Raw genomic sequence first — 71739 nt, forward strand, 5'->3', positions numbered from 1 at the left:
TAGCAGTTAGCTTAGCGTGCCCTGCTTCCACGTCCTGTCAGACCGCCCTCGGTGTTTCCTCTTCGGGCGCAGCTCTGGTCAGGGCCGTGGTTCCTGGACCCACAGGATGCAGCAGACCAAGCTCTCCCAGCCGATCCAGCGCCAGCTCCCCCCAGCCATCAAACGAAGACAATACAAACTTAGAAACAGATGTGGACAAAGACACTGCATGGATGGTACTGGGTGAGGCCGCCGCAAACGTGAATTTGCGTCGCCATCTTCCCACACCAGAAAAACATTAAACATTATTCTAATGTTTTAATGTTGTAACTTAAGAGGCATCAAACCACTTATATGTTTCCAAACACCAAAATTTCGCCTTGATTAATGTGTTCTGATTTGCTTTGGATGCCATTTTATAATTCATTTAGTAGATTGTTATATCCCTAAACCTCTACCCAAACTCCCTCAAAAAAAAAAAAAATCCCAGCAGGGCTATATATACTCCTGGTTTTAAACACAACTATAATATCTTTACTGTTTTCTGGTCACAGCAGATGAAAACATAAAAATAAATCTCGACTCAGGATGACGGTAATAATTTAGGCTACATAATCCCAAGAATGAAATACTGACTGAACACAAATAAGTATGAGTCATAGTACCTTGCATGAACTCTATTCCATAGACTAACAACCCCTATTCCTTGCTTTGTAAGGGAGCTACGGCATGGGAATGTGAGACTATAAAACCTGGCAAGATTTGCAGATTTCTTAAGTGGTTTTACGTTAATGCCACCCTGACACTACATCCATCAGCGTTGCAAAATTGCACCCATTCTCTTGTTCCACCAGTAATTACAAGGTTAGCAACATGATGAACCTGTACTAACTTAATAATTATTCTAGGATAACTGGTGCCAGGTTTTTATTTTGATAACTACAGGTAATAATGCTACAACAAACCTATTCAGATATTTTTCTTTGAATAAAACTGTGTTTCAAGAACAGTCGCAATTGCACAGAGCAACCCACTTCCACACCTCAGAGAGAATATTGTCCTTTGCGTAGACAGAAGGAAAAAACGAGTTTCCTCTTTGCACACAAACACAACGTGACTGAGATGAGGTGGTTGACTGTCGGTGTGAAGGTTCTCCCCTCGGGTGCGAGGCGCTATCTCATCTAACACTCTGTCACCAAATGTCAACTGGTAAACATCTACACCTACCCACACGAAGAGGATCCTACACGAGGGAGCCAAAAGTGTATCACATGAGAACTCAGGAGATACGGAGATGGTGAATGTTGATCAATGAAATAGCTCAGAGTTTTAAACAGCCTCCACCTCGCAGAATATTATACATTTATTTAACACCTGCAAATGACAAAGCAACAGATGCAGACTCAGAATCACAGAAAGACACACACACACACACACATACACACAAACACCCTTTGTCTACATGGCCGTTGTCTCATGTTTGCTTTCCTTCTTACGCACAAGCTTGAATTTAAATTATATCACTGAAGGATCACTATGTGAATGGCGACAGACAAGCAGAGGAACTATATTTACATGTAATCAGCAGAACAAAAGGGATTAATCTCTGATAAGGGAGAAACGCCATGTAATCAATTACCCTTTCTACAAGCCTTTGGTAAGAAGACAGCATTCTTTCTGTTGGGTTTCGACCTTTTTCTGCTGCAGGCCATTTCCGCTAACGCAAGGCTACGACCGCTGCAGCTCTGCACTCCCACTCATTCCTGCTTTTCAATCTGAACAGGCCTGATGTCCTGCCCCTTCCCTTCTTCCCCTCCAGAGAAGGAAGAAAACTTCAACTTTAAACAGGTGTGAGAAAACTAGCAACTCCCACCGCCCCCACCACCACCACCACCACCACCACCACCACCAGAAAATGGATGGCTTTCAGTGAAAGATCCCTTCAATCCAACCAGAACTGTTAAACACTATCCCACGCAACGCCCCACTGAATGAATACAGATTTTTGTTTTCACTGCCAAGGTGGTTGTGAATGTGGTCTTCATTTGTGAAGTTTTTTTTTCTCTTTTTTCCAAACGTGTGAGCCGTGAGATTTTTCTTTTACACACTTTATAGTGAGTGCACACTGTTTATTCCCTATATATCTTTGCTCCCCTTGTTAAGATAATTTTGATATAACTACGTAATGCGGGCAACCCGACGAATCAAATCCCCTGTAAGCTCACTTGGCGTGCAAAACCAGTCTGTGATTCTGAAACGTTTGTGTAGACTCTTGTTCTTTCTCTCAAGGACCGAAGTAGGAATCAAACTTAACAACTCAGCTTAATGCTTTACAACAGTTCGTGCACATTTCTAGTGTTTTTAGTGTTGTCTTCTGCTTCACTAAATCGGCTTAACAAGAAATGACCAGATCAGCAGACCTCTACACAGTCATTTAAAAGAGATAGTCAATGGGTTCGGGCCCACAGGTGTCCAGGGTTCAACACCAGAGACATCAAAAGACTTTTTTTTTTATGATCCCTTTTACGGTTTATTTGCTCTGCTCTTTCTGTTTTCCCAAGATCTGATTTTCAATGCTAGACGCGGCAGTTTGTGGTGCAAGAAATCTTGTGCAACTAACTTGTGACCGACTGTTGTTAAAACCTTTGTATATGGACACTGCTTTTATCTTCTGTTGATACGGATAAATGATTTTTGTTGCAACATGCAACTGTACACAATTCTCTGCATAATCTTTACCAGCATTCACCATTCCAAGGGTGCAAAAAGTATAAAATCATATTAATGGGCACATTCAAGTAAAAGAAAATCCATCATAGGGAAACACCAATTTGTTCAGACAGATAGATAGAAAGAAAGAAAGAAAGAAAGAAAGAAAGAAAGAAAGAAAGAAAGAAAGAAAGAAAGAAGGAAAGAAAGAGGAGCATGTGACTGTGCAGATGATAAGAAATATGCAGTCACTAATTTTCCAAGCTGTGCTGTGGCCCAGCTGTCTTACATCTTTTTCCCCTATCTGTCTGCACTGACTGAGGACATGAACCCTCCCCCAGTTATGTCCACTCATTCTTCTGTGTTCTTGGAAGTCCGCAACGGGGTAATCAATGAGTCATGTGTCCCGATTACAAACAGCTCCCCATGGAGCACCTTCAAAGCGCTCCAAAGAGATGGGAAGAGGGAACCGCATTGTTCCCCGTGGAGTAATTACATGTTGGGGCTCCATGGTTTCTAGTCCTTGTCTGAGGAGAGTCAGAATGGGTTAAGGAGATCCCAGTTAACAACTCAGCAGGTGCCATTATCGCAGTTGGAGACCTTTCCAACCACTGGTCAACGTCTGGTGGGACACACCGAGCAAAACTAAAATAATTATGCACACACAAAAATATGTTCTCTACCAACATATATATTCATTCACACAAGACGCATTCTTGACAGATGAGGCCAAGAGTGACCGAGAATAGCAGAAATACCAAATTGCTGACTGAATGACTGAGATAGGTTTGGTGCAGTTGTGTACTTGCCCATCCATGCCAGAAAAACAAGGTGAGCATTCCAGGGTTTATGGGTTTAAGGGACCATAAAGCAGGACACACACTAAAGCTCCGTCTGGCTGCCTAAAGGCCTTTTGTCCCTCTCCACAACTTCCACCTTTAGTGTGTCCAATAATATACACATATGTTTTCATCAAGGATACCCTTTACGTTTAGGCACTTTTCATCCAAGCATTGCCCTTGAATCCATTGCACTGTAGAATAGTTCCAGGCCCTGTTCACACCTGGCATTAACATGTGTCTCGGGTGATCTGATCACAAGTGGACAGCTCTACATCTGTTCAACCTGGCATTAGAACACGTCTCCACATGCGTCTCGAGCCTCACTTCCCCGCTCTATATGCAAATCACATAAATAAACATGTACAGGAACACGAGGAGAGAGGAGTGGAAGCAACAGGCAAGCCTCATTTCAATGTGCCATCACACTGTATGGCATAGCTGGAGGGGTCAAAAGCTGCAAATCGTGTAGTTTGCTTTCTATTGTCTTACTTTACGATAAAATGTGTTGTTACAAGTCTCATCAGAACAATATGGTTCTGTTTTCATAACTCAATGTAATTGATATTATATCTCTTAATATAATGTTGATTAAATACCATTAATTCTCCTGTTTTATCCCTTTCCTTTTTATATTGTAATGTTCGTGGATGAATAGGCTCGCTTAGCCCTTGGCCAACGGGTCGGACCCTTTAGTCGACAGGTTAAAGTTGTCGCCCGCGGTGCGGGAGATACGGGTTCGCGCCCCGACTGTGACGGTCCAGCCGGACTGCCCCCCCCCCCCGAATTGCTACATTGGTGTCAGAGGTGGGAGGGTGAGACCGTGAGGTCATCGGAAGCGCGTGCGCCCAGAGGCGTGAAGGAGCTGAAGCGCGGGGACGCGCTTCCCGAAAGAGGGGGGGTAGTGTAACGTGCATGGATAAGTAGACACGTTGGCCCTTGGCTGAGCGAGCCTATTCATCCGTGATCGTTACATTGCCCCCTTCCTTCGGGATTTGCGTCCCCGCGAATCGCCACAGCCAGGACGCGAACCTGGTGCTCCCGCACCGCGGGCGACAACGTTACCCAGTCGACTAAAGGGGTCCGACCCGTTAGCCAAGGGCTACCGAGCGTATTCATCCGTAAAAGAGGTCATGTTTTTGTTTTGTTTTTTTTTGCCATCCGTTCATCAGCGTTCACCTGTTCGTTGTCATCGGTATCTATTTTTCTTCTTTCTGATCTGCACACAGCTCACCGGATAGTCATGTGACCGTAGACTGCACACGCTTCACTGCCTAAACAGAGACTGATTGGTCGTCTCTTAATTGTGGGCGTTACGGCAGCGTATTTTTTTATTCTATTCTTTTTATATAATAGTCGATTTAAATGCTGTACAAAAATAAAGCTAGCGAGGGAAGAAAACTGAAAACTCCGACTTAGCCACAAATCTTTCCGTCTTCACTGGCCACCGTCTTGCGCAGCAGACCTCCCCCCCCATTTTCTCTCCAATGTATCAGCCGACCTAACCATCTTAGTATTGTGAGTAGGAAGAACCGTTACCCCCCCCTTTTTTCCACCCCAATTGTACTTGGCCAATTACCCTACTCTTCACATCCGGCTTCCCACGCGCAGGCACGGCCAACTGTGTCTGTAGAGACGCCCGACCAAGCTGGAGGTATAACACGGGGATTCGAACCACCGACCCCCCGTGTTGGTAGGCAACGGAATAGACCGTTACGCTACCCGGGCGCCCCCTAGGAAGAACCGTTACACACCAGGAAAAAAAAAAGGGGGGGGTGATCAGTTTCATAATTTTTCCCCCCTTGCTCTGGTGTGGCAACAATACGCTGCTGTGTGGGCGTAGCTGTGCAGACCGCACACAGACGTTCACACGCGCACATTTCATTATTTAATTAAATCGCAGCCTTTTGCGGTCATATAATTGCACAAGCTGACATCGTGATTAGATTAATCGTGCAGCACTATAATTACCACATGACAATGCACATGTCTAACAGAACTAGCTGTTGTGCAGCAGTCTAGATGTGATACTTTATCATGTCTGCAGAAGAACAGTAAGGCTTTAAAATGATGACCGCGTGGAAAGTTAAAAGGGGTGGGGCCATGGAGCCTGCATGGCTGACAGTGTCTCTATGTTAAGACCCGAGTAAGCCCTGTCTGCACAGTAGCAAATAAAAGGGTGATAAGAGAGAAAACAGTCATTACCTGTCTGTAATGAGGAATAATACCTCAATAATGTGCGTGTGCGAATGTATGCTTGTGTGTGTGTCTGTGTTCGTGTGCATCGTTGTGTGTGTGTGTGTGTGTGTGTGTGTGTGTGTGGCGGGGGGGCGGGAGGGGCGGGTGAGGATTCCCACGTGAAAATAAAAGAGAACGAGAAAGGGGACTAGGAACATAATCACTCTAAGGACACAAATCAAGGACACGGGAATAGCTTTAATGTGTATTGTCTGGGCACTGAGGGTTTGACCACCTAACTTGTCGCTGCTGCAGCTTGAGCGTATCCCTGTTCAGTGTATTTTATGTTTCTGGAAACTCAAAATGTATTGCCTTTATCGTCCCTGATTCATTCAGCATCAACGTTAAATCATCTAAACGCACTTTCCCCTCTATTGTTCACCAAGGTAGTGTCTCGGGCAAAGTTGGACCACCAACGTTTGTCTTCTACTGCCCTCACGTGGACAAGAGAATATTTATTTCTTTAAAAAAAGCAAAATTTCTCTCGCTCGCTCTCTCTCTCTCTCTCTCTCTCTTTCTCTCTCTCTCTCTCTCTCTCACTCTCTCTCTCTCTCTCTCTCTCTCTCTCTCTCTCCCTCTCTCTAAAATCCAGCGAGTCAAGTAAAATCTTTTTGAGCACGTTCCCTACCGTTGAGTGTTTCTTTAAACAAAGTTATATATATAGCGTTTTTTTCCGGAAACCATCAATGGTGTTATTAAAAGTGCTCAACTAATTTATATACAATTTCTGGAAAATACTTACCTACATACTCCTATCATATTTTCACAATAATTGAATTATTTTATGGCTGTTTACATACTATTGCATTGTGGAGAAAAATTGAAGGTTATGTTTCTCAACAGACCACATATATAATTAGAATTGAAGTTAAAAAAAAACCCAAAACTTTAATGTGTCATGTTTTTGAAAATGAGAATCGTAAAATGACACGCATAGTTCATTTCATGACCATTAGAAGGTATCATATAAAAGATCAATGTTTTCTAAAACTACCCCCTTTTTAAAGTTTATAAAAATGATAAATGCATAAATGTGATTAAACTATATTCTGGATTATTTTATTTATCTATAAGATACATATTTTTGCCTTTCTTTGTTATTTAGTTTATTCCGTATTTTTTTAATAAGTTGATGTGGAAAAGGCATGCGTAAGTTTGATATTTTCTAAAGAATTGGAATGTCTGACTGTGCTGGCTACGAATTCAAAAACTTAATTGGTTCGTTTGCTCTCACGTCATCTTACATTTTAAGCATTTTTGAGCATTTAGCCTTGTTGTGTGTCTGTCTGAGAGTAGTTTACAATAAATGTAACAGTTTTCTGAAATTCCTTTTCGTACAGTGCCAGAAACACCTCAAAACCAGGAAGGCAAAGTTTAAGTATTCCCCAGTACAATATCCCTGAGATGATAGAACAATAATCTCATATCAAGGCCTGGAAAAGAAATAAAATGGAGAGCAAAGGAAAGAGAAAATGTGTCTCTAAGTCGAACATCGTGCACATCTTTCTACACTGTATTCGCGCAGAAATAAAATACAAATATGATAATCACACCCTGCAGCAGAAGGTTTCGTACCTAACTGATTGACTCACTTGTGAAAATTACCCCCATGTCCCTCAACATCCGGGAACTTGCGCTAGCCAGCCTTTGGAAACTGGGTAAGGAGGGCAGCGGCGAGAAGTGAAAAGGCGTACAGATGACAGCTGTCAACAGGGGACAAAAACACCCAATATCTCCGAGGAGAGGCCAAATGGCCCTCTAGACGACAGAGGCAAATTGGACTAAATCTTGGGAATATTGGAGGCGTTTTTAAGGTACGATGTGGGCAAATTTTCTGGGAGAAACGTGACGCGAGAGGAGCGGTGCCAGTTTGCCCCGTCTCAAGAGAAGACGAGGGAGGTTAGCCTCGCCGGCTAACAACGTTAGTGTTAGCCAGCTAATTCAATTAGCTAGTGTTAGGTTATCTGGCGATTAAAGGACTGGCTGCTCGTTTTGGGGGTGGTCATTACAACGGAAAAGGACATTTCTGGATAATTCTGCCCTTTGTTATGTTTTTATGTTCCACATAAGTAGAGTAAGAGCTATGTCGTAAAAGTATGTTAACTTTTTAGTAGGAAAGTGGAGAGGTAACGAGATGCGATGTAGTTAGCTTGCTAGCTAGCGTTAGCCGGCTAACCTTCAGTTAGCGTTAGGTTAGTGTCCCAGCTAACGGCTAACGCTAACGCTGACTCCCGGAGCGGAGCAGTTCATTGGTGTCATTTAACATGAGCTCTTTTTGACGCAAGGAGCTTATTATAGGAATTGATCATAGCTGAGTAAACCATTCATTTCTAGGGAATGGAAAACTCTACAAGGTATTTCCCAGTAAAGGTTTAGAATAGGTATGGGAAATAATTTTGTAAGTTCTATCGAAGATAATGAATTACAGTGACATTGAGCCACCAAGTAGTTTGCCAGCCGCTGACTCGTTTGTATCAGATTCACTCTGGAAACCTTAAACCATGTGAAGCCACAGAGCTTGAATTGTCTAACATCAGCCATGCTAATTTACGAACTCACAGCTACCTGCTTTGCCTTGATCCACTGGATCAACCTGGTTCCTTATCTGGGCGTTTCCTATCATGTCAGTACCAGTGAGCGTCACTCCAGTGTTATCTGTTTTCACTTACTAACCATGCAACTAGCACCCGACCAGTCAACGTGAACTTTTTAACTTCAACCTTCTCATTACTTTGTCACTTCTCATTACCATACTTTACCATTACTTGACTGAGCTCAAGATGATTGTTAAGGCTCGATCTAATGCCCATCCTTAAGGTATTCATATAACGTTAGTTTTAGATGGGCACTTACATGAAACTTAGTTTGACTTTGGATACAGTTTAACGAATAACTTCGTTTGTCCTTTCTACTAAACTAAATGACAATGTATGGTTACGGAGTACTGATTTGTAAGGTTGCAATGTCACGTTTTACTGTTGCTCTGTCAGCCATACATGTTTATTCGAGACATGGGTTATTTGCAGTGTTGTTGTACTTTGCTTTTTCAGTAAAATGAAAGTATAGAAAAACCCCGAATATTAAAAATCAGTTAAAATTGCTCAATGCATTTCAATGTGTATACTACATGGCAATATGTGTAAACTATTTGTCTGGTCTTCAGAGATTCATCAGCCGAATAGACTGTTTAGATTTAGAAACTAACCAACACTTCATGACGTTTGTTCTCAGGTTGTTTTTTTTTTTACCTTTTCTCATTTGCAATTTTGATTTTTAATTTTTGTATTTTATTCTGCAGTTGCAAAGGTAACATGGGGACACCAGGTTCTGGTAGAAAGCGGGCCCCTCTCAAAGACCGCTTCTCAGCAGAGGATGAGGCCTTGAGTAGCATCGCCAGGGAGGTATGTTCATTATTATTCCAGTCTCCGTGCACAAATTCAGTGGATTTGTTTTGCCATTATTTTGTATGATTTTTGGGGGTATATCGTGGAATATTTTAAAGGCATGCCCCTGATCTTTACACTTTAAATCTGGAATGTGTGAGTTAGCAGGTAATTCATGTATCACACTCCAGGTTTATTTCTAAATTTTCCTGCTGCACAGTCATGCAGCAACTTGATAGTGGTAGTTCCATGCAACATCAGAATCATATTTATTGGCCATGTACATGGAATTTGACTCGTTTCTTGGCTCTCTCGGTGTACTTAACATAGAATAACAACACAACAATCTTCAGATATATATAATAATAATTATATTCATTACATTTATATACCACTTGGATTGACTATGTACAGGCGAAATAAGAGGTGATAAAGTGCAATGGTGCAGAGAATATATCAGAGTGGGTATACCTGTAATAGTAATGCGGCTTTTTGCTAAAAAGCTCTTATTAAAAAGCTGTTCATTCTGCCTATTTTTGCCTTTTTTCTCTTTATTATTTGTGTCTCTTTCCCCACATGCTGACGATTGCCTTCACTGTATGTAGTAATGAACTGGTTGGATCTGAGCATCGAAATTATGTACTTATTCAGTGTGAGAAGCATTTTAAAAATGTGCATCTGTTTAGTCAACCAGAGATAGGGGGAAGCATAGCGTGCTCCACTTACTTGAAGTGTTCACATCAAAGAAGCACTGAGCATCAGTTGAAAATGAATAAGCAAATTGGTCAGTGACACACATAGAACAAGATGGTCTTGTTTGGGAGATATTTAGGTTCCACTAGTCCAATCGTGTTTCAGCCCAAGTATATGGAAACAGTTGGTAGGGACCACAATGGGACTGATTTGGCTCATAGCGTTTTAGTTTGGGGGGGGAGAACAGTGGTAGAATGAAGAGGCTGCTTGGCTTGTAATGACTTGCCCTGGGATTATTCCATTTTGTTCAACTACAGGGATGCCATTCCTTTGCTTTCCTCAGAACTCTGTGTTTGAAAATATGTAGTGTAAGGCCAGTTTTCAAATCAGCGGAATAATGGCAATATGAATTAAGTTGTTTTACTTGGCCACTTTTTTCTTTTTGGGCACAGATAAAACAGCAGAAATGACAAGTTTTCTTTTCTCATCTTCAGACCTACTTGAACGTTTTCTTGCTCTTCAAGCAGTAATGCAACTGTGAACAATCAGCTTTTGCTTGGGGTCTTGGTCTTATACCAGCTGCCTTGATCCAGTTAAAAATGTTTCATCTGTGCCCTGTAAAAGTTGTGCATTGCTTAATACTCGGGCACTAAGTACAAGGTTCCATTTGCTCTCTTTATAGTCTGTCCGATCATAGAAACATGAGTCATCTGACCCACCCAGTCAGTTCCTAAATGAACAACAGTCTTTCTGGAGAGAACTAGGCATCGAATCAGCTAGTGTGCAGGGGTTCACAAGGTCACCGTCTAACCTGTCACACATTACTACCTTCCCAAACAAATCTTCAAGACACAGCAGCCCCTGCTGTTTGTGCCGGGCTGAAAGACTAAAGCCTGCCTGCCTGTGCATGGCACGAGTCACTGCTGTGAATGACTGTGAATTTGAGCCTCCACTGTCACTAGTCCAGATTTGAGACCTCAAACATTACTGGGCAGTCAGTCATTCTAAATACTAGCAGCTTGCTTACAAACCTCTGGCTTTGGCAAAGTATTAAATTGAGACAATCTTATCATAGCTGCTACACCTAGGATCAGAATTTAAGGCAGCTAATGGTATTTGATAAAGGCAACCCACTGACTTCCCTGTATACAATTATTTAACTGGGAGCAGAAGCTTCAATTCATGATCCATGTGATTGCCCCGTCATACTAGAATCCGATAAAATGGCAAGTATGCCTCCATATTTTTCCATTAGATGGCTATTGAAACTTAACACCATCTGGAGAGGACAGGGGACATATTTCGGTTTCTGTCAATAATGATTAATGGTTAAAGAGCTGTAACAAGCATTTACACTTTTATCCAGCCATTATAAAAGCTGAATATAGCCTACTATTAAGAAAAAGCTGGACTGAAGTTCTAATGGAAATGCCATTCAGACGCTGAGCAGGCAATGTTTTCAAGGGCCAATTTAATGGCAAAGTGTTATTCTTTCAAGAGGGACCCCGATATAAGCCACCACTCAAGTCCAGAGTGTGCTTTATTAGGCTAATAACATACTTTTCACCTATATTTGATCTGCACTGTGATATAAACTGACACCCAAACTGCTCTGGGAGAATTGGCTCTCATTTAATTTCATTTACATAACATGTTGCATACATACCAAGAAAAAATCTGTCATCATTGACTGAGATCTTAGCTTCCAACCACAAGTAACAAATCAAAAGAAAGTTGAATCCGTTCGTCTGGACACAACGTTTATTGAGAGAGAAACATTTCATCACTCATCTAAGTGACATCTAAGTCAGCCTCAACTGACTGCAGGTATCCCCACCCTTATAAACAATACAGTGGCATAACGACCGAAAACGATCAGTTTCATATGCAAATTGCCTTGAGCATTAGAGTTTCATTGGCAATGTGTACTATTCACAGAGGATTTGGTAATGGTTGCAATCACAGCATTGTAAGATGGCGACAAGTAACGAATGTAACTAAACATTATTTTATTTTCTAAAAAAAAAAAATCACAAACCTTGAACCTTTTCTCTTCATCATCTTGACTATTGCAATGCATTGCTGTCAAAATTGCCCAAGAAAACCATGAGACAGTTACATCTGGTCCAGAACTGTGCAGCTAGAGTGCTTGCATGAACCAAGAAAATATGTCACATCACTCCTTTTCTGAAATCTCTCTGCCAGTTATCCCTATCTCTGCCAGTTAGTGCTAGAATAAATGTTAAAGTTATTTTACTTATTTATAAATCTTGTAATGGAACATACTCACGATTACATAAACAGTATGCTATCTAAACATGTTCCTGGTAGTGCCCTTAGATCCACAGACGATCTTCTCCCAACTATTCCAAGAATACAAACATACTGATGGAGAAGCAGCATTCTGTGTATATGATCCTAAATTCTGGGATAGTCCCCATTAGAACTGACAACAGTGACTTCACCAGTAACTTTTACATGTTTAATCAAAACGCATCTTTTAAATTGTGCTTTCACCAAGAGTAACCCCTTGTATGTTTAATTATTAGCTCTTAATCCGATGTTACTTTATTCTGGGTTCTGTCCGTTTTTAATTTAAGCCATTTTTTTAATCATGTCATTCTATTATTCTATATACCTTCTGAAGTTTTTTTTTACATTTTTCATTTCTGTTTTGCTCATTTCTGTTTTCTTCTGTTATCATTATCATCTTTTTATCATTGCACTTTCATGTCATTTAAAGTGCATTGCATCACATATGTATATGAAATTTGAATAAGGTTTGATGTATTGATTAATGTGCCAGGACAGCGCTGGTGATGTCGTTGCAGAGCACTTGGACCACTGCTGCCCAGGGTGCTGGAGGTGTGTATGATGGTGCACTTCTGCTGCTGCTCAGGTTACCCCTCCAGTCCCATGATGTGGGTGCCGAGGGCTGTGGCCGAATGGGCAAGGCTATAGATAGGACAGACACACAGAGTTCAGCTGTGCTGCTGTGCAGAGCAGGTCATACCATCAGAGCCCAACAGGTGCAGAGCACAGGGGCCAGCCGTCTCTCCCCTTCTCTTGGCCGCTCGTTTGCTCTCTCCTCATGCACTCGCTCACTGTTGCAACTGTGCCTCCTTGTCAGTGTTGTGCTAAAAACAAGCGTAATATATGTTTCTAGACTTGAGGCTGGATGCGTCAGAGCTCAACTATCAGTTAGTCTGACAGGCCAAGAGAGCAAGATTGAATATTTATTGGCTTTAAAATTGCATAAAGAGTCTTGATGCATTTTCAGTAATCCAGGTAAGGAAATCCCAGAAAGTCGAATCAGCTCATCTGGACACAAACTAAATTTTGTGCCCAGATGAACCGATTCAATTTTCTGGGATGCATAAAGAGTTGCCTGATACTTGCCCATGGTGGCAGCCCCCAGGGGATGGCTAATGATGACTTCTGACAGATGGTCCCAAATACCAGGGATATCTAATTATGAAAATGCCCCACATGGCATGCATGCAATAGTGTTTAGAAATTAATACTTTTTGTGTTGGGGTTTTATTGTTCCTTTGCACTTAATAAAAACAACATGGTTATCACAAATGATGGGCTCTAAAGGAACACGTAGAGAACCAACACATGTCAGTTAAGTGGAATTGTAGTTAAATGTTGTGAGTTTAGTTTTTTATTTTTTTCCTCTGTCCTACTCCAAGCTAGTGTAAAAAAAAAAAACCAAACAAACAAAACAAGTGGAACCCATACCCACAGGCTTTCCATTCTGGCAGTGCTGATAAGCATTTGCTGGAATGTTGACTATGTTTGTCAGAACTGAGATACTGTACACACAGTATCTTTGAACCTGCTTTCAAGTGAAAAATGAATGAGTCAGTGTGATAGTGGGGGGGGGGGTATTTAGTTTCAAGTCAAGTTTATTTACGGTGCATTGTCAACAGTGAATGTCTTAACACACCTCACAGTCAAAATAAACAGGGTAAAAGGCTAAGCGACACAAGTGGGAGGGGGAAGACAAGTATCGAAGTACTAATAAAAAATTATTATAGTAATAAATATAATGGTAATAATTGCTACATTTCAGAACACTTTTTCTAATTAGGAGCAGGGAGGTGAGGAGGAGTAATATATAGTCATTTGTGACATGGACCTATTTAGGGGTCGACCGATTATCAGCCTGGCCGATTATCAGATCCGATATTCAGCATTTTTATGATTACCAGAATCGTTATTTGTTTTTGTCCGATTGCCAATTAAATAAATTAATTTCAAAAATGCACTGCTTTGGCTCTAATGTAGCTGCCTCTCTGTCTGGAGTCACCACTTGGTGGTCTCGAGTAATGTCCCACCCACAGCACTATCTGACTGGTTAAACGTCACGAGGAATAGCCTATCAATACCCATTTGCAGACTGGAGTAGCTCCAGTGAGCGAATGGAGCTACGTTTTGAATGTAAGGCAGCAGATATTGCTGAAGTTGCAGTAAACATTACAATCCTCTGCGCTGGAGTTGCAAAAACCCACAATCTTATGATCAATTTCTATGATGACAAGCATGCCCAGTTTCTAAGTAAATCCACTGAAAATGGCTGAATAATGCACTTTATTGCAGTGATATACAGTTAAATAAAATAAGACAATTGAGCTCATTTATGTAGCGATGGCTGTATCTTTGAGTAACATTTGTGCCAGTGCAACTTGAACTAATTTTGGGGGGGAAATTACTTGGGGATTTTTTTCCCCTTTTTTCTCCCCAATTGTACTTGGCCAATTACCCCACTGTTCCGAGCTGTCCCGGTTGCTACTCCACCCCTTCTGCTGATCCGGGGGAGGGCTGCAGACTACCACGTCTCCTCCGATACATGTGTAGTCGCCTGCCGCTTCTTTTCACCTGACAGTGAGGAGTTTCACCAGGGGGACATAGTGAACAGGTGCCCCGACCGACCAGAGGAGGCGCTAGTGCAGTGACCAGGACATGGCCAATTGTGTCTGTAGGGACACCCAACCAAGCCAGAGGTAACACGAGGTAACACGTGTTTTTACATGTTACTAGTGCAATACCCGTTCATCCAAACTTCACATTTGAAGAAATACGGGTGTAATCCCTCCTCCAACCACAATCTGGGTTGCAATAGCAGAGTGGTGCTGTTAGCCTTTCCGCTCGTTGATTCCACGGGAAGTGGAAAAGCAGAATTTATTATGACTAACGTCACTGAAAACTAGGGTTGTCAACCGTTCCTTAAAATAAGGAATTGTCCCTTAAGATAAGAAATCGTTACTTATTATATATATAAAACATATGTGTATATATATATATATGTGTGTGTGTGTGTGTGTGTGTATAGCGTAAGGCACATTATATTTGTTATGCCTGCGCTGCCCTGGCCATCCAACCCTCGTCCTTGTTCCTTATTTCTATTTCAAGGAGTTGGCAACCCTACTAAAAACTTTACTGCTTGCAGCTTTCTTAAGAACTACTAATCCAAAAAAAATTCACACTTGACACACTTCTTAGGTCCTCAGCAATACACCCGCGAAGTGTGAAGTCAATCGAATGAACAGTGGTCGAGACAACCCGTCCCTTATAATACGGGGTAGTCTTGTATTGGAAAATAAAATGCTGTGTCCCGTATTTTTGTACGTGTCATATACTCTAGGTCTTCAAAGTGCTGAGAATAACATAACATCGAGTAAACGTTTCACGTTGTCCATCTTGGGAGAGAGATCCCTCCTCTGTTGCTCTCCCTGAGGTTTCTTCCAATTTTTTCTCCCTGTTAAAGGTTTTTTTTATTTATTTTTTTTTAGGGAGTTGTTCCTTATCCAATGCAAGGGTCTAAGGACAGGGTGTTGTGTTGCTGTAAAACCCATCGAGACAAATTTGTGATATTGGGCTATACAAATAAAATTGACTTAAAATCAAGCCACCAATTATACCAGTGCAGTGGAGAAGCTTAATTTCAGTGGTGAGCTACAGACCGACAAACTCTGCATGCTGTGTGAGATTACACATCAGCGTCATGCCGTTATCGTTGCCATTAGGCCTAAATAAGGGGTTGCCTTGTACATCACAGAAAGTTGAATCAGTTCATTTGGGCGCATTTTTTTGAGGGAAACATTTCATCACTTATCTAAGTGACCTCTTCAGTCTCAACTGACTGCAGGTATCCCCACCATTATAAATGGTACAGTGGCACAATGACCGAAACCAACACTCTGTTTCATATGCAGATTGCCGTGACTATTAACTAGAGTTGCAATGAAATGTGTACTGTTCGCATAGGATTAAGGAAATGGTTGCAATCACAGCATTGTAAGATGACAACAGATGTAATCTTAGCCCCCCCCCCCCCCCCCAGGTTCAGTGATAGTCATTCCCTCTTCACATAGATCAAACCAGCATTACTTTCTATCAAGGATGTGCTTATCTTCATCCTTGAAGGAGTGGCCACTGGCCTGTAGATCGGTGTAGACTGTGGAGTCCTGGCCTGACACATTAGCTCTTCTTTTTTGTGCCATCCTCTTGGCCAGCATCTGGTTTCCCCAATGTACAAGTCACGGCAATCCTCCTGGCACTTAACAGCATACACGATATTACTCTTTTTGTGCCGGGGTACCTGGTCCTTGGGGTGGACCAAGCATGTTTTGGGGTTTTAAAGCAACTGAGATGCAACGTTTGGAAAATACGCATCTCAGCTGTTCCGAAATTCCCCCCACATATGGAGTCGCCACTGGTTTATGCTTAGGCAGCTGTTGTCTTTCTCCTGTCTTCGATCAGCTGGTACACTGGCTCACGACCATCACTGGACCGGGGGGGGGGGGGGTGGCTCAGAGTACATCTGTTGCCATCTTACAATGCTGTGATTGCAAACATTACCCAACGCTCTGTGAATAGTCCACATTGCCATTGTAACTAGTTAATGGTCACAACCATTTGCAAATGAAACCGATCATTGTTTTCGGTCATTATGTCACTGTATTGTTTATAAGGTTGAGAATACCTGCAGTCAATTGAGACTGAAGAGGTCACTTATGCCCCTTTTCCACTACATGGTACCAGCTCAACTCGACACGACTTTTTTGTTTTCCGTTACTGGAAAGTACCGGCATTTGGTAACTGTTAGCACTTTTCTGGTACCACCTTTGTCAAGGTTCAAAAAAACCGGAGCGGGTACCAGAATCAATGCAGACCAGCTACACTAAGGGTACTGTTACGGTAATGGAAAATTACACTCGTCGAGTCGAGTTGAACTGGTACCATTTAGTGGAAAAGGGGCATTAGATGAGTGAAATGTTTCTGTCAATAAATGTTGTATCCAGATGAACTGATTCAACTTTCTGTGATTTCCTTACCTGGATTATTGAGCATGCATAAAGACGATGCCTTGTACAGTTAAAAATAGCACTCTGTCACTTGCAGTTACTGATGGTTTCCATTTGTTTAGGATGGACACAATGTGATCTTTGTGATGTTTCAGTCTTGTTTGTGTCAAATCAATCAGTATTACAAATCCAAAGTATAATACAAATATTTTTGTTACAGTAAAGCACTTCAAACCATATGTACTGGCATATTGGATTCTCAAAAAAAAGTATTACATCATTGTGTGAGAATGTATGACTTTCAGTGGGGGGCAGGGAGTTTGGGGGGCATCTTATATTTCTCCACATAGAAGGTGGCAACCCTAGGACAGATATACATACATACATACAGACAGACAGAGAGACTACTTCCATTTTAGTTAGATAGGTAGCCGATGATCATAATAACGTAAGCTAATGTTGAGTCTGGTAGAGCTAATTTGAATGCGATAGGAAACGTCAACAAGTTCATTTGTTGATCCATCATTTAGCCAACTGACTAGCAAAAAAATAGACTGACCACAATATTATTTCTTGCTGCTGGGAGCTCCCTTCAGTTTTCATTTTAGATAATGAGAAGTTGTCTTTAATGAAACAAAATTAAAATGCTTAAAGACATTTCAACGAAGTTTTATGTTGGAGTTTGTGTCATTCTAAATCTTGACTCCAAGATTTTCATTCTTACTGCAAATGTATAACGGTTCCGAATATCAGTTATTAGTCCCCTTGATTACTAATAATATGTATCGGCCCTGGAAAAACCATATCGATCAATCCCTAGACCTACCCAGGGTTGTATAGGAGCTTGCCTACATTAGCTGCTGCTGCTGCAGTACCCTGCAAAATTAGCTTCTGTTCATGTCCCGACTTAGTTGGGGGTAAATTGTGTAATGGCTCCTCTCACTTTTCATCAAAAAACACTAGAGGAGGCAGTATATGGTTTATTGGAGAGTTAGACAAGCTTTGGAATTGTTTGGCTGGTGATGTGTGTGAAATGGTAGATAATGGTATGTTAGCTGGAGGTTGTGAAATTGTCTTCATGTGTACTCACTCAACGGAAACACATTGTGTTCAGGCTCAGTTTATCCTCTCTGATTGTCCTTTGTGAGTTTGTTTGCTCACCATCGACATTTGCCCCATGAGGTCCTTAAATTGGCCTCCCAGAAAGTGATGGTTAGCACATGTTGGGAGTGATGAGGCATTCCAGGCACTCGCTCTGGACAGGATTATAGAGCTGTGACTCACAGGGAAACTGGTCAGCTGGGGCACAATATACAGTATAGGTTCTGAAGAGAGATTATGATGCACAGTGTCTGTCCTTCATTTCATTAATAGCTTACTTGTTTTTGGTGTTGGTTCTTTATTTTTAAGTGGGATAGTGGATTTGTTAGTAAATAAATCCTTGAAGATAAAATCCTGACGATTCCCATGAAAAAAAAAATCCCACTCTGGCAGGGGTATCGAAGACAGTTGGGTATATATGTAATCCACAAAGGCACAATTAAATTATGAATGATTCTTGTAGTTGCTCATTTACTGTTACTGTTGAGAAAGACTTTCAGGAAAAATTATCATTGTGTGTTCTTCACCATCGCAACTAAACGCGGAAGAATAAGGAAGGTAGTAATAATAATAATAATAATAATAATAATACTGGATGGTTACATTTATATAGTGCTTTATCTTGACACCCAAAGCGCTTCACAGTGAACTAGTGAGTTTGAAACTAAAGCAAAGTTGTTCTGGCTAACAAGCAGATATGGCAGACTAAGCTTGAAGACCTTTACCAACCTATGCTACATCAATCGCTAAAACCCAAGTTAAACCATTTTATTTTCTTCTACAGTCGGGTAGGTACTGACATTGACTCTGGTGACTTTATAATTTTTAATTGATCTCTAGAATTTAGAGCAGTTAAACACCAGTGCGGTTACCAGTCTCACCTTAGGTGTCAGTAAGCTCAACAAAAACAGTTTTAAATAGTAGCTTCAAATCATATCAGTGATATCCTAATTCATCCTCAGTGAGATGACACTCTGAAAGTAACTGTACTAGTGCTCTTTTAATTTCACTAACTGACAGTCTCATCCCTTGCCTTGTGTTTTTGCTTCTTGATGGGTGGGTCCCCAGAGAGGGGCAGCCCTGCCATTTTCCATTCATAGCTAACAAGTATATTCATGTTCTGTCTTACAGGCGGAGGCGAGGCTAGCGGCGAAGAGAGCAGCTCGGGCAGAGGCAAGGGATATCCGGATGAGGGAACTTGAACGGCAGCAGAAAGAGGTATAAAATGCAAACTGGACCAGAGTGATAAAATTCAAAGTCCCCATTGTTCCATCAATGACTGAGCCAAAAAAAATGCCCTGTCACTTCTCCTGCTCTAGTTCTAAGCCTAGGAGGAACCTTGAAATTGGTTGGCCTCCTGCTTTCTTCTATCCACACCCTTCTTTTTTCTTGTTTATTTAATCGGGTCAGTGGGCAGTTGCATCAACTTTTCCCCAGAATTTGCCAACTGCTAATCCTGATGTGCAGTCCTTACATTAGTGCAGACAACTTGCTTACATGTGGACACGCAGACAGTAACATTTAGAACTGCCTTATACAAACATATGCACAGTGAAAGAAAAAAATGTTTTGTCTGTCCATTGAGCCACTTGTATTGTTTTCTGAAAATAAATGTGAAAGAAACATCACCCAGTTATCTTTCACCACTTGCCTTTTCCTCTGTGTCCTGTGAGCATCATGTGACCTGCTTTAAATTTGATACTATTTGTTTTCCCTGGCACTTCTTCCTTCTCTGTCTAGCTCTCTTTCCACTCTTCCAGCAATAGCAACCGGAAATGGGGTCAGATCCACCAATGGATGGTAGGCAGGCCAGAGCATATTGAAGCCTCTCACTGCACTAATATAGCCTGCTGTGTGAGACTTAGCCCCGGTCAACCATGACCAATGCCTTCCCTTGATTCCCTGACTACACTTTACCTCACTGATGAAATATGCCTCACCAGAGTATTTGCTTTGGAGACACCAATATCAGTGACTGTGTGTGTGTGTGTGTGTGTGTGTGTGTGTGTGTGTGTGTGTGTGTGTGTGTGTGTGTGTGTGTGTGTGTGTGTGTGTGTGTGTGTGTGTGTGTGTGTGTGTGTGTGTGTGTGTGTGTGTGTGTTTTTGGAGCTAGTTTCGGCCCCTGGCCTTTTTTAGAATTGATGATCCTGCATGTAAGAAAGCAATTTGGACCTTGTTCCAACCTCCTCAACCTGCTGTTGAAGTGATGAATTATTTTAAGTCATGAGGTGCCACATCTGCATGGAATTTATCTGTAGAATGTGGGCGTGTATTGACAGTGAAGAAGACTTTAATAGTGTATGTAGTTAGAGTACTTTTTTACTAAAAGTGGAGGTTTTCCCTGTATAAGCCATTCAGATGCATGTAATTAATCTTGCTGCTGTGCTTAAAGTAGGTTACAAAACTCAAGTGTGTTTATGAGATCTGTTTGGCTATAAACACGAGGTACAGATGTTTTGCCTGGTTCTTGTTTTTCATAGCAACTATCTGGCATTGGAGTAATGTTATTTCCTGTTGTGATGGAGCCACTGCTGTTCTCTGTATATCTTACCAAGTATTTCCTGTACGTCTAGGCCGACTCTGAAAAGGCCAGAGCCTCCAGTCGTAGTAAATCCAACAGCCATCATCGCCGGGTCTGTAACTTCCCCCTCACTCCTTTTTATGCCTGTTCTTCCTTTCCTATTTCCCTCTTAATCCCTTTGCTCATGATTCACGTTCCTCTCTGTCTGCTTGTCTGCTATGGTTCCACATTTCTCCAATTTGGCATTACCAGGGCCTGGATGATGATGTCATGTCAGTCCGCAGTTACAGGGTGTGTACTCTACTGCCTGTTAACAATAGGCCTTTTCTTCAATTTGTCCTGACAGTATGATGTCACTTTGAAGTTCACACTGATGCTGTTATACTTAAGAATGCTATTAGACTTAAAGCTGCATTAAGCAATATTTTTGATATTGATTCCCTGTAATGGGAAAGGATTGCTTGTTTGCCGATCCCTCTGACAGTGTACACCGCAGTCTACAGTTTTCCATAACTTTAAGCTCATTGTTTGGTTTTGCCACTCGGACAAAGTACACGTCCCTCTCTGGTTGAGTTCCTCCTCTCAGTAGAAAATAAAAAAGCAAATGAATAGTAATAATAATAAAAAACTATAATAAAACAACAACAAAAAAATGTGGGCAAGCTGCTCTCAACTGACAAGTTCAGAATACTACTGATTCCTAGTCAATGCAAAATGCCCTGAAGTCAAACAAAGAGTGGATGGCTGGTGAAACGATTCAAACATCTACCCAACCAAAGAGACCCAAATAGTCATCTGAGAAGCTTGGTAGACCAAACCAGGGCTAAAACACAAGTGAATATCGGAATTGCATTTATTTGAGTTTGGCCGTCATTGTTAGGTGTAACATAGTAGGTGGGAGAGACGAGGACAGGGGTGGGGAGCGTGAGTGTCTGTTTTGGAATCTTTGTTGGACAACCATTTGCCCTCTACTGTTCAGAAATCGCTTATTGCAGCTTTACGAAAGCACTTGTATTCTGAAGGCTAAATTTTGTTGTAGATTTTGCATTAATTGTTCTTAATTAGATACTTTTGTTTTTGTAGACTAAGAGTTTTCAAGAAATGCTTTGGTCTAACTTTAGGCTTTGTTTTTTTTTGTTTTTGTTTTTTTTTTATTTGAAGTCAACTGCTTCATCAGTCCGGGATGTGGGCTCTCATAAGAGCCGGTCCAGCTCCCGTAAAAAAGATCTAATGGTGCGTTTTAAATGTGTGCATGTATAAGCATGTGCAGTCGTGTGGATTATGGTGACCAGGACTGTTGTATGATTGTTCCTTAACGGAAATTGTAGAGCTCAATAAGGCTCATGGAATTTAGCTAGTTTGGTTATACTCAACAGTGCCCGCTATATGCTTGTAATGACATAGCCATTGTCAAGATGGACATTATGCCGCAGAAATAATAAGACAACACCTTTTTGATGTGCTCTAACTATATTCTCATTTGTTTAGATGTCATGAAAATTTTTAAAATGATGATCGAGTAGTTTCACCCTGCTTGACTAAAAACCCAACTCTCATGTGAGTGTGATCGTTGGGGGTTTATGCTAACAGCATAACTGTCTGTGTTTGGAGTGCCTTATGTTTGATATTTTCAGCATAGCCAGTGACCCCCTATTTTCTCTTCAGTCTGATGGCCTCTCCACTAGCTCCTCCCTGAAGAGTTCACGCTCCACTGTATGTACCTGTACCAAGAGCATGTGTTTGTCTTTCACTGCTGCTCAGCTTTTATCTTAGATTTTCTGTCTCATTTGAGTGTTTTGACTTGGCATTTTTTTCCGGCATGAACAGAGCTCTGTATACAACGACCTGCATGGCCATAAGAAGGCCTCATCATCAAGCTCCTCCAGGAGGGACCTACTGGTCAGTGTACTTACTGCCTTAGTGTTGGTCTCCCTGGTGCAGCCTGTAGCATAGAGGCAATGTAGACTAGCTGTCAAGTGACTTGCAGTGATGTTTTACTATTGATTGGCGCTATTATAATGGGGTAGATTATTGATTGTCTGTGTTCTGTCACATTGATATTGAGCAAATGGAGTTGAATGATATTGAAATTATCAATGTTAAATGAGATTAGGCCATGTCGCACCTTGAGGATCAACTTTATCTCTTTCTGTTTGTTTGTGGCCACACCATGTTGCCGCTCTTTCAGGCTGGACTGTATCATGATCAGAGGAACTATACAAGCCTATCGAAGACCAAGCCACCTCCTCCTCTTTCTACTTCCTCCTATCAGCCACGGGTTGGTCCCCATGTTAGCACTGTCCTACTTCAGCTCCTGCTTTACATAAGCTGAAGTGGTTGAAAGCCAGTCAGATAAACTGAAAACTGTTGTTTAACTAAGTCTCTAAGCAATCCAGTTTATTGGCTATATAAATCCCCAGACAGTTGAGACGTCTGTTAACCTCACTGATGGATACTGTTCTATAAAGCACAAGAGTCAGTCAAGAGTCAAAAGTAAAGAGAGAATCACAATCTTGTAGCTAGAGCACAAAATATTCCCTGGATTTAGATCTTGTTATTTGGCTAGATGCTTTGTGTAGTAGCAAACCAAAGCTCAACCTCTTAAAATGAGATTGCTTTCAGATGCTCCTTCCCTCTGATCATTTCAGTACATGCAAAAACTTCTACATTGACTAAGATGATATGTGTCGGCATTAAATAAGCTGATTGGGATGGTGTCATCTCACCTCACTTCCCCACTTGGCTGCTTGCCCTAATATTACAGGGTCAGAACTGCATTTGTCCCATTTCCTCTTGTATCTGTTTTTCCTCACATCCTCTGCTCTTCACTCCAGCTCCCCTGTGTCCTCAAAGCTGACATTTCACCGCTCCCTTCCCTGACACAGGTCACCACTTCCTCTTCTTCCACTGCTGGCACTGGGCTATCGCGCAGCTACAGCATGGTCAGTTGTTCCTGTCCACCTGCTGGCCAGCGTCTCTGCATGCATCTAGTTACTTTCAGAAGTAGACCTGGACCATCCCCCTGCCCTGTTTTCCACATTCATCTGATAGGATACCGAGAGTGTTCGGGATTGCTTATATTTAGCTCCTAGACACTCTTGACACTTGGTGGGGACTAGAAATTTGTGTGCTACTTGACAAGACAGAGCTTTGTGTCAGACAAACACTTTTTCCCTCGGTACACTGAGAGATATTGCCTACTTGACATGTAAAATACTCATAGAGGGTTTCTCTTTTTAGTACTTAGTGGATAGAAAAAAAAAAGCTTTCTCCTCAGCTGTAATATTAGTTTGACTGACATTTATGCTCCCCCTCGTGTTTTGCTGAGTCCTAAGTTGTTTTTCCCATGTGCACTCAGGCTTCTATTTATGACGACACTGGTCTTTATGGGTCGGGCTACAGTTCAAGAGCTGTAAGTCTTCTCTGTGATTGTCTGGCAGCTTTTCACCAGTGTCACCATCATGGCGACTTTCCACTCTGCCTGTGACCTGATGTATGCCTTCATGTCAATACTGTCTGTCCCCCTCCACAGCCCTCTGAATATAGCTGGTACTCCTCTGGAGCCAGCTCTACACGTAGCAGCCCCGTGGTGAGCCCCCTAAATCCACCTCCAACCTGCATGCTGTCAGCTAACACCACAATCGCACGCACAGCCACTTCTAACAGGTCGCCCCCAGCCTCTACCTTCCCTATCTCGAGTGAGGACACTGTAGATCAGCAATAATGAGCTAGCTATGGCTGGGGATCAGGGAACAGCCTCATCGTTGTTCTTTAACAGGCGTGAACGTAGAGTTCCTTTGGCAGTGCTGTGCTGGCTTAGATGATGTAGTAGGGCTCAGCTTCCCTGAATTAGATCCAGTCGTTGCATTTGATCAAATGGTCCTAATTGCATGAAATGATATTACTTATAGGGTTACAGTCAGCGAAGTAATCCCAATAGCCAATTTATTACAGACTGCCAGTGGTGGTTTTATTGATTGATGAGTGTTTTAGAAGTTGAAGCATGAAGTTGTCCTGTGCCAGTGGGAATCCTCACTGTGTGTATCCTCTCAGTCCTCCTCAGATGATGATTCGGTCAGCACTGTGTCTCAGGACCGCTACAGCAGAGGGCGCAGGGACAGCGTGGTGAGCTACATGGACTGGACTCTACTGCTAGACTTGGACATGAGCTATAGATAGTCTAGAACTTTTAGTTCTGTTAATTCACTGAACTATGTTTAGTCTCCTTCCATTGGCTGCTTGTGTTGCTTGTGAGCAAGGAATTGAAACTTACTCTATTACAGCACTTATTGTGTTGCTCTGGGTGACCCCATGAGCTAAGTGAATAAAATGTATATGTAAATATCGCAACGTAACTACAGCCATCTTTTCTGGCAACTTTCGTAATTCTATTTCCTCCTCCTACCTTTTTGACTCATTCTGATATTCTTTGGCTCCCTCCTATTTTTCATTGGCTTCCCCTCCCCCCTGTTACTCTTTGTATGTCTGTCTTCATCTCTGTGCCCTTCACGCTGAGCAGTCATCAGACTTCTCAGACATAAGTGAGTCGGCTGCTGACTATTTCAGCCGCTCCAACCGCAGGGGCAGCATCGTCTCTGACCTTGATGATCTGAGCATTCCGGACCTGGACGCTGTAAGTGGCTAAAACTACCACATGACCCGTGGACTGCTGAATGTTCTGCATCACCAATGATGGACAATTTGTCTAATGATCAACAATGAGAAGCACACTAATGAAATTATCAATTTCATGATTATGTTCCACAGCCTCTTTTGCCACAGATTTGGTCACCTTTGTGTACATTAACGTGACCCAATTTTAAAGTTGGTTTGACTGTTGTTTTGTCTAACAGCATGGATTTGAAAATCAGTTGAGCAGTGTGACTTACCTGTTTTGGTTTTCTTTTGAGTTGCCAGTTCTGTGACCTGTGAATGTACAGCAGTCATTCAGATTAACTCCCAGACTCACTCCTTGTTTTGCAGGAAAAGAGCAGCTTCAAGCATGGTCCGCACTGGAAGCTTATACCTCGACACTCTACATTTCTTAATTTTTTTTTCTCTCTTCCTCCTCAGCTGGATGAGAAATGCGACAAGCAGTATTCAGACTACAGTCGGGTGAGTGCACAATCAGTGTCCCACTTTGTCCATTTAATATCTTCACTAAGTATAAATGAGTCTCGGAGCTAGACCTATTGATTTTTTTTCTGAGCTAAACCGGTGTCTGAGAGTGGCACAGTATTGCTTGGAGGAGGCTGAAAAGGATGAGTTAAGACACCGTGGTAGTGCTGAATGTCATTCCTGAGTTGTGCTGTGTTGCTTTGTGTTTTTCACCTCTGTGATCCTTTGTGTTCCCAGCCGTCCTCACGGTGTGCCACCCCGGGCCTCTCAGCTGCTACTCTGGCATCCCTGGGGGGTACCTCCTCACGTCGGGGCAGCACAGATACTGGTAGCATCATGGACCCTGACACCAGTCTGAGTGAACTTAGGGTAAGATGCACAAGGACACAGACATCTTACATGATTAATAAAAAAAAAACTACTGTTAAATTCTAGCTGTTTTTCAAACATATGAAGTGAAATTGTATTTCTGAAAGTAACTGTTTGTTGTTGTAAAATTATTGTATCATGGAAATAATAATCCAAACAATTTTACCATATGGAGGAGTCAGTAAAATTAACAGTTTTCTTTTAAACTTGAAGCACCCATGCCATTACCTTCAGTGTGACCTGCCATCTATTCTAAGCGATTGTTGTAACAGTTTTTCCCAATGTATGCACGGGAGGACTGGATGACATGTGGGTCCTGTGAGGCTGTTCCTCATTTGGTTGTGCTGGTTATGTGTATGCTAGCTGGACTGTCTTTGAGATGCCAGCACGGGTGCCCTCTTATCTCTCCTTGGTCATTTCCCCTCTCTGATGTCCCCATTCACCCTGACCATTCCTTCCGTCTGCTCTACAGGATATCTATGAACTAAAGGACCAGATTCAGGATGTAGAGGGGCGATACATGCAGGGGCTTAAAGAGCTGAAGGTAGAGGGGCTTGAGCTCACAGCATGCCTTCTCTTGTGTTCTGGGAGCAGTACAGCATCACTAACTCCGCTGCCTTCCCACCCCTTCCCTTCTGCACCTTCCCCAAACCCCACCCTTGTAACTCCTAACACCTCTGCCATTATTGTGTAGGCTTCCAGTCTGAATGGTGTGACAGTCCTTCTCGCATGATCTTCCCTCACTGACTTTTTTTTCTTTTTTTAAATCCAACTCACTGGCTGTGCCCTGGTTTGACAGCACTTTTGAAACTGCTAGTTCTTTCAGTTGTCAAAATGAGATGGATCCTCTGTCTCCACCTGCTGACAGATAGCTGCCATGGTTTGTATTTTGAAGTTCTTCCACCCAGGCCTTTAGTGTCTAGCATTGGGTGGCATTCTGATTTGACCCTTGATGTCAATCCTCAATGAATTACTGTTTTTTGAGGAAGAACACTGTCAATTTTGTCCACAAAGGTAGTTCACTAACAAACCTGACTCTTGGTCTGTCCTTGGTAGACCCTGATACAGCTGGAACTCCTAAGTTTTTACTCACTTATGTCATCTTTTTGTTTCCTGGTTTCAGTAGTTCTCTTTCAGATCCCTTTTTTTCTGTTGCCTTGATTCACACCGCAGTGATTCAATGCAATGTTTATTCCTCACTTGTACATCACGGAATAGTTATCTTGACCGGCTTGTACACTTTAGAGAATACACCACCACCTACCCTCCAATGTCATTGACTTCAAAGTTAAATATGAGAAAAAGCTATATACAATAAATATCTTTATTATTTAATTTAATTTAATTTAAAGGGTCTCAGTGTTTCTTTCTGTGACTAAAGTGGTTCTGTTTTACATATTGTATTCTCCTGTAATCTCCGTTGGCAGGTAAGCTATATTTTCCCATTGACTCAGTTCAATGACCTGTGTACAACCTTTGTCTTCCCCCCTTAAGGAGTCTCTGTCTGAGGTGGAAGAAAAGTATAAGAAAGCCATGGTATCGAATGCACAGCTGGACAATGACAAAGCCAACCTCATCTACCAGGTAGACACGCTCAAGGACGTCATAGAGGAGATGGAGGAGCAAATGTCTGAGATGAGGAGAGAGGTGGAGGAGAAGTCAAAGGTGAGATGTCAAATCACTGAGGATACAGTGCATCCGGAAAGTATTCACACCCCTTCACTTTCCCCACATTTTGTTATGTTACAGCCTTATTCCAAAATGGATTAAATTCCTTTTTTTCCTCATCAATCTACATACAATACCCCATAATGACAAAGTGAAAAAGGTTTTGTAGAAATTTTTGCAAATTTATTAAAAATAAAAAACTGAAATATTGCATGTACATAAGTATTCACACCCTTTACTCAGTACTTGGTTGAGGCACCCTTGGCAGCGATTACGGCCTCAAGTCTTCTTGGGTACAAAGCTACAAGCTTGGCACACCTATATTTTGGGTATTTCTCCCATTCTTCTCTGCAGATCCTCTCGAGCTCTGTAAAGTTAGATGGGGAACGGCGCTGCACAGCTATTTTCAGGTTTTCCCGAGATTTTCAATGGGGTTCAAGTCTGGGCTCTGGCTGGGCCACTCAAGGACATTCACAGACTTGTCCCGAAGCCACTCCGTCCTTGTCTTGGCTGTGTGCTTAGGGTTGTTGTCATGTTGAAAGGTAAACCTTCGCCCCAGTCTGAGGTCCTGAGCGCTCTAGAGCAGGTTTTCATCAAGGATCTCTTTGTACTTTACTCCATTCATCTTTCTCTCGATCCTGACTAGTCTCCCAGTTCCTGCCGCTGAAAAACATCCCCACAGCATGATGCTGCCACCACCATGCTTCACTGTAGGGATGGTATTAGCAAGGTGATGAGAGGTGCCTGGTTTCCTCCAGATGTGACGTTTGGCATTCAGGCCAAAGAGTTCAATCTTGGTTTCATCAGACCAGAGAATCTTGTTTCTCATGGTCTGAGAGTCCTTTAGGTGCTTTCTGGCAAACTCCAAGCAGGCTGTCATGTGCCTTTTACTGAGCAGAGGCTTCCGGCCTGATTGGTGAAGTGCTGCAGAGATGGTTGTCCTTCTGGAAGGTTCTCCCATCTCCACAGAGGAACGCTGGAGCTCTGTCAGAGTGACCATCGGGTTCTTGGTCACCTCCCTGACCAAGGCCCTTCTCCCCCGATTGCTCAGTTTGGCTGGGCGGCCAGCTCTAGGAAGAGTCCTGGTGGATCCAAACTTCTTCCATTTACAAGTGATGGAGACTACTGTGCTCTTTGGGACCTTCAAAGCTGTAGACATTTTTTTGTACCCTTCCCCAGATCTGTGTCTCGATACAATCCTGTCTCGGAGGTCAACAGACAATTCCTTTGACCTCATGGCTTGGTTTCTGCTCTGACATGCACTGTCAACAGTGGGACCTTATATAGACAGGTGTGTGCCTTTCCAAATCATGTCCGATCAATTGAATTTACTACAGGTGGACTCCAATCAAGATGTAGAAACATCTCAAGTTTGATCAGTGGAAACAGGATGAACCTGAGCTCAATTTTGAGTGTCATAGCAAAGGGTGTGAATACTTAGGTACATGCAATATTTCAGTTTTTTATTTTTAATAAATTTGCAAAAAAATCTACAAAACTTTTTTCACTTTGTCATCATGGGGTATTGTGTGTAGATTGATGAGAAAAAAAAGGAATTTAATCCATTTTGGAATAAGGCTGTAACATAACAAAATGTGGGGAAAGTTTAGGGGTGTGAATACTTTCCAGATGCACTGAGCTGTCAGGATCTTCAAACTGGTGTCCTGAAATTCAGAGCAATGTTGAAATGGCTTTTCGGGAATCCTTATCAGTTCTTTTTTGTTGGCTTAAAAAATGTTTTTCACATTGAATGGTCAAATGTCATGCTTCATTTATCTCTTTGTATTTTTAGGAACTTGAAAGGCAAAAGCACACGTGTACAGTCCTGCAGCACAAACAAGAGGAGTTGAAAGAAGGAATCCGCCAGAGAGATGAGCTCATAGAGGTATAAACGCCACTGATTGTACAAGCCAAAAAAAATGCCTGTGGCTGTCACATCACACCACTGCTCTGCCAACACGTTGAAAGGTGTTGCTGCCTTCATGCTGGCTGCTAAGGAGGCTCTGTTCCACAGTAATTTGATAAGGAGTGACCAGCAATGGTCTGCACAGTCTAGTCGTCGGCTATCTCCCCTGACATTTTGTTCTTTCACCACACTCTCTGCCTCTCAGATCTTTCCTCCTCTTTCAGCTTTTCTTAACACGGTCTCCATAAATTAGGTGTCTTCTCATCTTTTTTCCCCCTTATTAAGGTCTTTAGTTACCAGATTGTTTCACTGTCCCTCTGTCTCAGCTTTATATTTGTATGTGCCCACATCTTGTCTTTTCTGATTTCATTCTGCTGTTTCTCCTTTTCATATCCTGTACTTTGTCCTTTTCTTTTCTTTACTCCAAAACACCTCCTCAGGAGAGCCAGCAAATGCAGTCTAAGTTAGATACTCTCACCAGGGAGGTGTTTGACCTGCAGGAAACAATAAACTGGAAGGACAAAAAGATTGGGGTAGGAGGTCTCACAGGGGTGCCTGGACAGAATATGAGAGGCAATAGACACTTGTGCTTTAAGCGATAAACATGCCATTACCATTTCAGGTGCATTTCAATCAGGCCAAAAGACATAGTCCTACTAGTGCTGTTGCCTTTCATGTTGTAACTGCATGATGGAGGACCCTCAGACAATACCTTAGTTGGACACTGTAATTCACAGTTTAGAGTTTTTGCATGCCCACTGGCTATAACTGGAAGACTAACATGGTTTCAGTTTTGAAACCGTTGTGATTATTAATAATCCAAGTGTGTGGTGACTGTATTGAAGCTACTCAGCAGATTGCCTCTGAATTAGTTTTGATTTGTATAGGATTTGGGATGTAAGCAAATAGAAACCCTTATAAATCTCATCCTTCAACATGACATGCATCATTTGTCTTTTTTTCATTTATAGTCCTTTTTAGAAGTCACAAAGTAGTGCACTTTACAAGGAACTAATCAAATTACGCCCATCACGTTTCTTCACCAAGTGCATAATTCTACTAAAACAAAGTCCCTAGCTGTTGTCTTCAAAATTCTGCCTGTTTCTTCCCCTTCTGTGCTTTATTGAGCATTTTAGGTATTCCCTGTAGCAAACTTTTTGTCTTGTGCTGTTTTGTTTTGTTTTGTTTTTTTAGCATGCACCGTAGCACTCTCCATTGTCCCTGTCTGTCTGTGTGCTGTACATGTTTGTATGTTAGTGGTGGTCTTCCTGTATGCACACCTCAGATTTGTATGTGGAAGATGTTTTGTTGCATGTTATCACTGCATGTCTGTCCAGTCAGTCTATCCAACTTCTCCCTTTTCCCTCTTTTCTCTTCCTCTTCCTCTCCCCTCTGGTATTTGTGTGGCCAGGCTCTAGAAAGGCAGAAAGAGTACTTTGATTGCATTAGGAATGAGAGAGATGAGCTCAGAGATGAGCTGGCTGACATCAAGGGGAAAGCCAAAGCAGGAGAGGTAGGTCACCCCAAGTCTTGGACTATTGGTTCCCACTTAAGAGAAAGTAGGTCAGAGGTTTAAGTACTTGCCAAAGAGCTACACTTATGCCAGTTATTTTGCTTGTAAGCCAATAATGTCACCCCTGTTTAATGCTGTACCTTATAGTCTCTGCTTTTTTGTGTATTTCTTGGGTTTTATGTATATAAACTTTAACCATTAGAAAACATTACCATACTGACCATTATAGGTTAAGCACTGTCCACTTCTTAATAACCAGTTTTTTGGAACTGCTCCCCAGTCATCTGTTGTTGTCTCCACAGAAACACGGCCTGGTCATCATCCCAGAGGGCACACCAAACGGGGATGTCAACCATGAGCCTCTATCATCAGGGATCACCGTGGTCTCCCAGGAGGCTGCCCAGGTGCTGGAGTCTGCAGGAGATGGCCCGCTGGGTGAGTCAGAACCTGTGGTTTCTCTCCAGGGTGGACCGAGACACCGAATCACTGGTTTTATCTGCAGGACGGAAATACTCAGCAGTAACACCTCTGTCGATTTCAATGCTTGGTCGTACATTTGTCTGCACGATAGATGTCAGGCTACGGAAGCTGGCTGAAGAGAAGGACGAGCTCTTGGCTCAGATCAGGAAGTTGAAGATGCAGCTGGAGGATGAGAGACAGAAACATTCAAAGATAGACATGGGGTACACAGATGGAGAGAGGATGGAAAACGGTACAGACCTCCACTTCATTGAGATGCAGAGTAAGTTTGTCCTCCATCACAGCTGTGTGTGAAACTCACAAGGACACGCTCCCATTGAAACAATACATTAGCAAGCATTCATCACTAAAAACAACCTTTTTGATATGTGTAGAACATCTTACTTTGCAAACTTGGTTGTCTTTTTTTGTAGGAGATGCCAACAGACAGATGAGTGAATACAAATTCAAGCTCTCAAAGGCAGAACAGGAAATGGGTACAATGGAACAAAACGTAAGTCACTGAAACATCTTTTTGGCACATGTAATGGTTGATTTCATACATGGAATTATAGAACACGGTAAACGTTGATTTGGAAAAACCTGTTTCTATTTTCTTGTTTGTCATTCACTGCATACTCCTTTATACCATGTTTCAGATTAATAGACTTGAAGGGCAGGTGTCCAGGTACAAGGCAGCAGCAGACAACTCAGAGAAAATAGAGGATGAACTTAAAGCTGAAAAACGGAAACTTCAGAGAGAGGTAAACAGGATTCACTGATTTGTCCTCTTCCTGCACCCAACTCAGCAGTACATTATTTAAGTTCCGTTTTTCTTTTTTTCCTAAAGTTACGCACAGCCTTGGATAAGATTGAAGAGATGGAGATGACCAACAACCATCTGGTAAAGCGCCTTGAGAAGATGAAGGCCAACCGTAATGCCCTTCTGTCCCAGCAGTGAGGCAGTGCAGCATCACCACAGAAGCCCTTAAACTCGCACCTCAGACCTTCGACTGCCATATTCTGTCTGGAGCACATTTCCATTTTTCAGCTGTAACACTTTAAAAAGAATTGTAGCTAACCAAAAACACTTGGGAGAGAAAAAAAGAAGTCGTAGCACAGGTGAAAACTGAACTACATTTTTATAAACCGTAAACACCAGTTTTATTTCATAAGCCAGTGTCTTTGGAGGAATCGCTCGGAAACGTACTTTAAAAAAAATTGCTGGGAGATAAATCCGAGTGACTTCTTCTCTACTCACAACTTAATTTTTTCAGAGTTTTCGTGTAATTCACAAGCCTTTATTTCTCTGGCAGGGTGCTTGGCTGTTCTGTTTTTTTGTTTTGTTAAATTTTTTTTGATAAGTTGCATGAATGAGTATAATGACGCTTTTAAACTGTTCAACCCTCACGGCTGCTCTGGCCCTGCACCTTTCAAGAACCCCTCACACAGTGAAGTGCCTTTTCACACCTGGAGAATGAGGGTTGGTACCATCCCATGAAACAATAATCATTTTAACAGGTACAAAATAATGTATTTCAAAGGTGCAGTCATTTTTTTGAAACTATATAGAATCAATTGTCTGCTGCGGTTTCAATGATTTTTTTTTTCAAATATTTAAGATTTTCTTGAAAATAAATGTAATTTCCAGTGTACATACAATGTGAACCATTGATGATTTCATGATTCAGTCCCTCATTTTTCTACAAGTGTGAATCCTGTTTATCTGGACCTATTAATCTAGTCTCCATTTATCACAATTATAGTGTCTCAACTCCCGTTACTGTTGCTTCCTGAAACACTACATATACTGTAGGAAGTATACAGAAGAGGCACTACTTGCCTTTCTTATCCTTCCGTTTTGCTTTTCCAGCATTGCCATTTCTGATCACAGTGAAATTTTGACTTGAGGTTAGAGCAGGAATGGGATTATCAATGTCACTATATTACATGATATACAAGTTTCATTGACCCATGTTATTTCCATGGCGTTTTTTTTGGAGGGCGTTTTGTGAAAGTTCTCTATTGTATTTTAAAAAGGGGGGGAAAAGATTAATCCTGAATTGGTAGCCAGTTGGCATGTTTAGATACGAAAGGATTCATCACCTGATTACGCTTTTCCAAGCTTCATGCCCATGCTCGAAATCTGGAACATTCAGATGAGCTTTCTGGATGCAGCTCTTGCAGCCTATTTTTATTGGTCTTTAAATGTTGACTTCAGTTTGTAAAGAAAATTAGCAGGGATCCCGAGTTTCACTGATTTTTTTTTTCCACTCAGACGAATCCTTATCCAGTCACATTTTTATTGCACACATTTAAAACATTACCGACTTAGTGATGGAACCCAGATTGCTTGATGGGATTTCTAGTAAAACATTTTCAAACAGTTGCATCGTGGGCAGTGCAAATAGGCAATTCCATGTTTTTCTAAAGTTAGTAATTTGGAGGAATATCTTGATACAAAATATTTATTCAATTATATAACAAAACATAAAAGCTGGAGTATTAGGTGTCAATTTGATTCAGCACCTCTCAAACACTTTATAGAGATCGGGTAAGTTGGCAATCTGGAGCACACTGCCATCTTCACTGAAGTTCTTTGGGGGACTGAAGAGGGTTCGAAAAGCCTTGAAGATTACATGCTCAACTTTCCAACGCCATGAGTTAAGCTCTGCATCCTGAAACAAAGGCCACATCATCCGTTCATGTTCGTTAATAACAAATTTCAATATGTATTGTCATTCTCAAACTGAGTAAAAACAGAAAAGGCTAGAATTTGCAAAGCTTTAATTAATCACTAGATAACATGTCTTAAACATACTACTTGAGTTTTATTCCAGGATACCTTCTGCTCCTCCCCTGACTCTGCCTCCGAGATGTATGGTTTCCTGATCGAGTAGAATCGGCTGCATTCCTTGCTGAAGTCTCTGAAGCATTCCTTCTCATCATCCCAGTTCACCTATTCAACAACACACCAATGACCTCAACACGTGTCTTCAAATGACAAAAAAACGCAGTTCACACACAACATCACAGCTTGAGTGGAGACAGACAGGACTGTCACCTCAGTAGCCAGGCGCAGGATGAACATTGGCAGTCCCTCCATGACAGGACTGTACTTGTCAAGCAGCAGTGGAAGCCCCGTTAGATTTCCTTCCTAGAGAGACCAGATGCCAACAGTCCAAATGCAGGACAAACGGTAAGACTTTGCAGGACAGTATGAAAAAGATTTGATAATGTCCACTTTTTTTGGGTTACCAATGCAAAAAGGCACAATGTGGACTCAGTTTAAGACATTTCTATCCCGCCTCCAGTTACAGTCGTTACCCACTAGTCGGCGCATGACAACATAACATGCTTAACATCAGAAAAGACTGCTCGATGCATGGGCAACAATAAGAATGGTCCTTGATTATGTGCCTTCTTAGTGTTGTTAAACTGAAGAGCTTTTTAATTTACAACCAATTGTTTAATGTTTAAATGGAGAGACATGTACTTTTGTTATTTTGGTTCAAAATGCAGGACGTCAACATCTGGGACAAAGGGTCAACGCACTGTGCAGTAATTCTTTAAATTGGATACCTGGTTACATGAGGCACACTTGTTTTAGTTTTAGATACAGGTCCTGACTACAGGACAATATGGTATGTCTAACCAGTAGGACACAGAAACTGACCTGATCAATCTCACAGGAATAGTACTCCTCCAGCATCTCTGCTTTCTTCTTCAGGAAGTCCACTATGTACTGAGCCAGACCCTCTTTGGGCCCGTCCTCCTCTGTCCAGCCACTCTCCTCAGAGTCCAGAGCCACCATGGCCAGGTCATAAAGCGGAACAGGCGTCTTGAGACAAAGACAGACAACAATTAAAGCTACTACTACTACTTTCGGCTGCTCCCGTTAGGGGTCGCCACAGCGGATCATCCGTTTCCATTTCTTACAACAATTAAAGCTACACTATGCAATTTTTTGTATTACATTGAGTTTATACAGAAAATGCAGAAATTGACGATTCAATACACCGAGTAGTTTCACTGTTAGAGCCTCAAGTGGTGTGGTGCAACTAGCCCTGTTGAATTTCATGTATATATCTAGTCTTGCGTTATCGTCGGTAACAAAGAGCACTCGCACACTAAGGAGGGACAGACAATAATGTATCTTCACTAGTTCTGAGTCTGTAAATACACAGATGTAGACAAAATAAACGTTTTGGCATCAGGCTTCCGTAACTATATGACACTCCTGCTTCACGATACATACGGAAAGCACAAAGGAAATGCTGCTGACAGCAAACAAGTGCCACTGATGTGACAAACTTGCACAGTGCAGCTTTTTTTTCTCCATCTCATCATCAGCCGCTTCTCCGGGGTCAGGTTGCGGTGGCAAGCTAAGTAGGGCACTCCAGACGTCCTCCAGCTCCTCCTGGGGGATACCAAGGCGTTTCCAGGCCAGATTGGACATGTAGTCCCTCTGGCAAGTTCTGGGTCTACCCCAGGTTCTCCTCCCAGTCCCAGCTTTTTTTTTTTATTCCCCCCTTTTTCTCTCTCCAATTGTATCCGGCCAATTACCCCATTCTTCCGAGCCGTCCTGGTCGCCGCTCCACCCCCTTTGCCAATCTGGGGAGGGCTGCAGAGTACCACATGCCTCCTCCATAGATGTGGAGTCGCCAGCCTCTTCATTTCACCTGACGGTGAGGAGTTTCAAAAGGGGGACGTAGTGCGTGGTAAGATAACACTATTCACCCCAGTTTCCCCTCCCCCCCAAACAGGTGCCCCAACCGACCAGAGGACGCGCTGGTCCTCAGTGCACGTGCAGTGACCAGGACACATACCCACATCCGGCTTCCTGCACACAGACACGACCTTGTCTGTAAGGACGCCCGACCAAGCTGGAGGTAACATGGGAATTCGAACCGGCGAGCCCCATGTTGGTAGGCAACGGAATAGACCACTACGCTACACGGATGCCCCACACAGCGCAGCTTTAAAATCGTATGAATCATCATGTACTTTTGAATTGGTACTTACAGTTAACTGCAATACACCAAAGTTCCCAAAGTCATAGATCAGTATCTGGTAGAAAAGCTCCTGGCTGCAATAGAAAAAAAAATGTAATCAAATGTAAAGGGACCAAATGCTAAAAGTAAGCAGAGTCCATGTTTCCATGTGGCTGTGGCTCTAACCTGAGTTTGGTGGTGTTTAGAAGGTACAGTTTAGTGTGATGCTGTATGAGAGTCCACTGAGGGTTAATACAGCCCACAAATGAGTGATTCCGGAGCATACGTTGAAGATCTGAAAAAAAAAAATCTGTATTGTCCCATTTAAAAATAGTTTAGATGGACAGTGCAACCTAAAAAACATAAATCCAGTGATGAAGTTATTTAAAAAAAGATTTAGAAAACACTTTTTCCATCTTTTATCTCGAAAAAAATCAAATGATGTGTGTGTGTGTGTGCGTGCGCGCAGATATTAGAATGTATTAAAAGTTTATTTGAAGACAAGAAGGGAAAGAGGGAACGTGTGTGCTGATTACTTAAGGCAAACTTTGAAGCTTGGTTCACATGACAGATACTAAACGCCAAAGCCAGGACAGTTTGCACTTTACTCATTTAAAGAAAGAGTGCGCTCAAAAACAACATGCAGCTCAGTAACTAAAGCATAATAGTCACTGGACGATGGTGTTATGCTTGACCAAACTTACTTCATGTATTCATAGATTCAATCATTCACTGTTAGTGCCGCCAAAGGATAATGTGTCAAATGACATCAGAATCATCATCCAGTGACACCATCGTCTAATCACATACTTGGTTAGTAAAAAACAAACAGACTAAAGTTTAGAGAGAGTGTGTGCAGGCGTATTACAAGCATTAAGGCTGTAGCAGCTAGTCAAAGACAGCTGCATCCTTGTGCAATGCTTTCTGGCTGGTACATATAGTAACTGTGGGACAGGCTCTCTGAACAGGAAAAGACCGTTTTCTCCATAAATATAAGTAACACCAATGTGGTTCAAGTTTTAATAGACAATATAGACAGTTGGTACTTCCTGGACGTGCACATTACATTTCCATTTAAGAAGCTAAAATCAAAATACTGCAATGCCAGACTGTTTGGTATACCCTCGTGTGTGCTCTCAGCGATCTCATGTCTCAGCTCTTTCACACTGTTCAACTTGATGACTCGTCTCCTGTCCATTCCTGCAAAGGTTAGGTCTTCCTGCTTCTCCTCCTCGCCTTTCCTGGAGTGCTTCCTGTGTCAGCGTAAGCACACACACACACACACACACACACCTATTACATACAAAACATACTCTGCACATACTAGTCTTAGAGAGTAATGAAACCATTTTCATGAGTTCGCCAACATCTACAGGTTAAAAACATGGCAGGCTGGTCTTGGCACTCGATGTTAGCATAGCAGGATAAACACAGCTGTAGATAACATTAATAATGGATCTGTTGGATACAGGTATAACAGCACACCTATCAGCATACCTACATCCAACAGAGCCATTATTAATGTTATTATCTGCAGCTATGTTTATCCTGCTATGCTTACATCACTACCAAGACTGCAACTTGGTTTAACCTTTACATGGTTTCTAAGATGTAGATGTCAGCAAACTCACTAAAATGGTCTAGGGTTTAGTTACTCTTTAAAAGCTATACAATGTTAGTAGCAGTTGGTAATACATTTCAAACATTTGTATTATCTGGACAATAACTTTACATTTTAAACCTTCTCATTTTACAAATGCTTTTAGCCACAGCAACAGTCAAAGAGACGCAACAGTTAGCAGATATATTTGTGTGTCAGCCTACAGGCATCATACAGCACTGAATTAGTAATCATCACAGCCCAGAGTGCAATGTTATGAAATACTGTGCTTGAAAGATCTTTTTTTTTTTATAATCAACATCACACAATGTCATGACACACAAACTCAGGATGATTTACGTGGAGAGATCTGTAGTGGTGACACTGGTTCCCTCGCCATCATTTTGAATCCCAGCTTCCTGTTCTTCCATGACCATCATCATCTCCACATCGTCCATCTCATCCATGTCAGCAGGGGGAGGCTGGGGGTCAGTCTCAGCCTCCCCATGACCGGGATCAGATGGTTCAGGGACAGGGGCTGGCTTCTCCTTGGGCTTGAGGAAGGCATCCAGCTTCTGAGCTCGACAGTCTGTCCTCACCCTCTGATGTGCATATTCCCGCTCACCAGGCTCAGCTATGGAGCTAGTGGAGGGCTTTACTTCACTCCCTGCAGACACTGCAAGCGTCGGCAGCAAGGTCTGTACATGGAACACAGCAGAATAACACACAACTATAGATTTATGATAATTCTATTGATATATTCTCTGTGCAACTATGAGGGGTTTTGTGGTTGCGTGATGAGGTTACATTCCATTAGTAGCTCTTTCCAGATAAATCATTACAACGTACCTGTGTGAAATATGTGCGCGAGGAGTTGGAGCCCAGCAGTTTGCTCTCAATGTGTTTCTGAATACTCTCAATAATGCAGTCTTCATGCAGGAAGTGAACTTCGTGTTTCGTGGGATGGACATTCACATCTATATTATGTGGAGCAATCTCCAGGCTATGGAACAGGAATATATATGATTTACAGATAACCATAATGAATAAAAGACAGAATAAACAAAAAGACAGTGAAGTATAGTTGCCTCAGGTAGAGAAAGGGGTGGGTGTTCTTGGGTAAGTATGCAGCATAAACTGTCTCGATGGCTTTCTTCAAGGCACTTGATTCCACCAGACGATCTGCAGTAGAGACCATGGAGATTAGAATCTCATTTCCATAAAATGGCAACAAAATCCAGTAACCTGAATTGGTGTGCCAAGTTTCCACAAAGTATTATTTTTGCAATACGTACGATTGATAAAGAGGATGAGGATGCATTTCTTGACTGAGTAGTTTGCATTCGATATGTATCCACTAAGCTTATAGGCAAGTTTCTGGTCCTCACACTCAACTTCGATCAGCTCCCTAAGAACATTGTACCATGCAAGCATGATTCATTATATCCAAAAAATATTCCAACAGTGTCAGTAGTAATGTGATAACAGGTCACATGGTACAAAACCACATATCACTGCACATGTTTTTTTGTTTGATTTTTACCTGCTAACTGCATTACCGAATACCCCTCGGATGTTGTCCAGTATGGAAGCATTGGGTAAGGACCTGACATCTGCCACAGTCTCTCCTTGCTGACAAGAGAGAGACCATTTATAACAGAGAAAGTTGGATCTTTATATCCTAACAGCAAACGAAAATAATCTGTAAGCCTGTATTATCTGTGAATAATGTTGCGCTCCTAAAACAAGCAGTAAATAAAATGCATCGTCAGAACCAAATACATTGATGATTTAAGGCCGTAGTTATTTCACAGCCACTACATGGAAATCATACCCAGTGCTTTGACAAGTCTTCCTTAGGTTCTCCTACCACATCTTCCCAGATCCAACCTCCAACACCTCAACATTTATGTCCATCTTAAAGACTATTTAATTTGAAGCAAGTTCATTTTGTTCATTTCAGTCCCAGTTGGTAGCATGGAAGAATAAGCATGTCTCACCTTTTTCACAGAAATGCTTTTCCCCGAGTTGTGTATGGCATACCTGTGAAACAAAAAGGTATAGACAAGGCTACAAGTTAGCTGAAAAACAAAATAAACAAAAAAATTAAAAGTGTAAACTCAAAAACAAGGGCTGTAAATCTATATGAGAAAAACATGGCAGACAGACCTGCTCACTATCTCTACAATCCTGGAGTACTCCTCACTGGGGCTCTTCAGGGCTTTCCTCCTTGTGGAAACATTATAGAACAAGTCCTCCACCTGCAGGCCAGGGTGACAGACACATCACAGACCCCTTAACATCCACATACTTAATCCTTCACAAAGCAATGTGGTCAATGGACTCACAAGGATCTGCGTCCCCTGGTTTCCAGCACAGGGTTTTAGGGTACCCTTTATTTTTCCATCACTGTAGCAGGCCCTGAATAGGAGAGGAAATGCTTGTCCATAAACAAAATCTTTGTCACCCATAGTGAGATGAACATGTACAATGACACGATGTAATGAACTTTCAAAGGAGGTGACAGAGCGAATGATTGAAGATATTTGGACGATAACCACACCTGTAAGCGCATTTGGCATCAGCCGTTTTAGTTGTTATTGTCACATGGGCGACATGGCTTATGCTGGCTAATGCCTATAAAGAAAGAGCACATAGATACAGACACATGTCATTTCCATTTTAAGATGTATTTTGACGGTATGACCATTTGCGCTGCTTACCTCCCCTCTGAAACCATAAGTTGAAATAGCTGTCAGGTCCTCAAAGGTCTGCAGTTTGCTTGTGGTAAATCGTTCACATACGATTTCCATGTCTTCTTTCTACCTTGACAAAAAAAAACTGGTAAAGAAAGAACAGAGTTTAAGGACAACACCCACTGACACACTTCCCACAGTGGAGCCTTGACGTACCCTGATGCCGGTGCCATTATCCTGAATCTGGATCAGCTTTAGTCCTCCATCTTTCACCGTCACCTGTATGTTGTTCGATTTAGCATCTAAACTGCAAGAATAGTAAACAGAAGTTGCAATGATGGGTGATGTACAAATCTGAGTGTGGGTGGTATGTCAATCCTTGTAACCACGCCAGAGATATTAATGTTCGCCGCTTAAACTTGTACACATCAAAGATCAATCAATCGATCAAGTTGCATGTCGCTCGTATTCGTCAACATCATTCTGTGTCCCGTTATGACCGTTATTTGCCACATTACAAAAGTCATTAGATATTAGTAAAACAAACAGGTTGTCAATCTGACATGTGTCACAACTTGGATACAGTACCAGTTCTCAAGCATCTCTTTGATTGCGTTAGCAGGACGCTGGATGACTTCTCCTGCGGCGATCCGATTGACGACCGTCTCATCGAGCCTCCTGATAACGCCTGCCATGTTCCTGGCGGAAACGACTCAGTCTTCGTTCGGTATAGTTAGATAAAAACTGTGAGTATAATTATGTATAAGTTAAATTAAATATGAACCTTAAAAGTTTAGCCTACTACGTTAGCCAATTGTGCCTAGCAAACAACACCAACAACGGAATAGGAACGCGGGGTTATAGCGCCACCCTCATTGGTTACGAGCGTTTACGAGGAGGCGCGGTCTGAGGCGGAAGTCATGATGATTCGCTGAAGTTTTTCTTCTCTGCCGACTATGTGGATGGATCACAACACGGAATTGCTCAACAGCATCCTCTAGAGGTTAAAATACGCCATGCCATCTACAGGTCGTATTTTGCAGAGGTGGGCAGCGCAAGCTTTTTGTGTCCACTACCTGAACAAACGCTTTGGCAGGAGGTTTGTTTCCTCTTGTCATAGCAGTTTTAGACAAAATGCTCCGTTTAAAGTCTCTGTACGTCTGTGTGTATTTATGTTCCACTGTATGTCATATACATACTGCATGTGAACCAATGTGTTACTTATGGGTGTATATACTTAAATATGGGTGGAGGTATACTTGTTTTAAAGGTGCAGACTGCGGCAACATATTTCCCTAAGTAGGATGAAAAAAGTATCTCTCTATCAACTCTACTGATTACTGTTGCGGTCTCCAGTGTAAAGTACACATAAATATTGATCAAGTCAGGCTTTGGGCAACCATGCACCAGTGGAATTGAGGTTCCAACCATGTTGATGATTTATTTCGAACATGTGATACGCAGGTTATGACATACAGAGAAGCCATTGCCAATAATCTGAAGTGATCAAAAAATCCACACATTAAACTCAGCGAACAAATCTCCGTATGCATCAGATTGTTATATGTTCAAAAAGGGGTAGGAGGAAGTATACCCTTATTTTATTTTTTTTATTTCAACCAGGTTGACGAGATAAACTGATGCGTGTAACATGACAAATCTAATGATATGATGGATCTATAATGATGGAAACGGAGTTCTTCTGTGACCATGACCCCTCATATCAGTGAAAGACAATTGCAAAGAAGATAGAAAAAAAAGTATAATCTGTAAGACTATTTTAGTGGTGGAATTGGTGTTATTGTTCTTTAATTTCACTGTTCAAATAACTTATGTTTTTCATCTTTTGATTACTTAACTGTTCAATTATTGTGCCCCGACTAATGTTATCATTGTCAATAAAGATTTGAAGGGGCTGTTGACATTTCCGTGGAGTTTGTTATCGCTGCACTTTAAGAGTTGTTTCACATTGCAAATCACCAGCTGTTACTACTTGATAATAAAGAGTTTCTGATCACAATCATAAGCCTGTACTTTTAACTTTGGCACAGTATGACTGTTTTGGTCCTTCTCGCTTGGTTATAGGAGTTAGGTGAATGTTTTTGGGCCTGAAAGTGGATATGGTGGTATTTGTACAATTTGGTCATTTTTTTAAGAGCACCCCTGAGAAACAAAATACGAAATGTGATGCCTGTGCACTTACAAACGGAACATTAACAGATAAAGTTCAGGCTGTTTTTCGGGAACATAAGCTTGCCATCAATTCAGGAGGATAATATAATCTTTTTCAAGGTTTACTATGACAAGCTTTGCTTCAGGTATCATCATTGCAGTTGTTTCTGAAGGCGATACTGATAAGCCTATCTCATATTTGACATGTTCAGCTCTGGAATGCAAACAATAGTTTTGGTATGAACAATAACAGTGTCACTAGTCGTGTAGTTATCAAAATTAACTTGTGCATTGACAAACTGTCAAATAGCATCTAGATGTGGGTCTTGTAAATTTGTTCACTCTATCAGTATTGTGCATTGAATATTGAGTGATTCAGTATGGAAAATTATCCAGCATTATTAAAAAAAAAAAAACAAGTCCAAATTCCTGGCCCGTTTTTCAATTCTCTCCCACACCTTTTGTACTGCTACTGCTACTTTCGGCTGCTCCCGTTAGGGGTCGCCACAGCGGATCATCCGTTTTCATTTCTTCCTGTCCTCTGCATCTTCCTCTGTCACACCAGCCACCTGCATGTCCTCCCTCACCACGTCCATAAACCTCCTCTTTGGCCCTCCTCTTTTCCTCTCCCCTGCCCACTCCATATTCAGCATCCTTTTATACAATACACTTAAATTCTTTGCATTTAAGAAGTTGTGTGAAGAGAAGACAGATATTTGCTGAAAGTTTTGCTGGCAGCTTGTAAAAAGGGTATTAAAGAGATGGTACAAGGTGGAACCACCAACACTGGATGAATGGCTGGAAATTGTGAGCGAATATATTTGATATGGAACTGTTAACTCATAAGATGAGAGCCCAAGAGGAACGATGTTGAGAGAAATGAACGATGTTTACGTGTCAACGACAAGAGAATAAAATACTGAATATGTCACAGGAATAAAAAGGTTTTGTCGGGACAGAGCAATCCAGGCCCCCCCCCCTTTTTTTCCCTTCTTTTTGTGTCTGTATGGGTGGCACGGTGGCACAGTGGTTAGCGCAGTTGCCTCACAGCAAGAAGATCCTGGGTTTGAGCCCCGGGGTAGTCCAGCCTTGGGGGTCATCCCGGGTCGTCCTCTGTGTGGAGTTTGCATGTTCTCCCCGTGTCTGCGTGGGTTTCCTCCGGGTGCTCCGGTTTCCTCCCACAGTCCAAAGATGTAGGTCAGGTGAATCAGCTGTACTAAATTGCCTTAGGTATGAATGTGTATGTGTGTGTCGGCCCTGTGTGATGGCCTGGCGGTCTGTAAAGGGGGTCTTCCTGCCTGCCGCCCAATGACTGCTGGGATAGGCTCCAGCATCCCCATGACCCTTGGAGCAGGATAAGCAGTTTAGATAATGGATGGATGGGTGTGTATATTTTCTTTCTGTAATGGAAAAGCAATAAAAATAAAGTACAAAAAAAATCTTTGTATCTAAACTCATTGCAGCTCAAACAGAGAAGTAAACCTAAAGTAGAACTGTGGTGATCTAACCTTGAATGTCCGTTTTAATGTGTCTCATTGAAGGCTCCAAAGTAAAGGTCAACAATTACTGTTTTAAGAGCTTCTGTGTATCTAATCAAACATCTTCTGTATGATATGACCTCTCTAATTGAGATTATAGCAGGTGTATTGATTAAAGACGCCAAAATGTCTGTACAAGCAGGTCTTTATTCAACAAATACACTATTATACAGACTGACACATTTAAAATGAGTTTAAAAGATGGGACTCACTATATATATATATATATACAATATTGTTAAATGAGACCGAAGAAACCGAGTCTAATCTAACCTTTGACCTTTACACACAGGGGGAGAGACAGGACACATATACATTCATGGACTGGATGCAGAACAAATGTCCCGTTTGGCAGATATTCTCCAAAAGATCAACGACGGTTCAAAATCTGCCAGTATATAAATACAAACAAAAAAGTATAAATACAAACATACAAGTAAAAATATACAAATATTCTCTGGAATACTTTGTGCAGATAACAGAATTTAACTTTCATGCTGTAAATCCAACCCAGCTGTACTTGTGCTGTGTTTGTATTGTACTTGGGCTGCTGTGTTGTAACAAATTGGCCCAAGGCACGGCAGCATGACCTCAGTAGGACAGAATGGTGTAAGCAGATTGCCCGGGGGGGACACTGCTTGGTTGACATAACCTGGAAGAACTTCAGAATGCGGTCCAACCTGAACTCAGTCCTGGTGTATTGCAGACTATCTGAAGAATGCACTATAGTCAAACTCCTTCAAGAGGGCGACACGAACAAGGTGGATGCACCATATGTTTTTGTTGTAATTCCATTTGCAAGTATGATTAATCCAACTGAAAATCACACCAGATGTAAATGCAACTAGTGGGCCAGATTAAAACAGAACAGGACAATTCAGAAAAGAGCAGAATAGAATAGAATAGCTTAGAATAGAATAGGAGTTTTTTTTTGAACACGTGGGGTGATTGTCATGACTGACTCTCATGGGTAGCGCAGCACCTCTCCTCCTTTGGAAGCCGCTTGCTGATCAGTTCTTTGCCGAGGCCTGACTTCACTTGTTCCATCTGGTTTTCCACTGTGTCAAACACGTCCACTTCCATCATGTTAATGATTAGCGGCTTTCCAAGCACACAGACAATACCACATCCTATTGTATAGGTAAAATGTAGAGCTTGTAAATCAAACCCTCATTAGAGCAGCTGAGGGAGAGGATGCAAACTCATTGCCATTAAACTCAGGGCAAGAGGAGGTTTCTGCTCATGCTCAAACAAAGTCACATTTCTCCTCGTTATCTCCCACACACTTGCCATCCCGTTTGATTTTGCCTTCTCCATCTTTGGTAAGAACTTGATATAGATCTCAAACCAGATGTTGACCCCCCCCCCCCCTCCAATGCTCCTGGACAGCATCTGAGCAAAATAAATGTGACAGTGAAACCGGGCGTTGCCGTTGTGCACCGCAACTGTGTGACACTATACAGTATAACATTCATTGGCACAAACCTCTGCTAGATTGCTCTACCAGTTCCAATTTGGCAAGATATAGTTGTTGAGTAGCTTTCTGAGCAATTATTTGAGCCTCTGCCAATACATCTTCAACAATATGCACACAGCCATAACCACAGGCATGCGAAAGCAAACAAGAGCACAGGAAATGTCCAGTGACACTACTGAAAGTACAAGGGTTAGGAACTGCTATATAAATAGCAGCTGGGTGGTTACCTGCAACATTACTGCGAGCATTGCCTAGTGCATCCCCTTCCATGTTGAGAGCAGGTACCAGTTACTTATCTACCATAGTTCTCCACACAGGAGCCCTGCAGGGCCATTGCCTTGGACCCTTACTCTATAGTCTGTTCACACATTTACATTACATTACAGTCATTTAGCTGACGCTTTTATCCAAAGCGACTTACAATAAGTGCATTTAACGTAGGAAATCAGGAGAACTACTAGTCATCAGAGGTCATAAGTGCATCTAAACAAACATCTAAGAGCAAAACCAGTGCTAAAGTAAAAGTGCAAGAAAGAGTTTTTTTTTATGAGTGAATACAATAAGTGCTAAGAACAAGTAACAGGGTAGTAGTTCTTAAAGAGGTGAGTTTTCAACCAGCGCCGAAAGATGGGCAGCGACTCCGCTGTGCTGACATCAGTGGGGAGTTCATTCCACCACTGTGGGGCCAGGACAGAAAAGAGCCATGACCGGGTCGATTGGCAGCAAGGGCCTCTGAGCGACAGGGCAACCAGGCGTCCCGAGGAAGCAGAGCGAAGTGGTTGGGCGGGGGTGTAGGGCTTGACCATCGCCTGGAGATAGGAAGGAGCTGTTCCTTTCACTGCCCTGTAGGCTAGCACCAGAGTCTTAAACTGGATGCGAGCAACTACTGGGAGCCAGTGTAGGGACATGAGAGGTGAGTTGTGTGGGAGAACTTAGGGCAGTTGAACACCAGACGAGCTGCAGCTTTCTGAACAAGCTTCAGAGGTCTGATGGCCAACGTCAGGGCGCCAGCAACGAGGAAGTTGCCGTAGTCCAGCCGGGAGATGACCAGAGCCTGGATGAGCACCTGTGCCAACTCGTCGGTGAGGAATAGGCGAATCCTCATGATGTTATAGAGGAGAAATCAGCAGGAACGAGCAACCGATGCAACTTTTTCAGCAAATGACAGTTGGTCATCCAGGATCACACCCAGATTCCTCACAATCCGATCTGGCGTCACCACTGTGTTGTCAATGGTGATGGCCAGGTCTCGGTGTGGGCAACCTTTCCCCGGGAGGAACATCAGCTCTGTCTTGTCCAGATTGATCTTCAGGTGGTGTGTCGCCATCCACTCCGAGATGTCAGTCGAGCATGCAGCAATGCGTGTCTCTACTTGTGTGTCAGAGGGAGGAAAGGACTAGATCAGCTGGATGTCATCGACATAACAATGGTAAATGAAGTTATGCAAGCGAATAACAGAACCCAGGGATGTTGTGTACAGGGAGAAAAGGAGAGGACCCAGAACCGAACCCTGTGGAATGCCTGTAGTCAGTCTGTGAGGCTCCAACACAAACCCCTTCCACGTCACCTGGTAGGAGTGACCCGTCAGGTAAGTTGCAAACATTGAGAGTGCAGAGCCTGTGACACCCAGCCCCTCGAGGGTAGAGAGGAGGATCTGGTGGTACATTGTGTCAAACGCAGCTGACAGGTCCAGGAGTATCAGAACAGAGGAGAGAGAGTTTGCTCTCGCAGAGTGCCGCGTTTCTGTCACCGCAAGGAGGGCCGTCTCTGTCGAGTGACCCACCCTGAACCCAGACTGGTTGGGTTCCAGGAGGTTGTTCTGGTGGAGGTACAAAGAAAGTTGGTTAAAAACAGCACGTTCGAAAGTTTTGGATAAAAAGGGTAGAAGGGAAACTGATCTGTAGTTTTTTACATCAGAGGGGTTAAGTGATGGTTTCTTGAGAAGGGGGGTGACTCTAGCAGTCTTGAAGGCAGATGGAAAGCATCCTGCCTGGAGGGAGGTGTTGATGAGGTGGGTTAGATAGGGAAGGAGTTTAGGTGCTATAGACTGAAGAAGAGGGGAAGGGACCGGGTCAAGGGAGCATGTGGTGGGGCGACTGGATATGATGAGGTTTAGAACCTCGTCGGGGCAGAGGGGAGCGAGGTGGGATAGGGTGGGACGTGGAAAGGTGAAGGAGGGTGCAGAGGGTGGGATAGTGCAAGCAGCACTAACCGGGTGGTGAGAAAAGGAGGATCTGATGTCATTTACCTTCTTGTCAAAGAAGTTAGCAAAGTCATCAGGGAGAAGGGAGGAAGTAGGAGGAGGAGGTGGGGGTTGAAGAAGTATAGAGAAGGTTTCAAAGAGTTTCTTAGGATTAGAGGCAGAGGATAGGATTTTAGAGCGATAGAAGGCAGCCTTAGCAGCAGAAAGGGAGGAGGAGAAAGTGGAAAGAAGAGCCTGGAAGTTGAGAAGGTCCTCTGGGAGTTTGCCTTTTCTCCATTTGCGCTCGGCCACTCTCAGGCTCCGTCTGTCAGAATGTACTGAATCGGTCAGCCAAGGGGCAGGTGGAGTTGGGCGTGCAGGCCTGGAGGTGAGGGGACAGAGATTGTCCAGAGAAGAGGAGAGGGTAGAGAGGAAGATAAGTAGCAGTGTCAGGGGGTAGGAGAGAGAAAGATTCAGGTGTAGTGAGGATAGAGGTAACAGTGGAAGAAAGATCAGTGGTGGAGAGAGAGCGGAGGTGTCTACGGGTGAAAACCATGTGGGTAGGGGAAGGGGCTGAGGGGGGTGAAGAGAGGGAGAGAGAGTAGGACATGAAATAGTGGTCAGAGAGCTGGAGGGGAGTAACAGAGAGATTGGAAATAAGACAGTGTATTGTAAAGATAAGGTCCAGCTGGTTGCTGGCCTTGTGGGTAGGAGGAGAGGGCGAGAGGTGAAGGTCAAAGGAGGAGAGGAAAGAGAGAAGAGGATCTAGCTTGTTAGTGTGGATGCTGAAGTCACCGAGAAGGATAAGTGCAGAGTCATCAACAGGGAAGTGCGAGACAAGTGTGTCAAGCTCCTCCAGAAACTCACCAAGGGGGCCTGGTGGGCGGTACACAACCACGATGGTGAGCTTGACTGGATAAGAGACAGTAACAGCATGAAATTCAAAAGAGGGTGGAAAAAATTGTGGAATGGAAACAAGAGAGTATTTCCATTTCAGGGAGATCAGCAGGCCAGTACCACCACCCGCCTCCCAGCTCTGGGAGTGTGAGAAAAAGAGTACACATCAGACAGAGCTGCGGGTGTGGTAGTGTTTTCTGGCATGATTCAGGTCTCAGTTAGAGCAAGAAAGTTGAGGGAGAGCAAGGATGCGTAGCCTGAGATAAACTCAGCTTTCGGCACCGCAGACTGGCAATTCCAGAGCCCTCCCGTCACCACTTGCTCAACGTGAGTGGAGAGAGTGGGATAGATGAGATTGGTAGGGTCACAGCGCCTAGGAGTGACCCAACATCTATGCCAGCCCCGGGAAGAGGAAAGGACAGGAATGCGAAGGAAACACATAGTCTATACTAGGTACACAAAATACAGATGACTGACCGGATCTAAAAAGAGCAGTCCGTGCTTGACGAAGTCTTGGCTTGAAAAAGTCGCACTTGTGTTTGTTTACTCTAGCCTTCATTCAATCTAGGCTTGTTTGCCTGAGGCTTGGAAGTAGCAGCAGTGATTTAAAGAACACGGATTGTTAATGGTCTGCCATGAGTGCAGGCCACACCGTGGCCACTAACACCCAATTGGCCAAAGTCAAAGAGGTAAACTGAAAATAGGCCTATTGCCCAGAAACTGGTCACTTACGTAAAACTCTATCAAACCTCACACAATACTATTAAAACTGCAAACAGCAAGTTACCAAGGAATATATTTATAAGATAAAAGGATAACTAAGTCAAAACAGCTAGGCAACAAGAAATATTTAAGGGCACACTAGGTGAAAAACAGCTACAGCTAGAATAAGTAAATAAGACAAGTAAGTAAATAGAATAACACAGCTACAGCTAGAATAAGATCCCACAAGGAACCAGGAGCAGATGTATAGACAAAAGTACTAATACTCAAGCAGTTGGAATAAGACTAGTAGCAACTTGTTAAGCAAGAAAGATGATACTTACTCTATTCTAGATGAACCAGCAATTCAGAATCACTCCAGATTGAGATTCAAAAAAGGACTGGTTGTTAAAATCCCTAGTGTTTGCACTGCAACAGATTCAGTGGAGATCAAACTGGAGATGTCTGCCAAGGTGACATTGCCACCACCAGGACACATCATCAGTTGTGTACCTCAGCATCATAGGGTGTTTCGGCCTTTTATCACAAGACACCCTCCGCTGAGGCAGGCCCACCACAGGTTGATCGGTCCTGGGTGCGTGACCTGTGGTTAGCTGTTCACCCTGGCAGCCCAGACGGCGTCTCTCCTTTTGAGCCAGATCCAGTGGCTAGTCCTCTCAGCAGTGTTGGCTAGCTCTTTGTTCACTCTCCTGTGTGCCTGCCCCCTGACTCCTAGTTCCCTCAGGAGTTTTGCTTTGGAGCTGGCAACAAAGCCCCTACAACCCACCTCCACAGGGCGCACCTTCACCTTCCAGCCTCTGTCCTCTGCTTCGGCTGCTAGGTTGGCGTACCGCAGCTTCTTAGACTCGTATGCTTCATCGACTGCATCCTCCCAGGGGACTGTGAGCTTAATGATGTAAGCGAGCTGGTTAGAATTGGACCAGAGGGGGGCGTGGCCGGGACGTCGAGGATGTAGGACACGTTTCTCTATTGCTCCTGAGTTAGTGACCAAATTTATATATTTAATCTCGCTAAATCGTGCATGTCTTTGGTGGTCAAGCGTCTAAAGAGTCCTTTAAACGATTCACACTATATTTGAGGACTTTGAAGGTGAAATGACATCTAATCGACCGAAAATGGAGTCTGCAAGAGCAGGCCGCAATAAGCCTGCGCCCTCTCCTGAATCTGATCCGCTCCCAACATCGGGTGCTACAGCTAGTGCTGACAGCATGACAGTACTGACCGCGGAAATGCTACAATCCATGATGGGCTCCCTCAAAACCGATATTTTCAGTAAGCTTGACACTTCAGCTACCACTCTCAGATCAGAGATGATACTGGTCAAAGACGAGCTTAAAAGATCTATCGAGAGGATCCAGAATAAACTCGACGCACATGGAGTCGTTTTATCGGAGCTGGAGCGCAGTGCTACAGATCACAGCACTCGGATTACCGAGCTAGAGGCGAACGTCGGCTCACTAACAACTAGGGTGACATACCTGGACAACAGATGCGAGGACCTGGAAGGTAGAATGCGGAGGAACAACATCCGTCTTCTGGGAATACCGGAGGGAGTGGAGGGCCCGTGACCGACAGAATTCGTAGCCGGGCTGCTTCAGGAGCTGCTCGGCCTGGATGAGAAGCCGCTGCTAGACCGGGCCCATCGCACCCTGCGGAGCCGACCCCGGGAGGGTGAACCTCCGCGACCATTTGTCATCAGGGTGCATTTCTTTCACGTCCGGAACGACATGCTGAAGAGATCTGGAGATGCGTCTCCTCTCCTCTACAAGGGCAGCAGAGTCTCGATATTTCCGGACTACACCACGGCTGTGGCCAAGAAGCGGGCTAGCTTCGGAGATGTGAAGCGCCAGCTGCGCGCCTGTCCCGGCGTGAAGTATGGTCTCATCTACCCTGCGGTTCTGAGACTGACCCTGCCGGACAGCTCCACACCCGGCTGTTGCGGCCGATTTCATCAAATACAGGGTGAAAAAAGCTGTCATGCCACCGCCGGGTCTGTAGCTCAAAATATCAGTTGGCTGGTCTGGTTAGCAGGCTAGTTAGCGGGCTAGCTGGTAGGCAGATTAGCTAGTGAAGTTGGTCTTGCAGTGCTCATTGTTGACATTTGAACGCAGCTGTTTTTTTATTTTCAGTACATGTTGGAGAGTGAAGCTAGCCTTGCAGTGCTCATTGTTGACACTTGAATGTAGTGGGTTTTTTATTTTTATTTTCAATACATGTTGATGAGTATACAGCGGACTACTCACATTAAGGTGATATAATGTCGAGATATATTTTATTCCACTTACATTACTGCCTACTATTTGTGTCATTCTCATTTCATTTTGTTTTGATCTGAGCTGCCTGCACTGCCAGTATTTGGTTGTTTACATGGTTGAAGTTCAATTTTGCCACTTTATAGATTTTGTACCTCTCTTAACTGAGTTAGTTTTCCTCGGGTCCTAATGTTATTGGAGACCGACTTATGCACATTTGCTTTATTCTAGTTCAATGGTCACAAATCTCAGGTAGCTAAGAGTAAGTTAGCTAAGTTGGTATGCGTTGCTCTAAAGGTTTTTTGTATTTAGGGGTTTGCTTGCATCTCAGTTGGGGAGATGCTTCGGCAAGAGGGATTTTGTGGGAGGGTTTTTTTCCTTCTGTATTTGTGTTTTGTTTTCTTGTGTTTTGTCACTTGTTTTTGTTTTTTGAATTTGCACTATTGAGGTCAGCCAAAATATTTAATTTGCATTATGCCTTGTCCTTAACATGTCCTCTCTCTCTTAAGACATGACTCAGCCTGACGTAGCTCATCCTGCTGGAGGGAATGGTTTTAATTTTCTCACTTGGAATTGTAGGGGCATTAACAACCCAGTTAAACGCAGTAGGGTTCTCCACCACCTCCATCAGTTGAAAGCTCACATTATCTTCCTCCAAGAAACTCATCTCCAGGTATCACAACACTCAATACTTAGGTGCAGATGGGTGGGTCAGGTGTTCCATTCCTCATTTCAGAGTAGGTCAAGAGGGGTGGCTATCTTACTTCACAAATCAGTACCTTTTACATGTTCTAATGTGATAGCTGATCCCAATGGTAGATATGTAATTGTCAGTGGTAGGTTATTCGATACGAAGGTGGTTCTTGTTAATGTTTATGGTCCTAATTGGGACAATGGTGATTTTTTCAAATCGGTTTTCTCCACACTCCCTGATATGTCCTCCCATATGCTGATCATAGGCGGTGACTTTAACTGCTGGTTGGACCCACATTTGGATCGATCCTCCACTAAATCTACTACTTTATCAACCTCAGCTGGGGTTGTCCGTACCTTTATGTCTGATTTCGCTGTTTCAGACCCTTGGAGAACATTTAATCCATCTGGGAGGGCATACTCTTTTTTCTCTTCGGTACACCACACTTTTACGCGCATAGACTACTTCCTTGTAGATGATAGACTTCTCCATTCCATATCTTCGTGCTTATATAATCCAATTGTGGTTTCGGACCATGCCCCTGTCACTATGGGAGTAGTCTTTCAAACAGCTAATAATCAGAGACCGCCTAGGCGGCTTAACACTCAATTACTCAGTACCGAAAATTTTATTAACTTTGCTTCGGCCCAAATTGACTTTTTTATGGATACAAATAGAACCCCAGGTATCTCTGCGTCTACCCTATGGGAAACTTTGAAAGCTTATCTTAGAGGTGAAATTATTTCCTACACCACATATGAGAACAAACTTAAAAAAGATAAATTGTCCATGCTAACACGCCGCATTGCCCAATTAGATAACGCATATTCCGTTTCACCATCTCCAGATATTTATAAGGAGCGCTTAACTTTGCAAGCAGAATTTGACACTTTGCTAACAGATCAAGTTACTGAGCTGCTTGTCAAGTCTAGGAGCACCTACTATGAACAGGGAGACAAAGCCAGTAAGTTATTAGCACACAAGTTGCGTCAAGTTTCATCATCACATCAAATTCCCAAAATTCATACATCATCCGGAATATCATTAGACCCTAGGGAGATAAATGATGAGTTCAAAAGTTTCTACCAGTCTCTATATACTTCTGAAAGTGATGCTGATTTATCAGAATTTGATGACTTCTTCCACTCCCTTGATGTACCTTTAGTCAACCAGGATTTGTTTAAAGAATTAGAACAACCAATCACTGTTGAAGAACTGTCTAGAGCTGTCAAATCCCTTCAATCCAGGAGAAGCCCAGGGCCTGACGGTTACTCGACAGAGTTTTATAAAAAGCTTTTCCCCAAAATAGCCCCTATTCTAATTGAAATGTATAATGAAGCATTTGTTAATGGTATTCTTCCACAGACTCTCACTCAAGCGACTATCTGTTTAATTCTTAAAAATAATAAAGACCCTCTTGAATGTGCATCATATCGTCCAATTAGCCTGTTAAATGTTGACTATAAGATTTTAGCCAAACTTCTGGCAACACGCCTGGAAACAGTTCTCCCATCGATTATCTCTCCTGATCAAACAGGATTTATTAGAAATAGACATTCATTCTTCAATCTTAGGCGACTATTTAATATCATGTACAATTCCTCTGACACCAACACCTTGGAGGCCATTATATCCCTGGACGCGGAGAAGGCGTTTGACAGGGTGGAGTGGAAGTACCTTTTCTATACACTAAATAAATTCGGCTTTGGTTCAAAATTCACTACTTGGGTAAGACTTCTGTATGCGTCCCCCCCAAGCCTCTGTCAGGACTAATAACACTCAGTCAGGCTGTTTCCCTCTGCAACGGTCAACACGCCAGGGTTGCCCTCTAAGCCCTTTATTGTTTGCTCTCACCATAGAACCCCTTGCAATAGCACTTCGTTCCAACCCTCTTATCAAAGGTATAGTTAGATACGGACATGAGCACAAGGTGTCTTTATATGCAGATGACTTATTGCTATACACATCTAATCTTTCTGTTTCTGTTCCTGCTGCCCTTGCTACTATTACATCCTTTGGTCATTTATCAGGGTATAAACTGAATCTCAGTAAAAGCGAAATGATGCCGCTTAATGTGACCGCGGAAAAATTCCCATTACATACCTTGCCATTCAAAGTTGCTCATAGTTGTTTCACTTATCTTGGTGTACAGGTCACGAGTCGATTTGAAAACCTTTTTCGGGCCAACTTTTCCTCGCTTTTAACCCACACTAAGGATGATCTTGAACGCTGGTCAGTGATGCACCTCTCTTTAGTAGCGAGAATTAATTCTGTTAAAATGAACACACTCCCTAAATTTTTATATCTACCGATTTTTCTTCCCAACACATTTTTCAAAAAAATAGACGGCCTAATTCTACCTTTGATATGGGATAAGAAGACTCCTAGGATACGAAAACAGCTCTTGCAGAGACCCAAGTCAGACGGAGGTATGGCGCTACCAGATTTTAGATTTTATTATTGGGCGGCTAATCTTAGGGTCATTCAGTTCTGGTTGCGAGGTGGAGAGATGTCCCCGTCCCCAATTTGGTTAAAGATGGAAGCTGCTTCGTCTGTACCGGCATCATTGTCTTCCCTCGCTCACTCCTCCATTACAGGCCCTTATTCCTCTTTCACCAAGAATGTGTGTGTCAAAACAACATTGAGGATCTGGAATCAATTTAGACGCCATTTTGGGTTTCAGACAACGTCTCTTTCTGCTCCGGTGGCCTCGAACCCTGCTTTTGCCCCATCTATGGTTGATAGTGCTTTCTCAATATGGTCTAGTCTTGGTATAAAAAGGTTTAAAGATCTCTACATTGACAATACATTTAGTACGTTTGAGCAACTAGCAGTTAAATTTGGTCTTCCCAGGCATCATTTTTTTAGATTTTTACAGATCCGGAGTTACGTCCGCAATTTGGATCCTCATTTCCCCACCCTTCCTGGTGAAACACAGTTTGACACCTTTCTCACCCCGCTTCCCACTCTGAAAGGTACCTTGTCAATAATTTATAGACAAATTTGTTCTTTAAGAATTGCCTCACTTAATGACATTAAATCCTCATGGGAGGAGGAACTGGGGGAGGGAATATCTGATGGGCTGTGGGAGAGGGCACTCGGAAGGGTAGATACCTCTTCGGTCTGCGCCCGACATGGTCTCATTCAATGCAAAATCATTCATAGGGCTCATTGGACCAAAGCGAGACTAGCGAAAATTTACAAAGACATAAATCCTAACTGTGTGAGGTGTAACCAGTCTCCTGCTAATCATGTGCACATGTTTTGGTGTTGCTCATCTCTTGATGGTTTTTGGAAAGATATTTTTAGCACACTTTCAGAAGAATGTGACACACAGATCAAGCCAGACCCTTTTATTGCGCTATTTGGGGTGCCCTCGCCCACATTGCAACTGACCAATATTAATAAGGATTTTATTGCCTTTGTTACCCTGTTGGCGAGACGATTGGTTTTGCTTACTTGGAAATCCTCTGTACCCCCTTCTCATGCTCTTTGGATTAAGTCTGTTTTAAATTGTATAAAGCTGGAAAAAATTAGGCACACACTCAAAGAGTCTCTAAACAAATTCTGGGCAATGTGGACCCCCTTCTTTTCTTATGTTAAGCGACTTCATTTCCCTGTTATTCCAGAGTGATGTGTGTGTCTATATATATATACATATTTTTTCCTTTTTATTGATGTCCTTGTTGGATGGAGGTGGGGGCGTGGCAAGCTCCGTTGATGAAGGAGGCAGGGTGTATGTGTACATGATGTCTGTGAGGGACTGTGCTGGGTTGGCTGGCCTGCGGACAAGTGCATTGGAATATGTGTACTTGTATTTATTTATTTATTTTTTTTATTTTAGTTAATTTGTTTTGATTTGATTTGATTTTTTTTTTCTCCTTTGAGGGTGTGTTTTTATTCCTCATTGTATTCTGGTGTGTTAGTGTATTGTTGGATGTGTTTTGTGTTCATGCTGTACAACTTATGAGGACAATCATTTTGTAAATGTTGATTGTGCGGAAAATTCAATAAACAAAGTTCTAAAAAAAAAAAAAGAATTGGACCAGAGGACGAGGTCTGGTCGCAAGGTGGTTGTTGCGATCTCTGTCGGGAAGATGAGCTTCTGGCCTAAATCCACTCGCATTTCCCAATCCCTGGCTGAGTTTAGTGAGCCTAAGTTGGGAAGTGAAGGGTTGGCCTTCAGTTTATCCCCCTCTCGAATGAAAGCTGGAAACCGCCAGGGCCCTTCCTGGTTGTTGAAGGGTTGGGCATTGATGGAAACCCTCTTGCAATCGAGTTCAGCTGCCAAGCACCTGAGCACCTGATTGTGTCACCAGGTGTATCTGCCTTGGGTAAGGCTGGTCTTGCAGCCAACCAAGATATGCTTGAGGGTTGCTGGGGCTGTACACAGGGAGCAAGATGGATTCTCTCCAAACCAGAGATTTAGATTTATAGAGGGCAGGACATCATATGTGGCCTTGATGATGAAACTCAGCCTGTTTGATTCCATGCTCCAGAGCTCACTCCATGTGAGTTTCCTCTTTTCAACACCCTCCCACCTCATCCAGCGACCCTGTTTGGCTTGTGCTATGGCTTTAGCACATCTGGCTGCTTCTTCCTGTCGGCGGACCTCCTCAACCACCATAGTTCGCCGTTCGGTAGTAGTCGCCTTTTGCCAGGTAGGTGTTTTTATTCCCAGGCCAAGGCCGCCTCTGCCTTGTTGAACATGGCCTACTACGTCTCGGTGGCGGAGGGCAGATTTCGCCTCCTGTACAGCTGCAGCCGGGGTCCATTTCTTCCCTGATGCTAGGGTTGGAGCAACTCCTCTCACTACTGGGTCTCAGGATTCTGTGAGGGACATGTCCAGCCTCACTTTGGCACATTTGAATTCCTCAACCAGGCTGGAAATTGGCAGTGCGAGGGCTCCATTGCCGTAGAGTCCAACACTGCTGAGGCACCTTGGCAGTCCAAGCCACTTCCTCACCTGCGAGTTCACTAGCCTCTCCAAGCGATTGGCATGAGATAGTGAGACTTCATACATGGTTATTGGCCACATGAGTCGGGGTAGCAGCCCAAACTGAAAGCACCAAAGCTTCAACTTCCCGGGCAGTGCAGTGTTGTTGATTTGCCTGAGGCCACTGATTGTATCCTGGCGAAGTTGCTCCAGTTGCTGGGTGTCTTTGAGGTCTGCATTGTACCACCGTCCGAGGCTCTTGATGGGCTTCTCCCGGACTGTGGGGATTGGTTGATCACTAATGCAGAACCGTTCATCTGCTAGTTGGCCTTTGACAATGGAGATGCTGCAAGATTTACTTGGTTTAAACTCCATTCGTGCCCACTTGATGTTCTCCTGGAGTTTCTGCAGCAGGCGCCTGGTGCATGGTTTTGTTGTTGCTATGGTGGTCAAGTCATCCATGTACGCCCAGATTGGTGGAAGACGCAGGCCATTCCTGGACCTTTCGCTTCCCACCACCCATCGAGATGCACGGATGACGAGCTCCAGAAGTTAAAATGGACAATGCAAAATGCACAAAATTTCCACATGCGACTGTGTTGCCAAATATCATAACAGCATTATGAAATTCACAGATGACACCATAGTAATTGGACTGATAAATGACAACCATGAAGATGCCTATAGGAAGGAGGTGAGGAACCTCATTATCATCATCATCATCGGTGGTGACTCGCGGTCGGGTATGACTGTCCTCCTTCTAGGTCCGCGTAGGTATCCTTGCAGTAGGACGCCTGTGCATGACAGCTTTTTACATGGAGTGGCTGATGCGCCTGCAGCCACCACACGGTCCTTGGCAGGGAGTGGCCAGAAACCAATGACATGGGGAATCTAGACGATTGGGGACCACCCTCTGTTGCAGCCTTCATCTGCCTTCACTGGCATTGTCTTCCGCCAGTTCCACTGTTGAGGTCTTTGTTGGATCACGCTTCGTCTGGAACCTCCCCCTTGACCTATCCGCCTTGGGTGACCCTACCAGGAGTCAAGCTCCAGACAGCATAGCTCTTGGGATCATTGGTACATGCAAGCTTCTCCACCAGGACGAGGTGGTGATCCAGGGGAAGGGCAAGGGACCTATACATATGTTGATAACAACCTCTCCCTCAATGCTGAGAAAACAGGGAGATAATTGTTGGTTTTAGGAAGTCCAAAACAGTTCAGACACCAGTTTACATCAACGGTGTCCCTGTTGAAATTGTGAAGAACTTCAAATTTTTAGGCATTCAGATCTCAAACTCCCTCTCCTGGTCTCTGCACACCAGTTGTGTCATTAAGAAGGCAAAACAGAGACTATATTTTCTGAGATGTCTTGAAAAATCCAGAATGTCCACAAAAACCTTGGTCAGTTTCCATCAGACTACCATAGAGAGCATCCTTACTGGAAGCATACTAGTGTGGTTTGGCACCCTGACTGAACAGGACCACAAACAACTGAAAGGGATAGTAGAAATGGCTTCAAACATCATAGGAACAGCACTGCCACAGCTTCAGGACATGTACACCACCTGTTGCAGAAGGAAGGCCCTAAGTATGATGGAGGACACCAGCCACCCAGCACATGGTCTGTTCTCCCCCCTTATCTCAGGACAACGCTTACAGAGCATCAGAGCTCCAACCAGCCGCCTCATGTGGGATTTCTGATTTCTTATTATTTTTTTTGTTATTCTTTATTATTTCCTTACACATAGTTTAAGGGCTGAGAGAGCCAGGGCACATGCATTTCATTGCATTTGAAGGTACATGGTATACTTTTCATATGTATATGACAATAAAGTGAAACTTGAACTTGACTTGATCATTTGTCATGTTTGAAGATTCACTTATTCAACTCTTAAGTAGGCTTTCTGGAGCTCATTCAAGCACAAGAAACAATGTAAGAATACAGACAGGCACATCACAGCCCCAACTATTCCATCATTGATTCCACATGAGTGATATACCTCTCTTCGGTTCTATTCATGCTCCTTCTGAAGCTTCTCCACCTGCCCATCTAGTCTGTGGGAAACGCAGGCCATTGTTATTTTTCTCCACCAAAAAAGCTATCCTCAGACATCTGTCCTGTTCTCAATGACGTGACATTCCAGTAAATGGTGTCTTAGTGCAGTGTAATTACAGGACATGCCTCGGGATATGATCCAAGAGAAAACAATACAGCTACAGTGAAGTCAAATAAGTGCAAAACAAGTTCAAGAAGAGAAGAGCATGAGTTGATGTGCTCTTCTTCTACTACTCTCAGGTAGCTATTCTAACTTCATTGTGAACTTACTTTCCAAGGGGTTGTGCAGATGTGCCCATTAAAGGGAGAAACTGTGAACAAAGCCTTGTGGAATGTTTTAAAGAACGGGGGTCTGGGTAGGGTGGGATGAGAGAACGACTAATGTTTCCCGGTCAAGGTCTCTTCCCCCCCTCTGCTCCTCCTGCACTCTCCTCTCTTTCTCTCGCTCCTTTTTTAGCAGCATTGAGTCAGTGAGACTCAACACAGCTTACACAGGTTCTGACAACGCAATCTGCAACACACACACACGCACACACACACACACACAAATGCACACAAATGCACGCACGCTTGCACACACGCACACACACTGCACAAACATATCTGTGCAAATGCATTCTCTCTCTCTCGCTCTCGCTCTCTTTCTCCCTCTCTCTCTCACGCACACACACACACACACACACTGTACAAACATATATGTAAATGCATTCTCTCTCTCTCTCTCTCTCTCTCTCTCTCTCACACACACACCCACACACACACACACTGTACAAACATATCTGTGCAAATGCATTCTCTCTTTCTCTCTTTCTCTCTCAAACACACACACACATCCACACACAGACACACACACACACACACACACTGCACAAACATCTGTGCAAATGCATTCTCTCTCTCTCTCTCTCTCTCACACACACACACACACACACACGCACTGCACAAACATATCTGTGCAAATGCATTCTCTCTCTCTCTCTCTCTCTCTCTCTCTCTCTCTCTCACACACACACACACACACACACACACACACACACACACACACACACACACACACACACACACACACACACACACACACACACACACAAGAACTAGAATTTCAAAATGCCTGGAAAAAAGATTGTAAATGGCGGCAAATAAAATAACATACATTTTTAAACACTCATCGCCTCACCCAGACATCTACATGCAACCCTATATCAGAAACAGGCTGTCAACAAGCACAACAAAACACAAATCACATATACACATGCACACCTACTCTGTAGTACACCCATCATTTGCATAGATCCTTGGTTTTTCACCCAGTTGCAGCAAGCATTGCACTGTCCCACCATGGCCACCAAACATGGCTCTGCAAAGTGGTGTCCGGCCAAAACCCCCTTGAAACATAACAACACCTAAAACTTTTCCACACCTCTGTGCAGTCATTTGTATATAGTATATGTCGGTGACATTCACTCCCATAAAGCTAAAGTCTATAACGTAGACTGGTGGAGAGTTCTCTCACCTTTGTGTTAACATCTTCTCCTTTCCCCACCAATAGGGTGGTGATATCTGGCTGCTTCCCACCCCACAGCCGCTAACACGGCAGTGTTGCCATCGGCATCAGTTATATTTACCATCTGGAGTTGGCTGATCCGCCAGTGGCCTTTGCCTGCCTCAGCAAACCCAACATGTCTCCCTCAGAAACCCATGTTGGAGCGTGCATGCAGTCATCTTTGGAATCTCTCGTGGCCTCTCTAAGTGACATGAATACTGGAAAAAATTCTGATATTCTTGTAATGTAGGGCATTTCTTGGAAGACGGTGACTGCTTCTTATGACGAATCTTTATGATTCATATAAAAAAAACTCATATAACACTTTGATTTTTCTCCACTACTTTTATATTTTCATTTTCACTTTCATTCTTTCATTTCATTTCTTTTCATTTTTCCTTTTCATTTTATTCTATTCTTTTTATTTCATTTTTATTTTGTTTTTATTGTTATTTATTATTATAATAGCATAATATTATAATATAATATTATACAATTATTTCTTGTTTTATATTCTTTATTTTTAGTTTATTTTAATTTATTATTTTATTTCATTTTATTAATTTTATTCTACTCTTTTCAGTTGTGTTCCTTGAATCACGCGCAACAATCCATCTTCAATATTTCAGGAGGGGGCTCACTTATCTTTGGGCAGATAATGTGAGTGTGCAACTTTGCATCGAGGCTAGTCACCACTGCAAAACACGTAATATTCAAGTCTGGGTGTTGTGACTTGGCTAATTCATCAGTCTCATTCATCTCAGTCATCAATTGCAGATGCGTCATTTCCATCAGCGAGCATGATCTCACATCCATGAGAACTGCTAGGACTTCCTTCCCCTCTCCATCAAACGCTGATCCCAGGGAGCTGCCCCTCTTCCTTTCTTTTCTCGCTGCTGCTTCCTCTTCCTGGGCCGCTCCGCCTCTTCCTCTTCTCTCCCCCACCAGAGAGAGAGCAACCAAGAGACATGTCAAAACAAAAGACATACTTGCATTTCCACACGTAGAATTTCAGTTATTGGTGCATGAGGGCGAAGAAGAAAAAAACAACCCCGCAACAGTTTATTTGTTCTGTTCAAAAAAAGTTGCAAAACTTATATTCGCCAACATATCAATAACATTTCAGGATATCAGTCTGTCAAGAGTACCCAGCTGTGCCAGCTTTTCTTCATCCACATTAGACAACCATACATTTATTTAGTTTAGGTTTTTTTCTTTCAGATCTTATTTAAGGACTATGTCTATGCTTTTTTTTGTTTGCCTCTCCCCCTGGTGTTTCTTATTCGGCTTTGAGAAATGTGACTGCTGCTCCCCTCCATCATGTTACTATTAGTTCAGTTAGTTAATTATTCTGGATTTATGGCTTACGACTTACATCACCTGTCATAAAGTATCTCTTGGGTAGCAAAGGGTATCTTTAATACTCTTTTATAACATTAGCTGACCTCTTTATCGAAGCAACCCATGAGTGCCTCATCGTCCTGCTTCTCTCAGTTTATGACCTATTTGGCGACACAGTGTCCCAGTGGTTAGCACTGTTGCCTCAGAACAAGAAGGTCCTGGGTTCGAACCCCAGGCCGTTCCAGATCTTTTCTGTGTAGAGTTTGCATGTTCTCCCCGTGTCTGCGTGGGTTTACTCCGGATGCTTCGGTTTCCTCCCACCATCGAAAAGACATGCATGTTAGGGTTAATACTCCTGCCTGTGCCCCTGAGCAAGGCAATGCAAAGAAGAACTGGAGTTGGTCCCCGGGCGCTGCAACTGCCCACTGCTCCAATACAATAGGATGGGTTAAATGCAGAAAGCAAATTCATTGTAAGAATACAATGCCAAAATAAACTGGCTTTCTTTCCTTCTTTCTTTCTTTTTTCTGGCGGGCAAGCAAACTGACGCATGGCCCGTTGGATGGCCCATACAGCTCAGTTTTTTCCTGTTGGCTCCACAACCATTGCAACAACATGAAGATGCAAGATTAGACAGATCCCCCCCCCCCCTTCAGTATAGTCATAATCATGTGCTGCATCACTATGTGTGTGCCATGATAGGATAGACAAACAGTGAAAGTAAATCCAAAGGAGTTGAATCAAGTGCAACTGGACTTGGTATATATATCCGTCCAGTCCAGTTGCACTTGATTCAACTCCTTTGGATAACCATGACCTGGATGAAAGAGAACATTCACAGACAGCGAAAGTAAAGAAAACTGAGGGGGGAAAAACATGGTTCTTTAAGAATATGCAAGGATGACAATTTTATTTCAATGTAATAGAGTAGTACCAATATATTTCAGATTGAAAATATAATACTTGGGTAAAAGTACTTTCATAAAAAAGCTACTTTCAGCACCATTCATTCATTCATTATTCAAACCGCTTAACCTGCTCTCAGGGTCGCGGGAATGCTGGAGCCTATCGCAGCAGTCATTGGGCGGCAGGCAGGTAGACACCCTGGACAGGCCGCCAGGCCATCACAGGGCCAACACACACACACACACACACACACACACCTAGGGACAATTTAGTATGGCCGATTCACCTGACCTGCATGTCTTTGGACTGGGAGAGGAAACCGGAGCACCTGGAGGAAACCCATGCAGAGATGCGCAGAATAAGAAATATCTTACATATAATAGGGGTGCCCTGATGGACGACCTAATAGGTGAGGTGAGGTGAGGTTACATAAAAGGCCATTTGTGGAACCAGAAATGGTTCTTCTATGGCCTCACTCCATGTTTAAATCCTGAATTAATTCAACGAAACAATAATTCAACGAAAAACATTAAACTGTAAATGTTGAAACATGACAGGAGCATGGACTTTCAAGAGTCAAAAATGCACTATCGCGCATTGGAACTTTGTCATTTTCCATTCTTCTCATTTAACAATGTTATAATAATAATAATGATCTGGGTCGGAGCCTCACAGACTGACTACAGGCATTCCACAGGGTTCAGTTCCGGGTCCTCTCCTTTTCTCCTTGTACACGACATCCCTGGGTTCTATTATTCACTTGTATGGCTTCTCTTACCATTGTTATGCTGATGACACCCAGCTGATCTTGTCCTTTTCTCCCTCTGACACACAAGTAGAGACACGCATTGCTGCGTGCTCGACTGACATCTCGGAGTGGATGGCGACACACCACCTGAAGCTCAATCTGGACAAGACAGAGCTGATGTTCCTCCCTGGGAAAGGTTGCCCACACCGAGACCTGGCCGTAACCATTGACAACACCATGGTGACACCAACTCGGACTGTGAGGAGTCTGGGTGTGATCCTGGATGACCAACTGTCGTTTGCTGAAAACGTTGCATCGGTTGCTCACTCCTGCAGATTTCTCATCTATAACATCAGGAGGATTCGCCCATTCCTCACCGACGAGATGGTACAGGTGCTCATCCAGGCTCTGGTCATCTCCCGGCTGGACTACGGCAACTCCCTCCTTGCTGGCGCCCCGGCGTCGGCCATCAGACCTCTGGAGCTTGTTCAGAAAGCTGCAGCTCGTCTGGTGTTCAACCGCCCTAAGTTTGCCCACACAACGCCCCTTCTCATGTCACTACACTGGCTCCCAGTAGTTGCTCGCATCCAGTTTAAGACTCTGGTGCTAGCCTACAGGGCAGTGAAAGGAACAGCTCCTTCCTATCTCCAGGCCATGGTCAAGCCCTACACCCCCGCCCGACCACTTCGCTCTGCTGCCTTGGGACGCCTGGTTGCCCCGTCGCTCAGTGGCCCTTGCTGCCGATTGACTCGGTCACGGCTCTTTTCTGTCCTGGCCCCACAGTGGTGGAATGAACTCCCAACTGATGTCAGGACAGCGGAGTCGCTGCTCATCTTTCGGCGCAGGTTGAAAACTCACCTTTTTAAGAACTACTACCCTGTTACTTGTTCTTAGCACTTATTGTAGTCACTCATTTAAAAAAAAACTCTTTCTTGCACTTTTACTTTAGCACTGGTTTTGCTCTTAGATGCTTGTTTAGATGCACTTATGACCTCCGATGACTAGTAGTTCTCCTGATTTCCTACGTTAAATGATGCACTTATTGTGAATCGCTTTGGATAAAAGCGCCGGCTAAATGACTGTAATGTAATATAATGTAATGATGATAATAAACTGTATTTGTATAGCAACTTTCATACAAACACACACAGCTCAAAGTTCTTTACAATAAGGAAGTCACAAGTACCAAAGCGCTTCACATAAAATGAACATAAAAACAGGGATATAGTCCATCCATCCATTATCCAAACCGCTTATCCTTATTCAGTACCAATTCCTCAAAAATGTACTCATGCACAAGTACTCTAGTACTTCTAACTAATTGCTACCCACCGACTGGCAATGACTATAGCACAGTTCATGAAACGATCCCACCCCCAGTATATCTAACTGGCTTATATGAAGTCTATCATTTAGCACACTGAGTAAACAACTTTGCCAGTGCCTCCGTGTGCACGGCGCCTCAGTGCCTTACAGCAAACTCACCTTGACCAGAACTAGTCATTCTGGCTGAGGTTGTGTTATCACAAACTGTCATATCAGATATACTATGTGTGTTTAAACATTCTTGAAGACCATGAAGGAGGGGTTGTGATACTGCTTTGTAATTAGGGTCTGAAACACAGTCGGTCATTGCAAACCGAGTATTTACACGGGGGCTCCGGGGGTAAGAGGAGAACAGTAATGAATCTGGCCCTATTGTATGCAGCGCAACAACTATCTGTGTTTTGCGAGTACATCATTTTTCACTGTTGTTACTCGGACTGCTCTTCCGTGTGCCTTGGGAGGTGCCCAAGGGGAACAATAAGGGATTGTCTTCAAGTCTCCGCTTGAGTGGTTAGGTTGCATCATTTCCTCTACACAACATTACAGATTTCATCCTGACAAGGCTATTGTTACTCTCACTGTGGAACAAGCTGGTGTCCGGTGTCACGTGAGCTGCATTTACACTGGACATGTGAAGCGTATCCGAGAGTTGATTCAAAAAACATCTGCAACGTGAGGGCCCAAATCCAACTGATTCACCCACTCTCACTTAATCTCCCTTTCTTCGTGCGTAACCAACTCCATTTCTACTTATGCCTTAGTTTATTCCTTGTAAGGCTGAAGTAAAATCTATCTTTTCAAGAGTGCGAATGGAGCGAGGTGGATTATCATGGGTTTAGTGGAGGGTAAACAGGTCTAAACACATGTCTTTATGCAATAATCCAGGTAAGGAAATCAAAGAAGGTTGAGTTGGGTTGAAGATGAGTACCCAGATGAACTGAGTCAACCTTCTTTGAGTGACACCTAAACACAATTAACCCACTTATATATTTTCCGCCTATATTTCACCCACCTCTTTCAGGACTGATATAAATCCCCATTACATATATTTATAGTATAAATCAAAGTAAATGGCATCACGCTGATAAGTTGCAGCGAATATAATGTATTTCAATGGGAAAATACATGAATTTACGCTTTTCTGAAAATATTGCCCATATTAGTTGCTGGTTAGCTAATGATTTGCTTTGCTTTCTCATGTCCTGGATGCTGTTGGTGTTCATATAGAAACCATAATGTCCACCAAAACAACTGAGATGCTGTGACACCAAGGGAAATTTTTGAATGGGGTGGCCAAATTTTTTTCTTTTTTTTTTTTCTTTTTGGAGGGGGGCACTCAGAATTTTCGTAAATTATGGAGTATTGTCTTGCTAATACAACTGCAGCTTACATGGCTGTGCATTCAAGAACATAAGGAGACATCCGTCAAGTGAACACCAACAACTATTTGGATATAATAGAATAAGAATCCTGTTTGAAGACATAGCCAATTGAAAATACTGTTCTCCAGCCGTCTTTGCCATCTCCCTTGAAGCTGTATGGTAGTTGTGGTATGTGTATACCCCTCTATGCTGGAGTAATTAAACATCTGGAAACAAGCTCAAGGTCCATAACAGGAAGGTCTCTTGCAAGAATTATAGGAATTCCGATGTGAATACTGTAAGGATGTTGTAAAGTGCTTATTGTTATGTGACCTGACCACTAACACGAAATTAGCATCTACTTTTTTTTCTCTGCTTTTAGAAGGTAGGGTGGAAATAGGGGGGGGGGCTGGGTATTTACTGAGGGTAGCCTATACCAGCCCTGGCTGCCACCTAGATCTACCAAGATCTGACCCCCTGGATTCAACATGGGTCCCATCCCCCATTAAAAAAGAAGCTTACATCGGTGCACTCTTATTTGTATACTTGTTGTGGTCTCACCCTCTTCGTCTCGGACTGCCTCCCCGGCACTCTCTGAGATCTCACCCTCTCCGTCTCGGACCGCCTCCCCGGCGCGCTCTGAGATGCCGGAGACATCCGAGCGCTCGAGACGAGCGCTGCACCGCATCAGGTGTTCATCATCACAGTCCAGCGCCAGGTGTCTCCAATCGCAATCAAGCACGCCAGCAGCACTCCGGGCACTCCTCGCTCCCCATAAGAAGCCCCCCAGAACGCTTCTCTGTGCTTCGACCTACTGAACCCTGCGACCCGCCTCTGCGACTCCCAGTGAATTCCCCGCTCCAAGCCTCAGCCTCACGTTACCCTTCCACGACCCTCTCCTCGGATTTCCTTAAGACCTGCTCTGGACTCGGATCAGACTATACTATGAACGGCTGCCCTGCTCCCTCCAGCCAGTGTCTCCACTCCTCTAGGGCGGCGTGGACAGCCAGCAACTCCCTGTTGCCGATGTCGTAGTTCCTCTCCGCAGGACTGAAACGCCGGAAGGAGGCGCACGGGTGGATCTTCTGGTCCTCCTCCGACCGCTGGGAGAGGACGGCTCCGATGCCCGTGTCCGATGCGTCCACCTCCACGATGAACTGCCTGGACGGATCCGGGTGGGCGAGCGCCGGAGCCGTTGTAAACAGTCTCTATAGGGCCGAGAAGGCGGCCTCTGCCTCCGGGGTCCAGGAGAAGCGGCGGAGGGTGGAGGTGAGTGCAGTGAGGGGGGCGGCCACACGGCTGAACCCCCTGATGAAGCACCGGTAAAAATTGGCGAAGCGCTGGAGTTGCGTCCTGTTGGCGGGCCGTGCCCACTCCTCCACCGCTCGGGTCTTCCTGGGGTCAGTGCGGACGAGCCCCTTTCTCCACGATGTGGCCAAGGAACTCCGCGGAGTGGAACACACACTTCTCGGCCTTCACGAACAGCCTGTTCTCCAGCAGCCGTTGGAGGACCAGGCGGACATGCTGGTGGTGTTCCTCCTCAGTCCTGGAGAACACGAGGCTGTCATCCAGGTACACCACCACAAACGTGTTCAGCATATCCCGGAGCACGTCGTTGACCAACGCCTGGAAGACGGCCGGGGTGTTGGTGAGGCCGAAGGGCATAACGAGGTACTCGAAATGCCCTAGGTGGGTGTTGAAGGCCGTCTTCCATTCATCTCCTTCCCAGATGCGCACCAGGTGGTACGCGCTGCGCAGGTCCAACTTAGTGAACACCGTGGCGTGAGTGGCTCGAATGTGGAACTCATAAGGGGGAGTGGATATTTATTCTTAACCGTGATGTAATTTTAACTGACGATCTATGCAAGGCATCAGGCTGCCCTCCTTCTTTGCCACAAAAAAGAAGCCTGCTGCTACCGGGGACGACGAGGGCCTTATGATTCCTGAGGCAGGGACTCTGATATAATTGCGCATAGACGACGACTCCGGGACGGAGAGGTTATACAACCGACCGGTGGGAAGGGCGGCCCCGAGAAGGAGATCTATGGCGCAAACATAGGGACGGTGAGGGGGAAGTGAAAGTGCACTGTCCTTACGAAATACGGGGGCTAAATGGGAGGTACACCAGTGGGAGGGGGCACGGGTCTGAGGCCGCTGGACTGAGTGGGCGGAGCGAAGGCAGTTGGCATGACACTCAACGCTCCAACCCAAAATCCGCCCAGTTGACAGGTGTGGGGGCGTGTAAAACCAAAAAACGCATAGTTTCTACGTGATTTACCTGTGAGAGTGGGGGAAGCAGTGCTGTGCGTGATCCTACCGAGTGAACGACCATCTTGGGGTGTGTCTAGGGGGACGAGTGGAATGCCGGGCCAGCGAGATGTACATCAAACACTCGTCTGCCCCCGAATTCAGGAGTGCACCAACAGAGGGAGTGAGTCGTTACCCCAAGTGAGTGACAGGAAACAGCTAGTTGTGGTGCTTCTTGGGCTGTGGAAGGGTCGTCAGGCTCACTAGGACACCCCTCGCTAGTGAGCCGGGTCTTTTGGGCAGGCCTTGATGTAGTGGCCCGACCTCCCGCAGTAGAGGCAGAGGTTGTCACGCATCCTCTGCTCCCTAACCTCTAGAAGACACCCAGGATTGCGAGGGGAAGTGTGAGGGCGGAGAGCGCCCGGGGGACGCTGACCTAGGGGAGGCGCCGGTCGAACGGACGGGGGTAGGTCTATGGGAGGCCCCAGTGCGTGGGGCGCGTTCCTGGCACCGCTCCCGCAGCCGTTCGTCCATCTGGAGGGCAAGGGTGACGAGCTCGTTGAAGGTAGCAGGGCGGTCTCGAACGATGAGGTCTTTGGGCTCGCTCGGCCCCCTCCTGTACGCGGTCTTGAGTGCAGTGTCATCCCACCCACTGTCTGCCGCGAGTATCCTCACCTCCAAGGTGTAGTCTGCCACCGACCTGGCTCCCTGCTGGATGGAATTGAGGCGGTTGCAGCGTCCTGCCCGTCAGCTGGGTGGTCGAAAACCAGACGGAACTTACGGCGGAAGGCACCATAGTCGGAGGCGAACAGTTCAGTATGGCCAACCGCCGCCATGGCCCAGCTGAGGGCTTTGCCGGTGAGGAGGGACATGACAAGGGCTACCTTGGTCTGTCCTGTCCTGTACGTGGCTGGCTGATTCTTGAACAGGCGCTCACACTGACCAAGGAAACCCCTACACAGCTCGAACTCCCCACCGAAGGCCTTGGGGCAGGGAAGGTTAGGCTCGAACCGGGGGTCTAGTGTGGGTTGACTCGGAGGGGGAACGTCGGGACCAGGAACGGGAAATCCGGAGGCCGAGCTGGGGGCAGGGACCGAGGCCAGAGCAGGGTGGTCGCTGATCCTGGAGACTGCTGTTGTGAGTGCAGCGATCTGCGAGGAGAGGGCGTCTAACGCGCTCGTCGTGGCCTGGGAGCCGGATTGAAGTTGGCTGATCTCTCCAGTGACCTGGGTGAAGGCAGTAGTAAGCTCTGAGTAGAGAGATGCAAGTTGGCTGCTGTGACTTCTTACTACTGCCTCTAGGGGGACCGGGGTCGGGGATGTCACAGGGACTGTCTGCCCCTCCCTACCCTCTACCGGAAGCTTGCTCCCCGCTACGTCGGCCCCTACACCATCGACCGCATCGTCAACCTTTCGGCGGTACGTCTCCCTACCTCACTCAAAGTCCATCCCGTGTTCCATGGCTCTCACCTCAAACCGGTAGCCCCCCCCCCCCCCAGGGTCTGAGTTGGTTATGGGCCCCGAGGACCGCAGCTGGGTTCCCCGGTCCTACCTGGCCGACCCCGCACTCCTGGAGTTCTATCGGACTCATCCCGATGCCATCGGACGGCCGCCCGGTGTCTCCCGTAGAGGGGGGGGGGGTCCTGTTGCGGTCTCTCCGTCTCGGACCGCTCCCCGGCGCGCTCTGAGATGCCGGAGACATCCAAGCGCTCGAGACGAGCGCTGCACCGCATCATGTGTTCATCACAATCCAGCGCCAGGTGTCTCCAGTCGCAATCCGGCCACTTCTCGCTCCCCATAAGAAGCCTTCCAGAACGCCTCACCGTGTTTCGACGTACTGAACCCTGCGAGCCTCCTCCGCGGCTCCCGGTGAATTCCCCGCTTTCAGTCTCGTCTTCACGTTACCCTTCCACGACCCTCTCCTGGGATTTCCTTAAGACCTGCTCTGGACCCGGATCGGACTCTGGATCACGGACTGGACTTGCTAGCCAGGTGCACGCACATTATTCAACACCTCCTTGGCATTTACATACCACACCACACATCCCACTAACAGAATTATTTTTTTTTTGCACCATACATTCCCCCCACTTAATTCCAGTTATTTAGTGGCAGTATCTATTATGTCCCTTCCTTGTTATTATTCCCCTCCCCAAATAAAACCACCTTTGGATTTTGAACTGTCATCTTGTGTCTGTCTGCCTTGGATTTCGCCACACGGGTCTGGTGCGCGAGCATAACA

General features: G+C 43.9%; 2 protein-coding genes across 4 annotated transcripts; one reads left to right on the plus strand and one right to left on the minus strand.

Moving 5' to 3' along the window:
• Window positions 1–7417: 7417 nt before the first annotated feature.
• Window positions 7418–33513, plus strand: lrrfip2 (leucine rich repeat (in FLII) interacting protein 2). Of its 3 annotated transcripts, XM_056292229.1 has the most exons (25): window positions 7418–7579; window positions 9064–9166; window positions 19387–19473; window positions 19996–20055; window positions 20829–20888; window positions 21029–21067; window positions 21938–22009; window positions 22442–22489; window positions 22604–22675; window positions 22965–23054; window positions 23662–23718; window positions 24135–24188; window positions 24309–24365; window positions 24830–24901; window positions 25296–25409; window positions 25850–25891; window positions 26132–26263; window positions 26736–26807; window positions 27758–27928; window positions 29724–29816; window positions 31653–31785; window positions 31922–32092; window positions 32244–32323; window positions 32469–32573; window positions 32660–33513. In XM_056292229.1, exons 2-25 carry the CDS (start codon window positions 9077–9079, stop codon window positions 32768–32770), a joined length of 2082 nt encoding a protein of 693 aa, XP_056148204.1. In that variant the 5' UTR covers window positions 7418–7579; window positions 9064–9076; the 3' UTR covers window positions 32771–33513. The 3 variants fall into 3 exon arrangements, with proteins under 3 accessions (XP_056148204.1, XP_056148201.1, XP_056148203.1); XM_056292226.1 differs by lacking the exons at window positions 19996–20055; window positions 20829–20888; window positions 21029–21067; ... (7 more) ...; window positions 24830–24901; window positions 25296–25409 and having other exon boundaries at window positions 32660–33501; XM_056292228.1 differs by lacking the exons at window positions 19996–20055; window positions 20829–20888; window positions 21029–21067; ... (8 more) ...; window positions 25296–25409; window positions 26736–26807 and having other exon boundaries at window positions 32660–33500.
• A 354-nt stretch (window positions 33514–33867) lies between these two features.
• On the minus strand, window positions 33868–41923 carry mlh1 (mutL homolog 1, colon cancer, nonpolyposis type 2 (E. coli)). Its single transcript, XM_056292225.1, has 19 exons — window positions 41688–41923; window positions 41316–41406; window positions 41127–41225; window positions 40967–41040; window positions 40752–40824; window positions 40573–40664; window positions 40404–40446; window positions 39947–40035; window positions 39699–39811; window positions 39492–39585; window positions 39253–39406; window positions 38764–39101; window positions 37926–38056; window positions 36990–37098; window positions 36835–36898; window positions 35486–35650; window positions 34874–34966; window positions 34655–34768; window positions 33868–34487 (listed from the first exon to the last, which is right to left on the minus strand). Exons 1-19 carry the CDS (start codon window positions 41792–41794, stop codon window positions 34332–34334), a joined length of 2199 nt encoding a protein of 732 aa, XP_056148200.1. The 5' UTR covers window positions 41795–41923; the 3' UTR covers window positions 33868–34331.
• Between the last annotated feature and the right edge of the window lie 29816 nt (window positions 41924–71739).

Source organism: Lampris incognitus, chromosome 13, assembly GCF_029633865.1.
Source record: "Lampris incognitus isolate fLamInc1 chromosome 13, fLamInc1.hap2, whole genome shotgun sequence".
Taxonomy (NCBI): Eukaryota; Metazoa; Chordata; class Actinopteri; order Lampriformes; family Lampridae; genus Lampris; species Lampris incognitus.

Bases quoted from the DNA above. Each gene is read 5' to 3' on its own strand.
- lrrfip2 (XM_056292229.1), top strand. From the start codon at position 9,077: ATGGGGACACCAGGTTCTGGTAGAAAGCGGGCCCCTCTCAAAGACCGC. The intron at 24,366-24,829 runs GTGAGCCCCCTA...GTATCCTCTCAG, and splicing joins CTACACGTAGCAGCCCCGTG to TCCTCCTCAGATGATGATTC. The intron at 26,808-27,757 runs GTAGAGGGGCTT...TCCCCCCTTAAG, and splicing joins AGGGGCTTAAAGAGCTGAAG to GAGTCTCTGTCTGAGGTGGA.
- mlh1 (XM_056292225.1), bottom strand. From the start codon at position 41,794: ATGGCAGGCGTTATCAGGAGGCTCGATGAGACGGTCGTCAATCGGATC. The intron at 39,586-39,698 runs GTACGTATTGCA...TCTCTACTGCAG, and splicing joins CCTCATCCTCTTTATCAATC to ATCGTCTGGTGGAATCAAGT. The intron at 35,651-36,834 runs GTAAGTACCAAT...CTTTGTCTCAAG, and splicing joins TTGGTGTATTGCAGTTAACT to ACGCCTGTTCCGCTTTATGA.